The 69006-nt window shown below is 46.7% G+C and overlaps 1 long non-coding RNA gene across 2 annotated transcripts; it reads left to right on the top strand.

Annotated features, from left to right (window-relative positions):
• The first annotated feature begins 9149 nt into the window (after positions 1–9149).
• LOC130110723 (uncharacterized) lies at positions 9150–47199 on the top strand. Of its 2 annotated transcripts, XR_008810055.1 has the most exons (4): positions 9150–9179; positions 9470–9515; positions 44364–44517; positions 46853–47199. It is a non-coding gene; the product is annotated as an uncharacterized LOC130110723 (long non-coding RNA). The 2 variants fall into 2 exon arrangements; XR_008810056.1 differs by lacking the exons at positions 9150–9179; positions 9470–9515 and adding an exon at positions 20781–21045.
• The last annotated feature ends 21807 nt before the right edge of the window (positions 47200–69006 follow it).

The raw sequence follows: 69006 nt of genomic DNA, 5'->3' as shown, positions 1-69006 counted from the left end.
GCCGATCCAGGGAGGGCTGCATACTACCACATGCCTCCTCCGATCCATGTGGAGTCACCTGCCGCTTCTTTTCACCTGACAGTGAGGCATATTGCCAGGGGGACGTAGTACGTGGGAGGACCATGCTGTTCCCCCCAGTTCCCCCTCCTCCCCGAACAGATGCCTTCTTCGACCAGAGGAGGCGCTAGTGCATCGACCAGGACACATACCCACATCTGGCTTCTTACCTGCAGACAATTGTGTCTGTAGGGACACCCAACCAAGCGTTCCTCATGTTGTTAGGCAACAACATAGACCACTACACTACCCGGACGCCCCCTATTCAACCTTAAATGAGCAGTGACACTATCACATCCAGGTTTACAAATGACATTAAACTCACATGCCAGGTGTTTACCCTCCGCAGTATCTGAATTGCAGATTGTGTCTTTTTTTCCCAGTAGTTCTGATAAGGCCGTCTGCAGGTGTGAATGTCTCACATTTAGATATCTCGGCTGCTCAAGGGTAGCAGGATGGTGTAGTGTGTTAGGAAACCACCCCTCAACCTGACCACCCGGGTCATGTCAGAGAGCATCTGCCCTGCTTAAGTGTCCATGAGCAATTCACTGAATCCCTACCAACTCCAGGAGCAGTGACCTTGACCTGGCAAGCCAGGCAAGCCAATACCTGGATTGCTTCAGTTACGTGTTTTTATAACCTTAAACCACATTTGCTGTCTCAGATGGCTTTTGGTTCTCACAGTGAGAAATAAGCAGCTCCACTAGAGGACAATGGATGACACCCTCAATGTCCAGAATCTCGATTCAGATAAGGGAAAATTCCACAAAAGAAAACAAAATGTTTTCTTGAACAATCCTCAGGAAAAGCCTCAAAGGAGGGATCCTTTTTCCAGGATGGATATACATGGTATAGGTGCCAAGTGGGCAACGCCGCCAGTGCGGTCCAATATTTAGAAAGAAAACACTTAATGACGACCCTAAGTGATGATGAAACAAGGCAAAACAGAAATGTGGATGCTAGAACAGGAGTGCATGCAGAAGGACACAAAGCATTCTGTCCAAACATGGCCACAAAGCCGTACCATCCCATGCAGCATCACCAATCGACTGCCCCAAAAAATAACTGTGCACTCATACATGCTGCAGACAGACCCGGCCACATCACATACAGACAGGCAGACAGAGTAAAAAGTGAGAGTCATGTGTCATTGGAGTTGTCACAAATGGTGATGAGGCAGCCATCAGTGAGTGACAAAACAAAAGGCAGAGGATTGCAGCTCAGACAGATACCTCAGCCCCCACCACCACCACCCCACTCCAGCCGCCATATTGTTTTTGGCATAAGCAATTGCTCAGCGGGATAGACTGGATTTTGTCATTCTTTGATGGAGAAAAGCAGTCGTCTTGGTGGTTACTTCATTTTTTTGTGCACAACAGAAAGTGTCGGCTCAAAAGCAACACCGAGAATTTTAACCAAGGGATTCTGGGAAATCACACAATAATCCAGATTTCATGTTGCTTTCTCAAACGGATATCTGTGTCTTGCAGGGCCGGTGACAAGCATCTCTGTTAGGGGCGTCTGGGTGACGTAGCGGTCTATTCCGTTGCCTACCAACACGGGGACTGCGGCTGGCGACTCCACATGTATCGGAGGAGGCATGTGGCAGTCTGCCTGCAGCCCTTCCCGGATCGACATAGGGGGTGGCGCAGCGACCAGGACGGCTCGGAAGAGGGGGGGGTAATTGGCCAGATACAATTGAGGAGAAAATGGTGTGTGTGTGTGTGGGGGGGGGGGGGCAGGCAGTTAGATGACATGAAACTTTTAACCGCAAACAAGGATGTGTCTAAATGTATAAAGTGGGAGTGATCTTTTGACTTTTCATATACGTACAACTGAGTGTCATCTGCAGAGCAATGGAAATTGATTCCACATATGCTATAATAAATTGGAGGCGGGGGTGCCGCTTTTTAATTTTAACAGGCCAAATTTTCCAAGGCAGGTATCGGAACCAACAATGAGCATAATCCTGCCTTCCCTAAACTTTAGGTTGCAATGAGTTGCTAAACTGTGATTATTGGTTGGGTATGATCGTATTTGGCGAGTAAAAACTGTACCTACTACATGCACACAGTGGATTGCACTGACTTCTGCTCAGGTTTGGAGTTGTCATAACACAGCAGTTTCCAGTCCATCAGGTGGAACCATGACCTGGAATAGCACTTAGTGTTACGGCATTTATGTAGGAATTCATGTGTGTGTGTGTGTGTGTGTGTGTGTGTGTGTGTGTGTGTGTGTGTGTGTGTGTGTGTGTGTATTCCTTGAGTTTTAAAGCATGTGATCATAATATGATTCACAGCATGCTTACCTTTGCTCTCCCACTGTGATTCAGCATTTCATCCGCTTTGTGTGTGTGTGTGTGTGTGTGTGTGTGTGTGTGTGTGTGTGTGTGTGTGTGTGTGTGGGTTTGTGAAGCACGCATGTGTGTTATCTTTAGCCCACTCAGTCAAACCATTGAACCCCCAAAGGTTTTATTGTCCAGTTGCTCAAACAGACTGACAGACTTATTGACTGACTGACCCACTGAAGAATGTGTTTTATTTAGTTGTATAGCAGCTCCAAACTACCCAATCAAAGATTTGATTACACCAGGCTCCAACACTATCTCCAGTTAGCATATTAATGTTAACCCTACTAAGAACAGCAACTAAGAGACTTTTTTTCTCCACTGGAACAAAGGAATTGACTTCCTGAGTGGTCTCTGAAGTCACTGATTCCATTTGTTCTTTTTTTTTGCTCATACGAGGCCCAAAATAGACTAAGCGAATGCCGAAAACACCCCAAAAGTGACAGTTTCTATGAATAGATGCTGAGGCAAACATGGAGCTGAAATATTTTCATTGTGTAAATAATTACAATTTCTATTCAATATTTCAACACTGCTGATTGTTTTTCCTGCTTTCGCTTGTTTCCAAGCCAGTGGCCCTTCACTTTTTCCTACATTCGTTTTGATTCGAGTACTTTCGGCATTGAAAAGAACTGACTTCATCGGATACTATGATACAGAGGAAAACTATGTCAGGGCTCCAAGCTGACCTCATGGTGTCTTTAATGGTGCCGGGGCTTTGTCGTCCGAGGTGTTGAGCCCTGTAGATTCTGTGCTGTTTGGCAAACACTGTGTGAAGTCTTCGTGTGGGGTCTTGCTATAAAAAGCCAATGCATCTTAAGGCTATGGGACCTCTATGAAAAACGGGGCTTTTGGGAGACTTCAAAATCCAGAAGAAAGATCATCTAAATGGGGAAAGGGACACTAGCCTACATAGTAGCATTTTTTGCATGTGTGATATATCTCTATATACCACTTTTAATTTAAAACAAAACAACAAAATAACCTTTGTCATCATGAAAGGACAACAAATTTATATTTCTCAGTAGCTTTGTGTTTAAAGTGATGGAATTAGCGGTGATAAATTTCGGTACAACAACAAAAGCAATAGTATAGTACCTGACTACAAAACCTGTAGGCCTACCTTTAATGAAGGGCACTTTTATTGATTATTTTGAGCATGGAAATTCTGTCAAAAATTAATGATATTTTGTCAGATAGAGTGTCTCCTGAATTACTAGGTTAACATGTGGTGCCAAAAAACCTAGCAGGATGAGCGAGGTCGGACCATTTCATTAACATAGAAAGGGTGAAAAAGCTGCAATGGATTCATTGGGCTAGTGTTGGAGAGTTACTTACTTTCCTTATGCTCTTCACCCCCCTATGGGACATAAGGCATTGATGGTGTTCCTCCACATATCATGGTCTTTAGCAACTGGTTGTGCCTCTCCCTATGAGAGACACATCTCCAGTAGTTCAGCCTCTACCGTTCTTCACAAGGTGATCTTTGGATAAATTCGTTTCCTTTTTCTTGGTGGTGTCCATTTCAGGGCCACTTTGGGGATCCGCTCTGGGGGGTATTTTTAGTATGTATCCAAGTCATCTTAGATGACGGTGTTTAATTTCTGAGATCATGTTTTGGCATCCAGTCTTTATCTGGGAGTTCCTTATTTGATGTCGTATTGGGCCAGAATATATGGCAGATCTTTTCCAGACAGTCATTGTGGAATGAGCTGACTTTGTTCATCTCAGAGTTGGTTATTCGCCAGCAGTCAGCCCCTAGAACTGGCTTGACCAGGGTGTTATACAAGCAGATCTTGGTTTTGAGGCTCTAGGTGCTGGACTTCCAGATGTTAAGAAGTCTTGCATAGGTGCTGCGAGCTTTCCCAAGTCTGCGCCAGATATCTTTTTGGGCACAATTGTCCTGATTAATCAGGTACACAAAGTTGTCAATGACTTCAAATGTTTTACATTTGTGGGAAAGCAAAGTCATCAAGCTGGCTAGAGATGGTCCACTGGAGGCCTCTATGTTTGTCAGCAGTTGTTTTTTGCATAATCCCATCGATGACAGTCAGGAAGAGAACGGGGGACAGAATCCAGTCTTGGCATATTCCAGGTTGTACAGGGAATTACTCGGAGATGGTATTGCTGAGTATGACACTGCATTCAAAGTGGTCATAAAACTTCCCCAGTAGTGAGACTACCTTATGAGGGATTCCATAAGACTGCAGAATCTTCCACAAGGTTTTGCAGTGAATGCGGTCATATGCCTTTCTGAAGTTGATGAAATTGACAAAAAAGGGAATATTCCACTCAATGCATTGCTCTATGATGTTTTGAAGAGCAAATATTTGATCCATACAACTTCTGCCGTTCCAGAATCCAGCCTGTTCTTCAAGGAGATTGTTGTCAATGGCACTGTTAATTCTGTGTAGGATAACTCTACATAAATCTTTGCTGGGGATGGAAAGATGGATGATCCAACACCAGGTGTCACATTTCCTGGGGTTTCCTTTCTTGGGGATCTGGAAAATTTGGCCTTGGTCCAATCACTGGCAATATTTTCTCAAACCCAGATGTTCCTAAATAGGATAGTCAGGGCCCTTGTAGATGTTAGACTTAGACTTAGACTGCTTTTATTTGTCATTGCCTTATATGCATGTCTCATACATATAAGGGAACGAAATTACATTTCACATGGACCTCAGTGCCACATAAAAACAAATAACACACAATAAATATCAAAACAAAAAGTGCATTAAAAACAAGAATTACTTCACAGACCTACACATCACAACCACACTTGACACGGACAGTGAGTAAGAAGGTCAAAAAGTCATTTTACGGAAGGTCTAAATGTTCAAGCTGTTGAGGAACCTCACAGCCTGAGGAATGAAACTGTTACATAGTCTGGTGGAGGCAGCATGGATGCCCCGGTACCTCCTGCCAGAGGGTAGGAGGGTGAAATGGATGTGGGAAGGGTGGTCGGGGTCCTTCATGATGCTAAGATCCTTCCAGGTGCACCTTTGCATTATAGATGGCCTGGATGGATGGGAGAGCAGTTCCTATGATCTTTCCAGCTGTCTTCACTATCCACTGTAGAGATTTGCAGCCAGAGGCCTTGCAGTTCCTATGCCAGACAGAATGTTCTCTATGGTGCCTCTGTAGAATATGATGAGGATAGGTGGGGAGAGACTCGCCTTCTTCAGATGCCGCAGGAAGTGAAGACACTGCTGGGCCTTCTTGGAGAACGCAGTGACATGTGAGGACCAGGAGAGGTCCTCTGTGATGTGAACTTTGAGGAACTTAACACTGCTGACTCTCCATGTCCATACCATTGATGGTCAGAGGGCTATGGTGGGCGCTGGTCTTTCTAAAGTCAATAATGAACCCTTAGTTTTAAAAGGTCAGCCTTTAGCATCCTAGTATAGATGGAGTCGATACCTGCAGCTTTGCCAGTGTTCATGGCTTTTATGAACTTCATTATCTCCTCTGCTGTTGGGGTACCAACAACGATGTTCAGGATATCAACTGTAAGGGGGGAAGGGGGTTAATCAGGCTCTGGCCAATTAAGCACATCTCGGAAATGTTCAACCCAGCGTGCTGCTTTCTGGTGTTCTGTTGTTATTTTCCTGCCAGATTTATCCAGTACAGGAGCTGAGGTGTTGGTGTTGTTTCCAGTCAGGAGCTTAGTGATCTTATAAAGGGTATTCAGATTTCCCCTTGTTGATGCATTTTCTGCTTCATTCACTCATCCATCCACCAGAGCTCATTTGTCCCTTCTGGCACTCCTTTTTGCCTCCTTCTTTTTTGTCGCCATAGGATTTTTGGGTCTGTCTATGGAGTCTTGATGATTTTTCACTTCATAATCTTGGCTTTTAGGTGTTTCCGCTCAGAGATCTTTCGCAACAGCCAACAGAGGAAAACAGTTGGGCACAGCTAGCTCTGGGTGCAACAGCCAATATTTTGGGGATTCTGGTGTGGCTGCCAGCTGCCCGCTTCCATTTCCTATGAAGACTTCTCCTTCTGTGCGTCCGTGACTGTTTACAGTCAGATTAGCAATTTGAGACAGGAGAATGGAGTTGAAGTTGAGAGATGACCTCTACGACCAGATTGTTTCACACAAGTAGTCGACGCAATTCGAATGTCTCTCCACACAATGCACAAACATCAATACTTTTTGTAGGTGTTTAAGGTCCAGACAACATTTCGGCCAATGCGTTCCACCGCTTTTGCTCCCCACTTGAACTGTTACCAAAGCATGTTCCTGTAGAAATTACCATCTACTAAACATGATTGCTCAGTACTCCTCGGACTAAAACAGAAAAGGAAACCTGAACACTTCCGATACCAAAATCTTGTCCATGCCTGCAGGTTCATTCTATTTCTTCTCTCTCTCTCTCTCTCTCTCTCTCTCTCTCTCTCTCTCTCTCTCTCTCTCTCTCTCTCTCTCTCTCTCTCTCTCTCTCTCTCTCTCTCTCTCTCTCTCTCTCTCTCTCTCTCTCTCTCTCTCTCTCTCTCTCTCTCTCTCTATATATATATATATATATATATATAATCCAGTGAGTCAAGTAAATTCTTTATGAGACGATACAAGCCTGTTTCATGCCATAAGCAATCAGCTGATGATTGCTTATGGCATGAAACAGGCTTGTACTGTCTCATGCAGAATTTACTTGACTCACTGGATTATTTTGCTCCTTATTTATGGAGCACTTTCCCTACCGTTGAGTGTTTCTTTTAACAAAGATATGTGTATATATATATATATATATATATATATATATATGCATACACTACTGCTCATACTAGGTGGTGATTACTGAAGAGGTCAGCGCCATGGCAAACTCGAATGTCTTGGAGGGATCTTCGCCATTTACCATTGATGATCACATGGTCAATTTGGTTGGATGTTTTGCCATCAGATGATCTCCATTTCAGTTTGTGAATGGTTTTGTGTGGGAAGATGGTTAATCTGATAATACAGTTGTTGGTAGCACAGAAATCAATCAACCGCTCTCCATTGCCATTCATCACTCCACATCCATGCGTGTCCATTACTCTTGTGTTGTTGATGTTATCAGCTCCAACTTTGGCATTCAAATCACCAATTATGAGGAGCAGGTCATGCTGAGGGACCTGGGAAACAACAGATTTCAGTTGCTCACACCAGTCAGCTTTCACTTCAGGGTCAGCTTCATTAGTTGGTGCATAGCACGGCAGGATGGTGAGGTTGCATTATTTGGAAAAGAAGCATGCTCTTATAAGTTGAGAACTAATAGGTTCCCATTCAGCTTATGTGCTGACATTCTCTTTCAGTATTATCAAGGCGACACCATGGATGTGGGTGGAATCATGTCCAGAGTAGATGGTAACGGATTTGTCCTTATTAGCAATTCGTCCAGAGCCATTCCATCTGCACTCGGTAACCTTCAGAATGTCAAGATGGTACCTTTTCATCTCCTTGAGGATCCGAGCTACTTTTCTTTCTCCTTTTTCTTCCCCAATTGTACCTGGCCAATTACTCTTACAAGCCATCTTGGTCATTGCTCCACCCCCTCTGCCGATCTGGGGAGGGCTGCAGACTTCCTACCACATGCCTCCTCCAATACATGTGGAGTCGCCAGCCGCTTCTTTTCACCTGACAGTGAGGAGTTTCGCCAGGGGGACGTAGCACGTGGGAGGATCATGCTATTCCCCACAGTTCTCCCCCCCCCCCCCCAAACAGGCACCCCAATCGACCAGAGGAGGCACTAGTACAGCGACCAGGAAACATACCCACCTGCAGACATGGCCAAGTGTGTCTGTAGGGACGCACGGTCAAGCCAATGGTAACACGGGGATTTGAACCGGCGTTCCCTGTGTTGGTAGGCAACGGAATAGACTGCTACACTACCCAGACGCCCCCAATCTGAGCTACTTTTGATGGCTCCCACATGGTACAGGCCTTCCATGTGCCAATTTTGATGTTACATTTTGGCCCAAGCAGGCTATTTCTTGCGCCCATGGTTTCCAAAAGGCTTTCACCATGGGTGATCATTCTGCCTCCAAGGAAGGTTGAGTCTGTTCCAGGATTTTCAATATGTGTAGGGGACATTTTTGCAGTGTCCGTAACAAAGAATTTTTACAGGGTGGAGTTGTTAGCCCAACGCCCAACCTAAAAAGGGGGTTTCGGGTCACTTTTTGTATGGCCGCTATCCATCTGCCTGTCCTCCAAGGTTGAGCCTACCAGCAGTTTAGCTCTCCAAACAGCATACCCGTCTGGTTCATTGGGGCATGCAAACCTTCCCACCACGATAAATTAGATACCAACAAGACCGGTGTTGGAAAGTTGTTACTTTTTTTATTTTTTATTTTTTTGGATTCCCCCCTCCCTTTTTCTCCCCAATTGTATCCGGCCAATTACCCCACTCTTCCGAGCCATCCCGGTTGCTGCCCCACCCCCTCTGCTGATCCTGGGAGGACTTCAGACTACCACATGCCTCCTCCAATACATGTGGAGTCACCAGCCACTTCTTTTCACTTGACAGTGAGGAGTTTTGCCAGGGGGACATAGCTTGTGGAAGGATCACGATACCCCCCCAGCCCCCCCCCAACAGGCTCCCCGACTGACCAGAGGAGGCGCTAGTGCAGTGACCAGGACATATACCCACACCCGGCTTCCCACCCATAGACACGGCCAGTTTTGTCTGTAGGGATGCCCGACCAAGCCGGAGGTAACACAGGGATTCGAACGGCAATCCCCTTGTTGGCAGGCAATGGAATAGACCACCACACCACCCGGACACCCCTGAGAGTTGAGTTATTTAACATTAACATTAAGAGTAGATTAACTGTTGGAGAGTTGAGTTATTTAGTCTAACGTTAATTACTGTGGCCTTAATTTAACTCAACTCACTGTAGCCGTGAGCAAAACAAACCGAGAATATCTCAAAACTATTTCCCTAATTCTGCCTCCTAGCAAGCGAATGTACTGCATAAAGATTAAAGATTTGAATGCTCAGCCACCGCCATACCCATTTGTGTTTGTTTTGCTACAGGTTGGAAGAACGATTTGAATGTTCATGGATTTCCATATCATTTCAGAGATATCTGCTGTGTCGTACCAGCCTGCTGTTACCCGAAGGCTACGGTTAGTGTGCTAAAGGTTCATTCTCTCTTTATCGCCCCATCTCGACTGAAAACATAGGCAATCAATTGGCCTGTGCTTGCCTTGTGTTTGTCTAGCGGAGAGGCCTGGAGGGGAGAGAGCTGGTTGGGGTGAGATTTGTGGGGGGTGGGGGGGGCAGGAGGAGATGATTCCAGTTATTACTGTAAGAACAAGCTAGCCTGCTAGCATGGTAACTGCTTGATGGCTAGCTGCCTGCAGAAGAAATTAATTATAAAGTGTAGCATAAACCATTAGCATATCATCGCTCCCGGGCAACGTATGAGCACGTATTTGCAAGGTTGTTGGGTTTTGTTCCATCCATCCATTATCCAAACCGCTTATCCTGCTCTCAGGGTCGCGGGGATACTGGAGCATATCCCAGCAGTCATTGGGCGGCAGGCGGGGAGACATCCTGGACAGGCCTCCAGGCCATCACGGGGCCTTATTTCATAAACCAAAATCAACGTGTACTCCTTTAAGACTTGTGAACGCCTCAATGTTCCTGAATGTAGACCAGCTAAAAAAAGAAAACCCATCTAAAATCACACTTTCGTTTTTATCCTGCCTTGTGGGGAGTGTCATTTCCTTGTGTAAAGGAACAATGGCATCTCGTTTGCTGGTATTCCGACAATACTGTGGCTCCAGATGCCAAACTGAAGCATCAAAGGTCTCAACGTGTTGTGCGCACACCCCCAGATCTGAACAGATTAAGACTTGTGGGTAACTCATTGAGCCAAGACAAGTCTTTCGTATCAAAACAGCGAAACAGTAATGATTTTTCCCCCCCGCTTCTCGTAACGTTAGCTGCACCGGAGATGTGCGGTTTTCAGCCGACAGCGACGACATATATCATATGCACCTGAATCTGCTGCTGGTGAGTAATCGGCCCTGCCAGGAAAACATCTGAAATCCCGCCGCTGACCTCATCCGAAGAGAAATGTGTGTCTTTTCTTTTCCTCTTCTCTTTTCTTATTTTTTGATTGCTTTTCTTTCCTGGGGAATTTTCAAAGCGCGCCGAGGCCCTGGCAGCTCGCCAAGTTTACAAAAGAAAAAGCGGCGGAGGAAGTATGAGGTCGCAATCAATCTTTCAGCGGCTGGAGTGATGAGAATCATTTGTCTCTTTTATTATCGGTTAGCGGCTGACTCAAACCTTTTTTACCGTACGGTCGGCGGGACGGTGAGCATTCTGTTGATGGCATAATTACAGAATTGAGTGCACACGGTAGCAAAAGCAGTAATGATAGTGTCTGTTTTGTAACGTGATAATGGTAATTTATTGTGTTATGGCTGAGGCTGGGGGAAAAAAAAAACAACCTTTATTTAACCATGCAAGTTGACCAAGGGCAGGTTCATATTTTCATTTATGGCTCGGGGGAGTAGTTGCGGAGGGGTGAGGGAGTGTTAACACACAGAGGAACATAGCAAAAGAGTTAAAGGCCAAACTCGGGAGGTATTCGGGAAACAGGATGAGCAGAAGATATCTCATCCACTTCCCTGACCTTGACTCTTTTTCTCTTTTCTTTTTTTGCAGCCAGCGTGCGCATTAAAACCAGCGACCTTGGTCACAAACGTCTCGAACACTCGGTCCGCCGCCTTCCTGCAAGGCTTTGAAAAGGCTTTGTTTATATTAGCAACACCATAAAGGTCTATTCTTAGGCTCTCCATCAGTCAAGCACAGTGTGTGGAATGGGGCTGGTGGGTCTGACAAAAACCCTCAAGTGACCTCATTCAAACTGGTGTACGTACCTCCCATTCCCTCTCTGCGCCAGAAACAGGCTCAGCTGAAAGTGACATGTAACCGCTGACTGGTGGAGGAAACGAAGCCTCGATAGGAGTCACATTTAACAGCAATCCAGAGAGTTTCAGGTATCACTTTGACCTGACAGGCAGGTCTTTTTTCTCTTCACACACACACACACACACACACACACACACACACACACACACACACACACACACACACACACACACACACACACACACACACACACACACACACGTGCACGCGCACAAACGTGCAAGCTTACAAACACACATTAGTGTGTGCACACACAGCCTAATCCCAGACAGGGTTATTTATACCGTAATCAAAGAAATGGATTGATGTGTTAATGCCCTGAGCCAGTGTAGCATGGTTCACTTCCTACCTATACCTGCATCCGAGCTGCAGCCATCGAGGGCAATCCTTGCAACTTGCGATAATCTTCTGACACATATATGTTGCTTGCACTTTCACATTCGCCCTGCGAAAACAGTTGTGTTAGCTGATTCACTGTGATTAAAGGACTGAAGTGGGGGGTGAGGGTTCAGGGATGCAGGTTAAGGGACTATTACGGCATGCAGCTAAAATGGGGGTGGGTAGGTTGGGGTAGTAGCTGCAAGAGTAAACAGGGATCGGAGGATGGCGGAAAGGTCGTGCCAAGGTCCGTTAAAGGGTCTTTTTTGGGGGGGGTTCCCCTTTTTCTCCCCATTGTACTTGGCCAATTACCCCCTCTGCAGACTACCACGTACCTCCTCCGGTACATGTGGAGTCACCAGCCTCTTCTTTTCACCTGGCAGTGAGGAATTTCACCGGAGAGACATAGCATGTGGGAGGATCACACTATTCCCCCCCCCAGCTCCCCCTCCCCCCTGAGCAGGTGCCCTGGCCAACCAGAGGAGGCGCTAGTGCAGCGACCAGGAGACATACCCACATCTGGCTTCCCACCCGCAGACACGGCCAATTGTGTCTGTAGGGATGCCCGACCAAGCCGGACTAACATGGGGATTCGAACCAGTGTTGGTTGGCAATAGAAAAGACCGCCACGCTACCCAGATGCCTTCGTTAAAGGGTCTTTTAATACCAGTTTCATCTCTCACCTGTCAGCTTGAAAATTCAAAATGAAAACAAAGACAGAAAACATCATAAATGACTTGCTCAGGATGAGAAATCCTTCCAATCAATAACACTCGTCAGCTTCCCGCAGTCCATCTCCTCTGCACCTCAGCGCATCATCTTTTATCATTAGGGCAGCTGGAAGAGAGGCCATAAGAGAGAAATTGACCCCGCTCCCTGCCAGTCTCAGCAGGCTACTGCCTCATCAGGCCAGCCTCCACCCTGCTGTGACCACAACACACCGCTGTTATGACTGGAAGCAGATCGGCCCACTGTAAAATATTTATTGACGCTTTACTCGGCTCCTGGGAACCATGTGACGGCACGCTCGTGCACATTTATTTTGAGCACACAAAGACACGCATGTTGGTTCGGAAATCACAGACCAAAAGGCAAAGGACACATACAGACACACACGCTTTATTGATCAGCTCTTCCGCCCGAGGTTAAACACCTCTTTTGCATCACATTTATGGACGCGTCGTGGGAAGGCATTCATCCACGTGCCAGCTTAGCGTTCAGTTTCACATCAGCTTGCCTTTAGAATAGCATGAAAGTAAGTTGCCGTCATAATACTCCTTCTGACAGACAGGCAAAGGGTTATTTTGTGCATTTGTAATGTAGCTGTATAGTGCTAATGGTGAACTTGTGCAAACAGTAAATCTATAGTATTTGCAGAGGATCTGCATAATGTTAACATTGTCGTAGAGAGGCACTCTTCAAACATAGAAACAAATTCACGTGGGGGGGGAGAAACCAAACCCCGCAGCCCATTTAACATGTACGGTTAATCTTCGGAGTTGATAAAACATATGAGGAGCGACGGATAGAGACCGAATGTATGAGAGTGGGGGTTGCATAGGGATCATACATTCTGCTGTCAGCCAGCAGTGCTGCGAGAGGAGACTGGATCAATGCAACCTAAAGTCCATCATTTGGAGCTCATTTATATGCAAACCACGTGCTAAATCACTTAGCAGCACACGCTACTGTAATTAGTGCTATCACTGAAATGACCATTATATACATGTAGAGGTTAATGTATGTGTGTGTGTGTGTGTGTGTATGTGAGCGTGTTTGTGCTCACATACAGACCGATCAGCCAAAACATTAGAACCACTGACAGGTGAAGTGAATAATATTGATTATCTCCTTACATCCCACGGTAGCTCAAACTGCTGAAAAGGTTCATGCTGGCTATGATAGACAGCTGTCAGAACATACAATGCATCACAGCTTGCTGTGTATGGGGCTGCGTAGCCGCAGACTGGACTCAGAGCTCCCATGATGACCCCTGTCCACCACCGAAAGCACCTACAATGGGCACCAGGATGCACTATGGGAAGAAGGCGAGCCGAGCGTGATGCTCTGGGCATTGTTCTGCTGGGGAACCTTGGGTCCGGCCATTCATATGGACGTCAATTTGAAGTCAGTTGCCCTTCGTGGCAGTGGCCTCTTTCAGCAGGATAATACGCCCTGCCACACTGCAGGCGTTGTTCAGGAATGGTTTGAGGAACACGACAAAGACTTCAAGGTGTTGCCTTGGCCTCCAAATTCTCCAGATCTCAATCCGATCAAGCATATGTGGGACATGGGACTTAAAGGATCTGCTGTTAATGTCTTGGTGCCAGATATCAGAGGACATCTTCAGAGGTCTTGTGGAGTCTATGCCTCAGTTGGTCAGAGCTGTTTTGGCGGCACAAGGGGGATCTACACAATGTTAGGCAGATGGTTTTAGTGTTTCGGCTGATTGGTGTACATTGCTGTGCATGTATGGTTAATGGCCAGAATAACACCAGTGGTTTCTGAATTAGACTATATCGCTAAAAAACATGACCCTTTTAAGAGAATAATTAAAAGAGTGTCACGGAGTGGAAGGAAGTTGCCTATCATTGTAAGAGAGCTAGAACTTGAACTCACTTGTCGCCAATTATGGAATCAATGCAAGGAAAATCTGCTCAGATCTTCATGAACTACTTGCCTTTTAGATGAAGGGGAACTCTTTGTTTTTTCTCAGGCTACCGGAGGAGACTTTATAGTCTTGTATGTCTCCTTCTTCTCCTGTGAGATGTTCCTGCCATGGTGGGCTGCTGGCTGGAGAAAGAAAGCTTGTTGTGTGCCCGTTATGTGAAGTGTCTGCTCACGTTGTAGTACTACGGTGTGGACTCGACCCCAGGTACAATCCCGAGTCCAACTTTTGAAGGCCCTTGTCTTGCCTCAGATGTCTTTACTTGATGATTTGAACTTGACCTGGTCTCAGACAGTGCGAATCTAATTTTTCAAGACCGCTCAACCACCAGACTTTGATTTACTTTTTTTGTTTTATTTTTGAAATTAATGAAAAAACTTCCCCTGTGGAGAGTAATAAAGTACAGTTTAATTTGATTTCTTTTTTTTAATTGTTATTATTATTATTATTATCAATGTATGCCTCTGAAACATTGGAAAATCTGAAACATTCCTTTCTGGTGGAGGAAAAAAAAAAGCTTACATAAGCTTACATTTCTCTACATTGTAAGGAAATATTTCCCTACACAGACTTTTATTACAGTTGGGAGGCTACATCAGTTACAGTTGTGTTTAATTGGACTTGCTTGTCAGTCTTTATGGCGGTTTTGGCCCCATTGGTCTGGAATTGGACCCGCCACTTCAAGGTCTTTTAATTGGACTGGACTCGATAAGCTTCTGTCTCAGACTTGACTCGGACTTGGTCTGATCTGGACTTGGTCTTGCCTTGGTGGTCGACTACAAGGCTAGGGGAGGGCTGTCAACCCAGAAGCTTGCCACAGCCTCTTCAGAACCAGTATGTGTGTATGCAGGGGGATTCAGATGTGGCGCCATTGCTGACGCCACTGGTGGGGCTTTTCAGGGAGCGTGACTTGCTGACCACCACAGCAGTATTTTTATTTAATTCATTCATTATTTATTTATTATTTTTTGGGGGGACCCCCCCCCTTTTCTCCCCAATTGTACCCATCCTATTATCCCACTTTTCCGAGCCGTCCCAGTCACTGCTCCACCCCCTCTGCCGATCCGGGGAGGGCTGTAGACTACCACATGCCTCCTCCGATACATGTGGAGTCGCCAGCCGCTTCTTTCCATCTGACAGGGATGTAGCATGTGGGAGGATCACGCTATTCCCCCCAGTTCCCCCCCACCCCAAACAGGCACCCCGACCGACCAGAGGAGGCGCTAGTGCAGCAACCAGGACACATACCCACATCCAGCTTCCCACCTGCAGACACGGCCAATTGTGCCTGTAGGGACGCCCGACCAAGCCGGAGGTAACACGGATTCGAACTGGTGATCCCCATGTTAGTAGGCAACAGAATAGACCGTCACGCTACCCAGGCGCCCCATTCATTCATTATTTATTCATTACATATTCGGTTCTTGTGGGACCAGGAGAACCTCTCCTCCGGTGTTATCTTATCTGTTGTCCCTGTCTTTTCCTTGCTGCCTCCATAGCCAGTCTGTAGGTTTGTAGGCTTCCGGGGGGGGGGGGGTGTCAGGGCCAGATCTAGAACAGAGAGGACCCCACAATGAACTCTGTCATTGTGTGCAGTGCCATATAGCTAATTAAGAGTTTAGTGCTTTATTCGTGCAGTGCTTGTGCCCATTGTGTGTGGAGTCCCATTTGTCAATTAGTGCCTTATTTTGGGCCTACTCTTTATGAGACTTATGAACTTATTTCCTGCTCCTGGTCCCCCTGCCTCCAGTAGTAGGCAGTTAAGGATTACAAAGGGGTGGCAAGTACCATATGTGTTGGCTATTCTTAACAGAGAATGTTTTTCTGCAGATCCTTATATTGGATAAAGCTGGTATGTAAAGGACTGTGGCAGGTTTCGAAGTTCAGGGGAACCTCCAAATGGTGACAGCAACATGAGAGATGTGTTCTGAAGCCATGAGCAATTACGCTAACGTGCACATTTGTGCTTAAATATTTGTGAGTGCATGCATTTGTGTGCATAAAGTATGCATGTTCGAATATGTGCGTGTAGCACGATCGGATGACCCCAACTTTTTGATAAAAGGAGTTCCTGTTCATTTTGGGCCACAGTTTGTCATGTGCAGAGCAGCTATGTGCATGTTAATGTCTGAGGTGGAAATGGAGGCTTGAATGGAGTGAAGACCAGAGTCATCAAATTACCCAACCACAGAGGGGGGGGGAAATGCCCTTGCACACACACACACACGCACAAACACACACATACAGACACACAGTCTGTCTTGTCTACCCACTCTGGCATATGCCCATGAATATTCATGACCCTCCTCACGCAGCGGTCATAGTGCACTTTTCCCTAGAAAGCATCTGTGTGTGTGTGTGTGTGTGTGTGTGTGTGTGTGTGTGTGTGTGTGTGTGTGTGTGTGTGTGTGTGTGTGTGTGTGTGGTTGTCAGGGCTGAAGATCAGGTACATCGGCCTGCCAAGCTGCAAATGACAGCTCTCTAGGGTCTTTTCCTCGACAGGCTTGCCACTTATTTTTCTTTCCTGTGTGTTTGTGTGGGTGTGCATGTGGGTGTGCATGCATGCACGTGTGCATATGTGTGGGTGTGCACATGTGCACTCATGCGCAAAGATATACATGTGCACTGCAAGTCTGCACGTTTTCACACTGTTGGCATCTTGTAACTTTTTAAAGCTTTGTAAATGGAGTTTAATTTACTTTCTCGTCGGCTCCATTCGTCTGAGAGACTTAATGAGCAGCGATGGAGGAATTCACACCTCATCCTCAACATGCAGCAGTACGCAAATCCCTTTGAGTTTCCACTTGGGTTACAGTTAACTTAAGATGTCGCACACTAATATGGACATAATGTATATATCATAGTCACACCGAGCTTATGAGTTACTGAATTATTGTACTTATGTATAAAATGACTCACTGAAAAAAAAGGATGCAGTCTTATGGGCGATTATGAGCTGTCAAGAAATACATTCACCATTGCATAATAGCGGAAGGCTAACATAATTAGCCTTGAAATAGGATTACGCTGCCTGATGCTGCACTACTATAAATGAAGTATTATCAGATTCTCTTCCCTATATATGGCGCTGATATAAATACCCTCTATGCAGTTTTAAAGTTCTCGTCTGTAATTTGCCCTTTTGTAATGCGAGGGGAAAGACAGACCGTGCCACTGTTTCTTTTGTGCGACGCCGGGTCTTAAAATGATTAGATTGGTAAACATATGACAAGTGGTATTTCCGTCAATCCTTTCAAGATTACCAACTCTAAGTCACATGCCTCGATTTATAAATAGCCGGAGGCAGCTGCCATGCCTCGATATGTCGGGGGTCCCAGGGTTTTTTGACCTCATGCCTTACCAAATATTAAACACTGTCGTATGTTCCGGTGGATCCGTCCGACACAGCTGGAGCCTTTGATTCACTCATACCAGCGCCAAGTCGCTCTGTCAAAACAGGAACATCTGCTAAATGCTTGAAATGTGAAATGTAATTATCGGTACGTCTGTCCTATGGTACGCGGTTCCAGTGAGCCCGCTGGACGCGCGCCATATCTCTTCCACAGCTGCTGCCCTACTTCATGACCTGCTGCTGCCCGAAGTAGCACGGCGAGCCGCGAGTCCCGAGTTGTGTGTCAGTCACCCTCATATATACACTCTCCCTGGTTCGCCTTTGACCCCCGTTCACGTTTGCGTCTTTGGGCGCGACGACTGAGGTTATTAACTTGGTGTTTTGCGTCTGTGTGAACGTGAACATTCAGAGGATTGAGACCGCTTACACGTATGAAGGAGGGACAGGTCTTGCTGCCCGTGGGTTATGATTTGAATGGGGCCATTGTTAACAAGGTCATTTCAGGTAATTTTAATAGATGTGTCACTCCACACCGCCTCTGGTCCGTGTGTGCTGTAGCAGGCAGGTTCCACACAAAGTCCATCATTTTTTTTTTTGGGTCTCCCCAGTTGTACTTGGCCAATTACCCCACTCTTCCGAGCCGTCCCGGTCGCTGCTCCACCCCCTCTGTCGATCCGGGGAGGGCTTCAGACTACCACATGCCTCCTCCCATACGTGTGGAGTCGCCAGCCGCTTCTTTTCACCTGACGGTGAGGAGTCCCCCCCCCCCCCCAAACAGGCACCCCGACCGACCAGAGGAGGCGCTTGTGCAGCGACCAGGACACATACCCACACCCAGCTTCCCACCCACAGACACAGCCAACTGTTTTCTGTAGCGACGCCCGACCAAGCCGGAGGTAACACGGGGATTTGAACCAGCGATCCCCCGTGTTGGTAGGCAATGGAATAGACAGCCACGCCACCCAGACGCCATCAAAGTCCATCATTTTTTTTCCAGAATAGTGCATATGTCCTCTCTCAGTACAGGCCCAGAATCATTGTTGCACAGAACCACCGCTGTTATTTGGCTGCAGTGTGCATGGAGATTTGGCCCTCTGAGTGGGCTGTCAGGTGCCAGCTTGGCCCCGTGGAGCCGCTCCCTGAGCCTCTGGGTCTCGGGAACATTCTAGAGGAGACCCAGAGGAGGTGGCTTCACTGTTACCAGTGTGTCTCCGTGAACAGCGGGCCTGTCTGCCACTTGGCACCGAGGTAACTGGGCACACACACACACACGCGCGCGCACACACACACACACACGCGCACACACACACGCACACTGACAAAGAGCAGAACACTGACTGAGTGAGCAAGTCAGCTGACTACGGTTAAGTAGAGCTGTGCAGGCCTTTGTGCGCCATTCAGAACCTGGACTATATGAGAGTGTGTGTGTGTGTGTGTGTGTGTGTGTGTGTGTGTGTGTGTTTGTTCATGTGAGAGAGCGAGAGAGGGAGACTGGGTACATACCAATCGTGGAAGCTGCTAAATATGTCGTGTTTGGACATCCGTACAGCACCAAAAGGGGTTCGTCTGGGACAAACTCTCCCCCTCCCTCTCTGTCTCACCCTTCTGTTTCTCCCCTCTACTCTCCTCTTTCCTCCTCTCCTCTCCCCTCTTCCTCCTCTCTTCACCTCTCCTCTCACATTCTCCCTGCCCCTAAGTTCTAGCATAGAGCTCATTTTGTGTCTGTTTCTCGATGCCAAGGCCAGAGTTGTGTGTGTGTGTGTGTGTGTGTGTGTGTGTGTGTGTGTGTGTGTGTGTGTGTGTGTGTGTGCCAGCTGGGGCTGCCAATGCTGTCTCGACGGCTGCTTTATTTTGGCTCTAGTTGCCATAGCGACCCAGTGGGACCTTCACTCTGGCTAAACCAGTCATTCAATCAACGCTAACCGTAGCTAGCAGAAGAGGTGTGTGTGTGCGTGTGTGCGTGCGTGCGTGCGTGCGTGCGTGCGTGCGTGTGTGTGTATGTAATGCAGCACTGTTTATGCTGTGCACTGCATGCAAATACAATGCATGCCAGTGTCATAATCTGGAGGGTATATTTCTTTCAACTAGACGCCAACGCCAGCCATTTTAGAATTAGTTATTACACAACTTAGATTGCCTCCATTTTTCTTTTTGTTAGATAGATTAATATGTTAATGAATCACAAAATAGATCTTGAGAAAAACATTTTTTAAGGCTTGAATCCAATTTCCCCTACGTCGTGGGGTCTTATCAGTGTGCACCAGTAACCTCCCACCTTTAGGCCAAATGTTTACCCAGTGGCCAGAGCCTCATCCTAGAACATGTCAATAGTGGAAAAGCCAAGAGTTACACAAGAACTGTATTCCGGTAAAAGGACCCTATCTCTGCCAAGTATTACTGTGGGTTGCGCTGAGTCTAAATGGAGCTTTGAGCAAATCAATAGGACATTATACGACTGTCAGGCACACATTCATTTTAGGGTGCTTTCACACCTGGCTCGTTTGAAGCAGTTGTTTCGAAACTGCCCCCCCCCCCCGAAAGATCGGTTCGTTCGGGCATATGTGAACACAGCAATCTTGCTCAGATGCAGGACAAAATAAGCGGGTGAGAAAGGGTGGTCTCGGCTCGCTTCCAGTCCAGCCCTGGAACAGGAACTGTTGGGTGAATATGTCACTATGTGCGCGCCTTCTCCTACCGAAGTGTCTCAAAGCAGCGCGTCTTTGTACGAAATGCATCAATACGTTATTTTCGAAACGAAGTCTAGATTCACGCTCAAAGTGAATGTGATACTCGTACTGATAACACTATTATAACATATAATCGCGACAACTGCAATGACGAGCTAGCGAGTTTGCTCCATTTTTTGACGCCTTGTCCCGTGTTTTTCTTTGCAGAAGATAGTGGGGAAATTCCTGCATGACAAATCCCCCCCCCCGCCCATTTTCTCCCCAACTGTATCTGGCCAATTATCCCACTCGTCTCAGCCGTCCCAGTCGCTGCTCCACCCCCTCTGCCGATCCGGGGAGGTCCGCAGACTACCACATGCCTCCTTTGATACATGTGGAGTCGTCAGCCGCTTCTTTTCACCTGACAGTGAGGAGTTTCGCCAGGGGGACATAGCGCGTGGGAGGATCACGCTAGTTCCCCCTGCCCCCAGAACAGGCTCCCCAACCGACCAGAGGAGGCGCTAGTGCAGCGACCAGGACACATACCCACATCCGGCTTCCAACCCGCAGACACAGCCAAGTGTGTCTTTGGGGACGCCCAATCAAGCCGGACGTAACACAGCGGATTCGAACTGGCGATCCCCGTGTTGGTAGGCAACCGAATAGACCGCTACGCTATCCGGATGCCCTCTGCATGAAAATTCTGACCAATGAGGGAACAGTTTGCTTGAGCATGGCATTTGTTTAACAATGTTGGTCCATTTTTAAATATTGCTGTACAAAAACAAAACAAACCAGCATGCGAGTGCAACATTGTAACAAATTAGCCCCTGATTCTGAACAAAGCAAATGAACTATAGGTATGAAAATGCCCTTAATGTGTTTCGTTGTGATCTGGTTCATGGTTTTTTTTTCTTTTGTGCTAAGCATAGAAAGCGGCTATAGCGGAAGGCAGCTTTATGATTCAGTGATTTATGTTTTAACTTGCCGTATGTATCTACAGTATATTGTAGACCTAATCCTTTTGAAACAACTATGATGGGAGTTGCCAAATTGCTCACCCTGATGCTCACCCTCATGCAGCAAACAGTTCGCGCCTTACGGTTTTACATTTGTGAAATGAATTTGAAAGTAACCTTCTCTGTATCAGCTGAGGTTCCTACAAGAGTGCACAAGAAATCACTACTTTTCCATCACCTTTTAAGCCATAACCTGATGCTCTCACCTAGATTGACTATCACTAAGCAAGTACCTGTTCAGTACCTTACTCAGTGACTCTTTGTTTAGATAAAAACTAGATATTGTGGGGTTGAACCTGCAACCTTTTGGTTACAGGATGGTCGCTCTACCCAACAGATGCCAGTAGAGGTTTTTGGTTAAAGTGCAATGTTGCATGGTCGCTGATGATTTCATGCTTAGTCACAAGTATGTAAGCAAACACTTTTTTCACTTCATGAACAGAACATTCCTGACTTTGAACAGGATATTCCTGACTTATTGAAGATTCAGCACTTCCATCCAAAAGCAACAATTAGTCAGTTTGGGCCAATGTCCAGGTTCTTAGAAGCCTCTGGTATTGTACATTGATTTCCAAACGTGCATGTACAGGTTTTCATTTGCTGTTCTTTTACTATTCATGAGTAACACTGACTGAGAGATAAGTGATGTCTGTGAGGTTATGACTGTAGGATGATAATCTTCTTTCTGTGTGTGTGTGTGTGTGTGTGTGTCTCTCTCTCTCTCTCTCTGTCTCTCTCTCTCTCTCTGTCTCTCTCTGTCTCTTCTGGACTCTAGCCATAGTACAGATTGGTCCAAACGTCGGGCAGCACTTAGCTCAACAGAGCAACAGAGCTAAAGCAATACAAAATTGTTATCGCTGCCCTGAGTGAGACTAGACTCCTCAGTGAAGGATCTCTTAGAGAAGAGAGCAATGGATATACTTTCTTTTGGAAGGTGTACTCAACAGAAGGTAAACCTCATCATGGTGTGGGGCTAGTAATAAAAACTGCCTCCTGCCCAACCTGATAGAAACACCCATTGACATAAGTGAAAGACTCATGTCTCTCCGTAGCCCTCTTGCAGAGAAACAGAATGTCACCCTCTTTAGTGCTTATGCTTCATCTGAAGATGAAGTAAAAGACTGCTTCTACTTGCAATTGGACTATGCCTTCATTAAGGTCCCCAAGAAAGGCAAAATTCGTCTTCTGGGGGATTTAAATACAAGGGTCAGAAATAATCATGAGGCTTGGAAAGGAGTGATCAGACGCCATGGAGATGGGCACATGAATGCTAATCGTCTTAGGCTCCTGAACCTCTATGCCAAACACCAGCTCTCCATAACCAACACCATGTTCCAGATGAAGAACAAATACCAGATGTACTGGATGCACCCATGGTCAAAGCACCGGCACCTGATCGACTGACTACATCATTGTTAGAAGATCTGACATTAGGGATGTTCATATCACTCAAGCCATGAGAGGAGCTGAGAGTTACACAGACCACCATATAATAGTAGCCAAACTCAATCTCATGTTCCGCCCATCGATCCACCTTAAAAAGTCAACCAAAAAGAGACTACATTGCGCTAAACTCAGAGATGCAGAGGTGCACGAAAACCTACAGTGTGTTCTGGCAGAGAAACTCGGAGACACTGAGCTCCTGCGTAAGACTAATGAATCAATTCATTAACAAAAAAATGGACTACCATCAGCACCCTGCGGTATGAATCAGAGGCAGAGACCACTGGCAAATGCCACACACATTGGCACTCTCCTGGACGGTATGCACAGAGCACACAAAACTAGCCTTGATCACCCTGCCTCGCAGCCACTAAAGCAGGAATGGCAACAGCAAAGGAAGGTAGTCCAGCAGGAACTGCAATACCAGCAGTATGAGTTGTGGGTTTCCAAAGCTAAAGAAATTTAAAACTGCACAGACAAGAATAACATGCACAACTTTTATAATGCCATAAAAACCATTTATGGGCCAAGAAGCCGCTCACTCTGTCCTATTAGAAGCGCTGATGGATCCACCCTCATAAAGTACCAGGTCAAGATCACTCAACAATGGAGAGAACACTTTGAAGCACTCCTCAATCACACCAACACAATGGACACCTCCCTCCTTGACAAGCTTCCATTGCTGCCCACCAGCCAGACTGTTGATGTGCCACCATCCTCCAGTGAAGTCTCCTCAGTCATCAGGTCACTGAAGAACAACAAAAGCCCAGGTCCTGATTCTATCCCTACCAAAAATCTAAAGAAAGCAGGCTACCTCTGGACACAAGCAGTTTACCTGTTCATTGCCAAGGTGTGGAAGCAGGAATATGTCCCTCATCAATGAAGGGACACGAACATCATCACCATCTACAAGAACAAAGGTGATATATCTGTGTGTGGGAACAGCAAGGGCATGTCGCTCCTTGCAGTGGCTGGCAAAGTACTGGCAAAGGTCATGCTCCACATGTTGGTTGACAATATATATCACTGAGGGGTTCCGTCCAGAATTCCAGTGTGGCTTCAGGAAAAAAGAAGCACTTTGCACATGATGTTCACTTCACGACAGCTGCAGGAAAAGTGTTGAGAACAGAAGCAAAACCTATTCATTACCTTCATGGACCTCTCAGAAGTCTTTGAAACAGTAGACCATGACCCCCTTTGGTAGGTCCTCCTTCATTATGGCAGCCCCACAAAATTTATCAACATCTCTTGTCAATTTCTTGAAAGGATGACTGCTACGGTTATAGTGAGTGGAACCAATTTTGAAGCATTTGGTGAAGGCACAGGCATGAGACAGGGCTGTGTGCTTAAACCAGTGTTTTTTAACAATTTTGTCTCTACATGACAACTCTCCTGCACAAGGACATAGAGGCAGAGAGTGGGAGGACTATTGATTTCCTACTGGATAGGAGCCTCTTTAACATCAGAAGGTTCCAAGCCACCACAAAACACAGGTCAGTCCGCATACTTGAGCTACAGTATGCTGATGACTGTGCTCTTGCGGCACACAGTCCAACAGCACTGCAAGCCACCCTTTCAGCTGCTGTGAGGGCATGCAGTTGAATGGGGTTGTCTGTTAACATCCCCAAAACAGAAATCCTATGACAATGGTAATCTAATCTCCTACCAGAACTTCCCAACTTTTACATCTCAAACTCTCCTCTTGCCCTTGTTCTACACCTCAAATACCTTTGTAGCCTCCTCTCTGGTGACTGCAACATCGATCAGGTCATCCAGAACAGGATCCAACAGGCCTCATGCTGCTTTGGATGCCTCAGGGAGCAGGTACTCACCAACAACAACCTGTACCTCAATACAAAGGTTGGAGTCTATCAGGCAGTGTGCCTATCCACACTTCTGTATGGATGTGAGACATGGATGCTTTACAGCCGCCACCTGAAACAACTTGAGGCCTTTCACATAAAATGCCTCCAGTGCATCTTGAAAGTAGCCTACCAGGGTCGTGTCTCACATCTGGAGACTCACCAGCATTAAGAGCATAGAGGCCACCATATTTCACCACCAACTCAGGTGGCTTGGCCACCTCATCAGGATGCCAGAGGACCGGAAGGTCCCTTATGGCCAGCTGAGGCTAGGGCACCACTCAGCTGGTGGACACAAAAAAGAGGTTCAAAGACCAGCTGAAGGTCTCCCTTAAGAAGTGTGGGCTCTACCCTGGTACACTAGAGACGTCAGCTGCTGATCAACCCAACTGGCATTGTCTATGTCATGAAGGCGTGAAGCTTGCTCAAAAAGGGAGGGAAGAACCTAGCAAAGAAGTGCAGGAGACACAAATCCACAGCTGCGGTTCATCCAATACCACCCTCTGCCAGTGCCTTCGTGTGCACTGTCCATGAAAGACAGTGTGAATCCAGCATTGGACTTAACAGCCACCAAAAGACTCATATCAAACAAAAGTAGGAGTCACCATCGGACACGATGGACAACCCAAAGGTGTGTGTGCATGTGTGTGTGTGTGTTGCAAACAGATAGCCCATGAGACAATGTTCCAGCGCACAATCTTGCCTGTTAAATGTACCCTGCTGCATGTACCATGTGTATATATTTGCATTCCATACATGCCAATGAATGGTACAGCATGGTTGGCTGCTGCACCAATCTTTACTTGCAGGCACATAGCTGACTTAAAGGCAAGCCTATGGAGAGAGGCTACCCTGTTAACAGACATGCCCTAGTGCGTTGTCACACTACAAGCAACAATGAAATATGATGGAATTATAATCATTTTCTACCACCACAGAAAAACTAGCTGAAGCATCTTCCTTGTTTCTTTGTCACATAAAATGTGGCTACTGCTGAACGTTTGTATAAGCAACGTCCATCAGCAGCCAGTCATGCTGCTCATGGACAATGTAAATAATACCAATGTATTATTAAAAACACTATAGTACCACCATATTTCCCACATGTGTTGCAGCAACATTATAAAAAAAATTACTGTTCGATGTTTTTTTTTTGATACTCTATTGATCCCTGTAGGGGAATTATGCTTTGCATCCTAGCTGTGTTTCTAGGAGCAGGGGGCAGCTGCCAAGCAGCACCTGGGCACCAACTCCAGTTTGTCTTGCCATGCCTCGGTCAAGGGCACAGACAGGAGTACTAACCCTAACATACATGTCTTTTTTGATGGTGGGGGAAGCTGGAGCACCCCGAGAAAACCTGCTGCAGACAAGGGGAGAACATACAAACGCCACACAGAAGACAACCCGGGTTCGAACCCCAAGGTTGGACAACCCTGGGGTTCGAACCCAGGACCTTCTTGCTGTGAGGTGACAGTGCTAACCACTGCACCACCGTGCCGCCCACGACCTCTTTAATTAGCGACTCCCATCTATCGCACATGTTCAATCATGGTAGGAATATTTGGACTTCCATTGCCTAGATACTGCAGCTCTTATCTGTTCCCTTCTCACTTTAGAGCACATATATTGGTTTTCTAGTCATTAAGCTTTGAACGTTGCATTCACTGAAGACTACTCTTGGGTAACAGGGTCACTGAATCCAAAGACATTTCCTTGTTCTCTAACAATGTAACCACACACAAAAAAATCCCCACAAGGACACCTGAAGAAGATGGCGTCACATTTCATCCTCTTTTTCCTCAGCGTCACATTTCATCCTCTTTTGGCTAAATGGTGCCAGAGACAAAGGCAAGCTAGCACAGTGAAAAGAGAAGGAAATGCCAAACACTAATAACTGTAACTAATTGTGTTGCTCCAAGGGTAGTTGTTGACACTTACATGACAGGAGTATCGTTAGAGGTTTTTTTTTTAAATTTTATTTTATTTTTGTTTGGATTGCATAATCAGGGGAATTTCCACATGTGACAACACCAGGAAATTTGTACTTAACGCATCCGTCACACCGTGTTCCTGGAAAGAAATGCTGTGTTTTTGTCACTGTCTGTTTGTGTGGACCAACTATATGTGTGTATTTACAAATGTAGGTGTCCTGGCATACATATGAGGAAAAATAGGATATGACACTTGCCCTGCAAAGTGAACATAGTACACAAGGAGAACACTGTGTGTGTGTGTGTGTGTGTGTGTGTGTGTGTGTGTGTGTGTGTGTGTGTGTGTGTGTGTGTGTGTGTGTGTGTGTGTGTGTGTGTGTGTGTGTGTGTGTTCAAGCCTAACCCAACCTCGTTGACCTTCCATCCTTCTCTTCATGAAAACAATTGCTGGCATTCTCGAACAGCCTGTGGAATCTGCACACTGTCAACAGCCTGTTATGGGGAAACACACACTCACACACACACACACACACACACACACACACACACACACACACACACACACACACACACACACACACACACACACACACACGTGCAGGCTGTCTCTCGCTCTCTCTGCACCATGTTGTTCATTAGCACAAACAATGTTAAGTTAGGAGGAAACTTCAGCAGGAAATATTCTACTGTATTGTCAAGTTTGACAAAATAATGAGCTAAAATTACTTGCATGCTCCTCTTACAAAACCTTTCAAAGTCATACTTTGGCTTTGCCTAAATGTCATACTGTCATTTTCAACAGATTAAATCTTGCGACAAGTTGATAGCTATTATGGGCAACATTAATTTTGACAAGTTTAGAATTTTTGGGGAGGGGGGGGTTCCCCCTTTTTCTCCCCCATTGTATCCGGCCAATTACCCCACTCTTCTGAGCCGTCCTGGTCACTGCTCCATCCTCTGCAGATCCGGGGAGGGCTGCAGACTACCACATGCCTCTGCCGATACATGTGGAGTCGCCAGCCGCTTCTTTTCACCTGACAGTGAGGAGTTTCGCTGGGGGGGGGCGTAGTGTGTGGGACGATCATGCTATCCTCCCCCCCGAACAGGCGCCCCTACCGACCAGAGGAGGCGCTAGTGCAGCGACCAGGACACATACCCACATCCGCCTTCCCAAGTGCAGACACGGCCAGTTTGTGTCTCTGGGGACGCCCGACCAAATCGGAGGTAACACGGGGATTCGAACCGGCCATCCCCATGTTGGTAAGGCAACGGAATAGACCGCTACGCTACCCGGACGCCCCCAATTTGAGAACCTTGTAAGTCCACTGGCGCCCCATTTAAATTGCTTCAGCTTTGGTCTCCTGCTACAGATCTGTCAGTGTCATGGTAAACCAGGAAGTCTTCTGCGGGGCTGAAGTGATGGTTTGTGTTTGGTTTTTTGCTGCTTCGCGAGCGGTAGCTGTGCCTTAAGGTCTTCCACTGGCTAAGTATAGCCTCTCTTGACGTCATATCCTTGTTGGAGAGCCGAGCTCCGCTCCATCTATTTATGGAGCGACTCATTGTCAGAGGATGATGGATGACACTCTTTGGGTGTGAAATGGAAAGTGCGGTGTGTTCTGGCACATTCTCCCCGATAAGAGAACAAGGAAAGAAAGAGATGGAGAGAAAAACACTCCACTTTTCAAAAATGTATTTTCTTTTTCTTTTTTTTTCAAAGTGTGCCGATGCTATCTCACAGGCCGAGGTGTGTCCCCTGTGTTGTTGAAGAGTTGTGGGTGTGAATCTGTCTCTGCTACATACACCCCCACCCCCCCGCACACACACACACACACACACACACACACACACACACACACACACACACACACACACACACACACACACACACTTTCTGCACAGAGTTTTCCATCGTCACTCGCCACCGTCTACTCCTGCAGCAGAGATGAGACAGTTTGGGGGAAAGGGTTGTTTTGAAAGCGAGGAGGCTGTGCGCCTGGCGGTAGCCGCAACGTGAGATGCGTCCATGCCTTCACCACACATATAGCTCGCGGGCCATGCGGGCCACACGGGCCACAGGCCTGGGTCGGAAGGGGTCTTCTGACGACGGCTGCGTTTAGCTCGCACGTTGTTTTATGACGTTTTAATCACTGACCGGTTTCGCTCCTTGCTTTGTCTCGTCTTTGTTCGCCAGCTGTGCAGTTACAGATGTCGAGGGCGCCAGAGGCCTGAGGCCCGAGGCCGGACGCGTGTTTCTGCAAATGGCCAGCAAAGTGTCATTTCGTCTTATCCATATAGGGCAACTCGGGCTATTTATACAGCCAAGCCTCTGTGGAGGGACAACTGTGGGAGACGGCAGGTCGAAGTCACATGGAAATGAGCTAAATAAGATGCACATGTTTATTTTTTCTCCGATGTGTGTCTGTGTGTGTGTGTGTGTGTGTGTGAGTGTGTGTCTGTTTATATGTATAGCCACGTGAGTAGCTGTTTTCCGTTACAGCAATGGTGACTTTAGCGTGACGCTTTGTGCTGTGCTGTTACAGTTGAGCCGTGCATGTGTAAGTGCATATGTATGCACACGTGTGACAAGAGTGTGCATGTATCTATGGTTAAGTGTGTTTGTGTGTGTTGGTGTGTTGGTGTGTGTGTGTGCACACACCCAGGTATGTGTTTGTGTGTGTCCAAATGCGTGCACACACACGCACACACACCTGGATTATTGAGCATGGATCAAGACACACACACACACTGTCTTTGTGTATCTGTTTGCATACAGAAACCTGTTCTTGCATGAGTGCTTGTGCGTGTGTGTGTGTGTGTATGTGGGGGGGGGGTGCCTGTGTATCTGTGTCTGTGTGTTTTTACAACTACTTGGCATAGTATCGTGGGTACTATTAGCCCTGGTGCTGACATAGGCTCTGGGGAAAACAGGAAATGAAGCATGGCATGAGGTCAGCATACCAGTAACTGCCCAGCCACAGAGGAGATAAAGGCTGTGAGTGTGCATCACATCAGTGTTTCCCCCAGAATGCCCTCCTTGTGGAAACGGCGCAAGCGTCTGAAACAACAAGCACGCCACGGCGCACCGAGCCTGACTAGAACTAATAAAAAATGGACCTTTTGTGGACCAGGCGGTAATCTAGGCTGATTTAAGCAACCCGACTATTCATGGCTATGGGGAAACACTGCGTCACACACACACGCAGACCATTTACATAACACAGCGGCTTTGGAGCGTGTTTATATTAACTCCTGAAAGCGCCATTTTTTGGGATGAAGTCATCTATAAGCTATAAAAAAAATACGGAGCCATGAATCAAGAGACAACCCCCCCCTCCGCGTGAGTCATTCCGGAGCAGATAGTATAACGTCAATCCGTTTCACGAGAGGTGTGCTCCTAATTAAAACCATCCAAATCGCTGCTAATTGAGCCGGGATGGTCGGTTCGGTCCAGAGAAGAGAGGGGCGGCGGGGGAGGCGATGAATCGTGGTACTCATTGCAGATGAATCATTGTAAACATTGACGGAGCGCTGAGTCACAATAAGGAACAGAGGGGTTTTTGTGTCTGTGTTACTCATTCTTCATTCACCCTGTGCAAAACAGTAACGGCCCTCTGGCACGGTAACAGCAGCGCTGCTTCTTAGTGCAGTAAAATCACATGCCAGCGAGGCGCAGCACAGGCGCTGGCAGTGTTGCAGCAGCTCAACCCATGTCAAGACATACAAGAGGGCAGAGAAAATATGCAATGATTTTATTTTCTTAAAAAAAAAGAGAGAACCTTCATATCACACAGAAAAATAGTTATTTATTTTGGCTATAGAATGGATATAGAATGAGCCACAAGCCATAATACTATTAGTCAATGGGGGGCGTCCGGGTGACGTGGCGGTCTATTCCGTTGTATACCAACACGGGGATCGCCGGTTCAAATCCCCCGTGTTACCTCCGGCTTGGTCGGGCGTCCCTACAGACACAATTGGCCGTGGCTGCGGGTGGGAAGCCTGGATGTGGCTATGTGTCCTGGTCGCTGCTCAAGCGCCTCCTCTGGTCTGTCGGGGCGCCTGTTCAGGGGGGAGGGGGAACTGGGGGGGGGGGAGTAGCGTGATCTTCCCACACGCTACGTCCCCCTGGCGAAACGCCTCACTGTCAGATGAAAAGAAGCAGCTTGTGACTCCACATGTATGGGAGGAGGCATGTGGCGGTCTGCAGCCCTCCCTGGGTCGGCAGAGGGGGTGGAGCAGCGACCGGGACGGCTCAGAAGAGTGGGGTAATTGGCCGGGTATAATTGGGGAGAAAAAGGGGGAAAATACACACACACACACACACACACACACACACACACACACACACACACACACACACACAAACCAATTAGTCAGTGGCAAGGAGATGGTGGAGGCTGTTTTGTGTTGGCGTGTTTTGTATGTGTGTGTGCGTGCGTGCGTGCGTGCATGTGCGCACGCATGTGTGAACTGACTTAAGCATTCAGTGCTGTGCACTCTCCTAATGTGGACTTGTTTACATTCTGATGGCTATAGAAATTTTCTGCCCAATATCCATCTTACAGGAAAACACACACACACACACACACACACACACACACACACACACACACACACACACACACACACACACACAAAACATGCACACACACAGAGGCTACCCCTTCCTGTACAGTAGGGCTCCAGCAGACGACCAAAATAAACGCTGGCTGAAAAACAGGATGGCGGGAGGACTCTTGGCCCCATCATCCTGGACTCTGTATGAGTGTTTTTCTCCGCGCGCGTTTGTGTGTGTGTGTACACAAGTAGCCATGTTGGGGGCCTACTTCAGTGAAGAGGAAGCCAGGAGGAAGCCTGAGCCAATTGTTTTTCTGGTTCACAGGGTTCACTACAGCCTGTGTGTTCATAACAATGACCAATGACCGCTCTGGACTGGCCTGTTGTTGGAAAGAGCTGTTATCTGTTTGTGTGTGCTCGTTAGTGTGGGTGTGTTCGTGTGTGTGTGTGTGTGTGCTGGGGGGGCTGGAAGGGTCTACATATTTGTACGTGTGTGTTTTTCTAACGGAGCAGGGTAACAGAATACATGTAACGGGATTAGAGGAAAAAACATGGTGGCACAGTGAATAACAAGGGAATCAGATTACAGCTTCTTTAGAAAAAGAAAAAAAAATAGACCATCCGCTCTGAGTGAGCCGAAGGGTTGCCAGCACTTGGATAAACAGCGATGCAAAATATTTGCGCGCGTCTCCCATCTGTCTGCGAGGTTTGATCTGGCTTCTGTTTTGATGTCCTCTTGTGTTTGTGATGGACGGAGATGAAAGTGAGGCACGGTTTATCAGAGCGGCGTTTATCAGAACATCATCTCTTGAGTCAGCTGCAGAGGAGAGCTGGGGGAGCGGGGGGAGGGGTGGGACGGGCGGACTGGTGGGAAAATTCAAAGATGTAGGTCGCACAACTGCTGGTTTTCTATCCTATCAGGTAGATGATATTGTTCACCTGTTGTGCCCGGCCAAGGAAAGCAGTTACATGGGTTGGGTGGGGGGCACTGGGAACCATTGAACAGGAGAAGGGGGGGGGGGAGAAATGGTAGAAGGAGAACGAGAGGGAAAGAGAGAGAGGATGATGAATACGGAAAGGCAGTGGCACAATATAAAGATGTGGATGAAGGAGGGGTGAACGAGGGGGAGGAGGGAGGAGGGGCCATAGGTGAAGGCCAGGGTAGGTGACGGTCACCCTAACATCAGCAGCAGGTCACACTGGGGAGGGCAGGAGCTTCTGACTAGGGTATCAAGGCTTTGTCATCACAGCCTGGTTCCACTGACCCACAGGTCACTAACACACTGTTATACACACACACACACACACACACACACACACACACACACACACACACACACACACACACACACACACACACACACACACACACACACATTTACGGTCAACACACATGCTCAGTCACCTCCCCTTGATACACTTACACACACAGGAAAGCCTACATACACATACACACGCCCACGCGCGCCCACACACACACACAGAAGGTAAGTCAGCCTTACAAACACATAACACAATCAAACCTGCGCGTGCACACATATGTATTAAGCTCACACAAATATGGGAAATTGCACAAATCGTGCACCCAGTCATTGCATCAAATATGCACACAAACACATGCGTTGACACATGGATATCACACTCATAGACAACCACAAGCTCCTAATAATTGATTAACAAATTCAAACGTCAGACTACAATAAAGGTATTCAAGCACACACACACACACACACACACACACACACCAGAGAGGATCGCTGTAATCTCCGTAGCTTGTGTAACTGGAGGGCGCTTTATTCGTATGGACTCTTTGTAACCCATGTAAATGTTTGACTTGGATGAACGCTCATCCTGCGTCTCTTAGTCCAGAATTAATATAAATCCAGTCTTCTCAAAACCATTTCGCAACATCTACAGGGCCGAGCTGGACCGAACCGCGAATGGGCGGTGATGGTGCCTGGGAGAGAGCAGGGAGATTTGTACAGCAAACAAACAAATAAACAAACAGTGCATGTTCTTGTTCTTGTCAGACGTGAAATCCTTCGCATTTAGCTCGCTTGCATAAAGGATTACGTGTCTGCAAGAGCTATGTGCAAAAGTCCGCTGAGAAGGAGGCTCCTTATTTGCGATGACCAGTATGTTTACATGAAAACTAATAGGCTGATCATTGGGTGACGGCGGTGTACTGACTGCGGCGTTTACGTGGCGGGAAATCGCTTGGTTCCTCTTACACCCGCCCCACTTTATCGACCCTGTGAATCGGTCTATGGCGACTCGGCTTGTGGTGCGTCATCGTCTCCGGAATGTTAGTCCATGGGCCAGAGCCCAAAATTTCCTATTTCGGTACACTCAAGGTGGCAAAACTTACTTATAATTTTTGAAAGGATCCATGTCTGTAGATGATATTTTGGTATGATAACCATTCCTGAGTGGCAGCTGTATCACAGTTATCAGCTCATGAAGTTAACCACCCGCTAAACTAAATTGCATTTTAGACGCTGGTGCATATCCTGGTTTAGCCTCATGGTCAGGACATTTTTCAATGTTCTATAATATTGTCTTTGGTATCATTTTAAAGGGGACCTTCTTAGCTTTCATTCAAGCCCTGTTGTGGATATTTCTCACAAATATAGAGGTCACTTGAGCTCTTCAACCCGTCAATAACACACATCTTTCTGCAATGTTCGCCTAAACTATATACTTTCTTTTAGCCCTGTGGCATCTAGGAATATCAGGGACACAAAACACAAAAACTGGAATACTCACAGGACTGTAAAGATTCAGGAAATGTATAATATACCCATACTATTTCATTGTGTGAGGTGATTGTGAACCTTAAATTAGAAGGGCATTATTACTAAGAAACTAACTAGACCAAAGCCAGTTAGTCCATGGGTCAGACCAGATATCGATATCACCCAAGGTGACACAACTTCACTGGTGCCATTTTATTTGGTACACTAACAGAAGTAAAATAATACATGATAACCTTTCCAAATGAGCAGCTATTTCATTTTTCTTTCAGGAAACCTGTTTCTGTGCCTCTCACGATTGCGTATTTGCCCAGATTTTTACAAATATAGCATTTCAACACCCCTGGTACTGATTAGCCTAGCTTAAACTCTTGGACAGTTCTTAGTTGGCCAACAACCAAGGATAACCAGTACTGTGTACTTCCATTCATTGTGCTAAGCTAGGCTAACGTGCAGCCAGATAGCTTTCTACTAAACACATATAGAGGAAACTGGTATCTATCTTCTTGTCTCACTCTGGAGAAGATTGAAAGCTAATTTCCCATAATGTTAGCATGTTCGTTTAATGTATATGTTAATATGATTAGTTAAAGTGGCTACGAGGAACTTTCATCTTGTGTTGATTTTAGCGGCGTCATGTGGACAAAATACAGCTGTTGCATAGCAACTAGGTAATGTATCTATTTGTGGCTATGTAAGATAAATAATGGTAATATGACGCTGGTGAAGCAAAGTAAACTTTGTTTTAGTAGTGTTCATACACCTAAGTTACATGTATTTGTTTGTATGTGGCAGGTGAAAACTGACTGAATATGGCCACTGGTGAACAAGCAAGTTTTTACCCAATACCAAAGCGCCCACGGGTGGAGTGCATTATCCACTGTTCTGATGATACAGATAAGCTGGTTTCACTACAAAGTGTCGACTCATGGAGAACTCTGCTCAGGGCAGCTCAGATACGAAATCATGCACCAGTTTTGAAACTGGCAAAAGACATTCCTGAGGGACAGATTCCAGCAATCTACTACCACAGAAAGTGTCGCAGTATCTTCACTATGAAGCAAATTCTTGATGGCCTCCTTGCAAAAGAAAAGAAAAGTTGTGTCTCTGCTGAAGAGAAACAATCTAAGAGAGTAGCTCGACATGCTCCAAGTACATCTAGGACTTATGATGCAGAGTGCATATTTTGTCAGAAAAACAGCAAATATTCCAAGAGACAGAATACGAGAGAAGTACTGGTGCAGTGTCGAGAACTGCGAGCTGATGCAAAGATCAGGAGTGCAGCCACAAAGAAAAGGGACAGCAGAATCCTTGCCATTGTGAGTAGAGACCTTGTAGCAGCTGAAGGGCACTACCACAGGTCATGCTATAGACTTTACACCAAAGAAGAGGTTTCCAAAGGAGAGGTTGCCAGCAATGAAGATGATGATGCTGCAGCCCAGTATGAAGCTGCTGTGAATAAGGCATACAATGAGCTGTTCCTCTTCATCAGGATGGAGCTTTTTGGCAATCCTCAAGTGATGACAATGACTGATCTCTCTTCTAGACTGGTAGCTTCAATGAACTCCCAAGGCATTGCCCAAGTCAAGGAATCAACCAAGAAGCACATAAGGCGAAACCTGGAGAGTGAGTTTGCTGGAGCCTTGCAGATATTCCCTGATGAGAAAGGAAAATTCCTCCTCTATCCCGATAACTTGTCCATGAGGGAACTTGCCAAAGAAAATCAGTCTCTCAAAAGGGAGCTGCAGACCCTGAAAAGTGTCAGTGCACAAGATGTTATAGCCAAAGCAGCCATCAAATTGAGAGCAGACATTAAAAGTCAAGATGTTCCTCAAACCTGGCCGCCTGAAGTCAAACCAGAAGCAGAATGTCCTACCATTCCAGAGTCGCTCATTATCTTCCTGTACTCTCTACTCACAGGCTCAAATGATCCTGATCATGCATCCCAGAGAGTGCAGTGCCTTCTGCAGTCATTTGGCCATGACATAGTATATGCAGTGACATGTGGAAATACCAAGCCTTCCAAGCACATTGTTCTGCCATTCAGTGTCAAATCGTTGACAGGAAATGTAGAGTTGATAAACATCCTCAACCGACTTGGTCACAGTGTGTCCTATTCACAGATGGAAGAGATCAACACTGCCCTGTGTCTCCAGAAACTCTCATCATCAGGGAGTGGCATTGCCCTTCCAGCTAACATCCATCCTGGCATATTCACAACTTTAGCCAGGGACAATATTGACCGTCTTGAAGAAACTGTCAGTGGTGAGGGAACATCTCACAGAGTCAATGGGATTGCTGTGCAAGCAAAGCCAGTCAACCCACTTCCTGTCCAGCCCATGCCCACTGTTCCCAAAACAAAGAAGAGAAGCATTGATGGACCCCCACCAATGTTACCAACTTACAATGCTGGACAACGGGTAGGGCCACCACAAAGCAAAAAGTCAGATGCCGATACTGCAGCCAATACTAAGCTTGCCAGAGAGAAAAACCTTCTTTGGGTCCTAGCACGCATGTCACAACAAGAAGAACAGTCAGTCAGCAGCTGGACAGGCTTCAACATCCTGACCCGAGGAGAGATGACGGTCATCCCCGACAATATAGGCTATCTGCCTACCATCAATGCTCCAGCGACACAAATGTCTACTGTCAACGAGGTGCTTAACCAGTCACTGAGCATCATGCAGTGCTTAGGCCTGAGGAAGATTGTCTGTGTCTTTGACCAAGCCCTGTATGCGAAGGCTGTCGAGATCACATGGAAACACCATGACAAGTTCCATGATATCATCGTTAGGCTTGGGGTATTCCACACCATCTGCACACTGCTGGCAATAATAGGAAAGCGTTTCCAAGATGCTGGACTCAAAGACCCCTGCATTGAGTCTGGCATGATTGCAGAAGGCTCAATTGCTGGTGTTATGGATGGCCGCAAGTACAACAGGGCAGTGCGACTACACAAGCTCCTGTATGAGGCTCTCATGCGACTGACCTTGAATGGTTTCCTGTCCTGGTTGGAAGAAACTCACAGGAATGACATGGTTCACCTGAATGAGACACTGAAGACCATTGACAGCCTTGGGAAAGAAGTCTCACAACATGCTTTGAAGGAGGTCCTCGAGAACAGCTCTTGTACACGCATCATGGATCTATTTGAAGTCTACCGTGAGTTCCTTAGAGGTGGAAACGGCAGCCTCTCGAACTTCTGGATGTCCTATTTGGACATGGTTGAAATCTTGTTGGGGCTCATCCGAGCATCCAGAGAGGGAGACTGGATGCTACACTTGGCTAGCATTCGAGCAATGATCCCATGGTGCTTTGCTTATGACAGGATGAATTATGCACGCTACCTCCCCTACTACTACGCCCAGATGTCTGAGCTGCCCATCACACACCCAGATGTGTACACAGAATTCATGGAAGGAGGCTTCTCAGTCCAACTGGGCTCCACCAATCCCTTTGGCCGAATCCCTGTTGACCAAGCTATAGAAGAAACGGTGAACAAAGACACCCAAACAGCTGGAGGGACAAAGGGATTCAGCTTGAAGCCAGGAGCTGTGACCAAATATTATCTCACAGCTGAGTATAGAAGCATGTACCTCAGACAGCTGAGAGACCTGACAGGTCAAGGCAGGTGCAAATGGTCTCATCCAGATCTACAGAGTCCAAGGATCAAGAGAGATGAAGCAGATGTCCAGTCTCTCATGGACCTTATGGAGAATAACTGGCTCAATCCTATGTCCCCTGATGAGATTGATTTGGTTAGCCTCTCCACTGGCAACATGGCTCCACCTGATGTGACCATAGATCTCTTGAGAGCTCTTGAGAAAGGAGAAGAGGCCTACCAAGCATTCCAGCAAACAAGGTTAGATGCAGACCCACCACCTGTGAAATTCCACGACAAGATGACCAAGCAAAGTCTGAAAACATTCTCCAATGTCAGCACAAAACAAGCTCATGGAAAGAAAGCACAGGATGTGGTTCTGAAGGCAGATAGAAACCTTTTCAGTCACATGATCCTGGTGGCTGAAAGCAGGAAGGTGAATCTGAAGGATGTTCTTGCCTACCCATTGGGCCCACTACCATGGGCACTGGCAAATGCTGATGGGTCCTTACGAAAAACAAACAAGGCTGCACTTGCCAGAGAGCTTGAAAAGAATGTATCTCCTGCAGAAGACATCCCAATCCCATCTACTTCCATCATTGATGGGATGAGCCTGGTCCAAAAAATGAATGGCAACAACAAAACCTTTGCACAGGTGGCAGAGTCAGCCTTGACCCAGGTCCTCCATGAGGGAGCACAGAGTGGGAGGATTGATGTTGTTTTTGATGTCTATCACCAGACTTCGATCAAAGATGCTGAACGACTGAACCGGGGTGGAGACATCACTCTCCAGTACACGAATCTTGCAGGGGGACACCACGTCCAGCAGTGGAGAAAATTTCTGTGCAGTTCCTCCAACAAGACCAGTCTCATCAAGTTTCTGGTGGAAGAGTGGAAACTCCCACGATACAGAGCTATGCTGCATGGCAAGGTGTTGTACATGACCTGTGAGGAAACCTGCTACAAGTTGACAGAAGATGGGTGTGAGGAAGCAGCAGAACTGCAATCCACACATGAAGAAGCTGACACCCGTCTGCTCCTGCATGCATTGCATGCAGCAAATGCGGGCTCAAAGTCAGTTATCATCACAGCTGAGGACACTGATGTCATGGTGCTTTGTCTTGGCTTCCAGAAGGACATCACCTGTCCCATCTACCAGAAGTGTGGAACTCAGAACCGCACACGGTTTGTCGACATCACCAAACTGGCAAGTTCACTTGGAGACAGCATCTGTGACAGCCTAATTGGCTTATATGCCTTCACAGGCTGCGACACTGTCAGTGCATTCGCTGGTCGAGGGAAGCTGAATGCCCTGAAGATAGTGAGAAAGCACACTTCCTGCCAAGAGAATTTTAGTCAACTGGGACAGACATGGAATGTGAGTGATGAGCTGTTCCAGAAAATTGAGCAGTTCACCTGTTGGATGTATGTTGCTAATAGCAGCACTGCTGAGGTGAACAAACTGCGTTACCAGCTCTTCTGCACCAAAAGGGGAGAGGTTGAGTCCAGCCAGCTGCCACCATGTAGAGACTGTCTCTTTATGCATGTTCAACGAGCCAACTATCAGGCAGCAATATGGAAGTGCTGTCTGCAGGCTAACCCTGTGGTGCCAAGCCCTACTGAGTATGGATGGACAGACGATGAAGGCAAGCTGGCCATTTACTGGATGCGCTCCCCACCTGCACCAGATGTGGTCTTGGAAATGCTAACATGCAAGTGTGTGCATTCATGCAAAATGCCAAGCTGCATGTGCCTGTCAAATGGACTTCCATGCACAGACATGTGCAGGTTACAGACCTGCAGTAACCAAAAACAGCAGGATGGTCCAGAACTGGACTTTGAACTTGGGGAGTCAGATGATGAGAGAAACGAGCAGTTTGATGAATGACAGTGTGATGATTCTGATGGTATTACTGTGGTAGTAGTCTATTGATGCACAGGATGTTGATTCTGGACTTGGTTACCCAGAGCTTGATAACAATAATGTAACCATATTCACATATACCCATTACCCTACCCATTACCATTACATAGTATACCCACTAATGATATGGGATTACATGTATCATTGACTAAGTATATGTAAATGTCAATGTTGTTTAAAATATTAAAATAGTTCATTACCTCACTATGGTATTCCTTTTTATCATGTATTTTGATTGTGTATTTAAACAAATGTATAGAGACCAGTTTGTGACCTAACTGGCTTTGGTCTAGTTCTCATTTAAGGCTCACAATCACCTCACACAATGAAATAGTATGGGTATATTATACATTTCCTGAATCTTTACAGTCCTGTGAGTATTCCAGTTTTTGTGTTTTGTGTCCCTGATATTCCTAGATGCCACAGGGCTAAAAGAAAGTATATAGTTTAGGCGAAAATTGCAGAAAGATGTGTGTTATTGACGGGTTGAAGCGCTCAAGTGACCTCTATATTTTTGAGAAATATCCACAACAGGGCTTGAATGAAAGCTAAGAAGGTCCCCTTTAAAATGATACCAAAGACAATATTATAGAACATTGAAAAATGTCCTGACCATGAGGCTAAACCAGGATATGCACCAGCGTCTAAAATGCAATTTAGTTTAGCGGGTGGTTAACTTCATGAGCTGATAACTGTGATACAGCTGCCACTCAGGAATGGTTATCATACCAAAATATCATCTACAGACATGGATCCTTTCAAAAATTATAAGTAAGTTTTGCCACCTTGAGTGTACCGAAATATCGTCTGGCCCATGGACTATGTATGATTGTGACTGTGGCAGCCCCCGGGCAAGCACGTCAGATCGTTTTCTTTGAATTGATATATTTATGGCCTTTTTTTTCCCCTCTTCGCGCCATTATCGCAGAACGCCCCAACGTCAGAGTCGCCCCATACGCCCGTTTCACGCCGCGGCCATCTGGATTTAAAAAAAAGATCGGTGGGAATTTAGCCACGCCCCCTTCTTACTTCATTGAAAACACTGCTGGAAGCAGCATGTCGTACTGCTGTGTACCATCCTTCAACTCCTATCAAAGAAGGGAAAGAGATAAATCTGTATATATATATATATATATTCACTAATCTTTCAATAGTCGATAGCTCTGTTCTGACACATCATCTTGATAACAGGAAAATGTGTGGATTTATATTGCTTCCCACATGTATGACATAGCCTCATGTGTCCAGTGAGGTTTGGGCGACTCTACCTGATCATGACTACGACGTGAAGCGACCAGCTTGACGCAGTAAAGAAATGCATCGCTTTCCTGGAGGACGAAAATAAAAAGCTGAAAAGTGAGCGTTTTGGTCTAGAACGCTTCCAGTGTGCGCCCAATCTGATCAGGTTTTACACTGGTTTTAAGGATTACCACACCCTCAAAGCACTCTTCCTACCTTTACAGCCTACTGCAGAGTCCATGGTGCGATGGACTCAAATGCAAAGGAACAGTCATAACCTAGAACACATTTCTGTGTCTGGCTTTCATGCAGAGCATTTATCGCGATTGATCAGTTTTTCCTGTTCTAGTGCCGTGTGAGGCAGGGCTTTTTTGCTCTGGATTTATCTGTACGATTCAATGTGTCGCCTCTTAGAGTCAGGTGATGAGGTCATGGCCGATAAGGGCTTCCTTATCAAAGACCTGCTCGATGAAATAGATGTAAAACTTGTCATCCCTGCATTTTTAGGCCCAAGTGGACAGTTTAGCTGTGATGAGCTCACAGACACACAGAGTATTGCTGGCTTGAGAATACACGTCGAACGGTCAATAAGACGCATAAAGAAGTACCACATTTTTGATGGAGTCATACCCCTTTCACTAAGTGCAACAGTCAACCAACTGTGGACTGTGTGTGCTCTCCTAACAAATTTTCAGGGACCACTGTTTTAAACCTTTGTTAAATTCAGCTGACAAGAAAATAGTGCACACAAACCTTAGATAGATTGAAACATATTTAACTTCATTTCAGTACAGTCCCATTTTTTAGCCCACACCTTGAGATGAGCAATCACTATCTTAGTTTAGTAAACAATTGATTATTTGAGTTGGTAGGGAGTTCCAGTTTATTGCTACAACAGAATGACAGTTGACCTAACATATTTTAGTTTAAAATGAACCAAAAGTTTTGTTAAAGTTAAAGGACAAAGAATGAAAATATTGTAGATGGGACAATCTAATGTATAAATATTGAATGTACAGTATAAAAATGAAATGTATCTTATTTTTTATTTTATTGTGATTAAACAGCTTCTTTGAATACAGCTCTGTGTGTGGGTCTCTCCTCACTGGCACAGGAGACGCAGAAAGTACTCGAAAAAGAAAAGATCCAGCTTAGTTTTCATATTGTGGTAAATGACGGTAGGTGCTCGAGGTTGGTAGTCCAAACCATGTTTGCTGCTGGCCCCGGCTGCATTGATTTCCGATTGAGTAAGAAGGGGGCGTGGCTAAATTCCCACCACTTGGTTTTTTTAAAAAAATCCAAGATGGCCGCGGCGTGAAATGGGCATATGCCCTGCGGCAGACGGCCAGCCGGTTCAAACCGAGCGTCATCGATTGTGTTCGCTGCTTGCCACGTCAGCGTCTAGTCTAGCAAGGATCCTGTGACGGTGCACGACTATGTCAACGCTCATCTCGCACGAAGAATGTGTTGGTTTATAGACACTATATTCCATCACCACTAGGTGACACTGTGAGACGATGGCCAGGAAAAAGACTGCTGCAAAGGGGACAGAAGAAGCACGGGGACAGGAAGTTGGGTTGAAGCTACATACGCGGTCGACGTTAGCTGTTGATAAAAGTTAAGTAACAGTTCGTTCGTCTCCTGTGATTCACTCACCAACATAACAGTGTAGAAAGGACACAAACGCAAGGAGAAGACGACCGTATCTGAAGTCGAAATAATGCGTTTATTTGTTTACGATTGGGTTGTTTGTTTGCATGTAAACATGCTCAACGACTACCTAGCATACAACCACGGGCCAAGTCCTAACTTCCAAGTCAAGCGCCATTAGCGCTGTTTTTAAACAGCGGTAATGGGCGGAGGGCAGGAACTTAACGGAGGGGGCGAGTCGCCATCTGTCAAGGTAACGCGTTAGTGTCTTTGTTAGCATATGAGCGTGCGCATGTATGCGTATTTATGTGCGCGCTTCTTTGTGATCATACACGTGTGTTTCAGTGTTTATATTTGTAGGCAGCTATAAACAGCCAGGCCTTTGCTGACTTTGATATCTAGCTCCCCTGCCGGAAAAAAACAAATAAACAAGCCTCATGTGGCTGTAACCTGAACGGACCGCCAGGATGTGGACAGAGGACGGCGGGTCGATCTGCGTTCCTCCACTTGTGTCCGTTTATCTGCGTGCGTGCGTGTGCGCGCACTGATCCCAGTGCACCTTTGCTCGTCTGTCCCATAGGAACCAGGTAGTAAACACAGGATGAGCGCAAACAGCTCCCGCGCGTGCCCAGTAGTGCCTTTCACTGCTCCCCACTCACCAGGAAGCAACACAGAGAGAGAGAGAGAGCGAGCAAGCAAGCGGGAGAGAGAGACCACCTACACGCAAACACTCGGAAAATGGAAATTCAAACACTCTTCTACCTCGCATTCATATTCGTGTGTGTGTGTGTGTGTGTGTGTGTGTGTGTGTGTGTGTGTGTGTGTGAACAAGGATATACCCCCTTTCTGAGCCTCCTACCAATGGTTGCTCAAAAAGCACAGCAACATATTTGAGTCCAGTCTCTTTCAACAAGGGTGGACAATAGATGAGTAACAACACCATGGGTGTGTTAGCACAATGTAAACAACCTCCCAAGTGTTTGTTCTGGATATTGCAAGACCGCCTCTGTCCAGACACATTTGATGGATGTAGTTAATCCGTGGGATATATGATTCCAGACTCTCAGCCCCGTTGCTAATAAACAACGCCTGATACACTGTGACGTTTTATCTTTAGAACGTTTTACGATGTAAATATAAAACCTACAAGACTGGCACTCGTTAATATCTTTTGATACGTTGGCAATGTTCATCAACCAAAGACCCAAGATACCTTGGAGTCTACATTCATCAGTTTTGTGTGCTCTCAATAACGTTTTCAAGAGAGTGGTCATGCACCATTTTGGGACTTCTTCATTTCAGATCAAATTTTGATATACTCTGTTGATCCCAGTAGGGAAATTATGCTCTGCATTTAACCCACCCTATTTGTGTAGCTAGGAGCAGTGGGCAGCCACCGTGCAGCACCCAGGGACCAACTCCAGTTCTTCTTTCCATTGCCTTGCTCAGGGGCACAGACAAGAGTATTAACCCTAACATGCATGTCTTTTTTATGGTGGGGGAAACCGAAGCATCCGGAGAAAACCCACCGCAGACACGGGGAGAACATGCAGGCTCCACACAAAGGACGACCTGGGATGACCCCCCAAGGTTGGTCAACCCCGGGGTTCGTACTCAGGACCTTCTTGCCACTATGCCAGTTTCTTTGATTTGTATTAGTTCAACCCAGTGGTAGTCCAACCAGGATGACAAAACAAAAATGCAATCCAAAATCTGACAATGTGGTTTCCGTGGATGAGTATCTCGTGGATGAGTATCTCGTGCCGTCGACAAATTGCTCAAGCAAACGTGGGTGTGCGAACCAAAATCTGCAGCCTTTTTCGCAGCAACAAGACTCGGATTCTCCTCTGCAGTTCATTAACACACAGCTCAGGAGTCCAGAAACGTCTTCACTGTTTGTTCCTGCACCGTCAATCATTGTTGCATAAATGTTTTTTGTCACTGCAATGATTTTCCAGTTAGCACTGTGTGTCCACTCATTAATCCTAGGTACTGCCACGGCAGCAATTTGAAAACGCAAAAAGAAGGAAAGGTGAACCAAGAGTACAGAGGTAATGATTTGCCATCGCCACCTGGAAAACGCTGATGTGCGGAGTGGACGTCAGAAACAGCAGAGGCCCGGATGTCGAGCACAAAAATTGAGGTAGGCATGCGCGGCAATGGGACATGCCAACGCACAAACATACCCAAATGCCGGTTATAATCATCTACAGAAACGCAGGAATATGCAACGGCACACATGCATGCAGACACGCAACGCACGCTCTCAACCATGCGATGGCACACATGCAAACACACGGATGTGGGGGGGGGGGGGCTGGAGGGTAATGTTTCTCTCTTTGCTTCTTCTAACAGGCTGACATATTGATCCCCTAGCTCTATCACTGCACTTCCAATAGCCATTAATTCACTAAGCTGAGGGTTGTTCAGACTGTATGCTGATCTCTATGAACATCTGCAAACAGGACAATGGCTAAGAGTCATATGGCAGAGAGAGAGGTAGAGAGAGAGAGAGAGAGACAGTGAAAGATTGCGACACAGACACAGGGAGCTAAGCACAGAGATGGAGACGGAAAGAGATAGTACTGAGAAAGAGAGGCACAGACAATGAAGACAGAAACAGAGCAACAGAAAGTGAAAGACGGGACGGAGAGACAGGGTGCACAATGACAGAGTGAGACACGCCGAGAGAGAGAGAGACAGAGAGGGGAACAGTCAGGTAGCTGTGCATACGCAGATACTGCAGTGAAAGGCAGATAGAGAAATGTGGCTTTTCGCGAGAGAGAAACGAATAACAAAGAGAACATGCATGTGTCCGTCCCTGTGCATGTCTTGCACACACGTGCACAGTGTACCCCCGTATCTTTTCACTGCACTATCAATCAGTTTGCATGCCTTCCCTGATCTCTCTTAAGACCCCGGGGCCTCGCCTCTCAAGCATCCAATGCAGGAGTTTGATGAGGAATGGACACACTACATATCCCCCATCCATCACTGCTGTGTGTTCAGCTTCTGTCACACACTCCCTCCACGCTATTTGCTCTTGTGTTTAACAAACAGTGGTAAGACAAAGGATTAAAGACCACCCCCACCCCTCCACCAAATGGAAACAGAAGGATGCAAATCTCATGCACGTCACATGCGTACATGCATGGGCACACACAAACCATATTTCATATGCCTTTTTAACATGGCAAGATTGTGTATCTATAACACTAAGCTAGGTATCTTTGCAGTACATATTGTGCAAGACAGCTGGATTACAGTAACATACTGTATGGGATCAAGAGGTCTTTCTCTGCAAGGCTCTTATTTTCAAAGGGGGCGGGGGGGCAGATCTGCTCCCCCATTTAGAAAAACATATTTTGAATTAAGCTGTCGGACAAATTGGTTATGTTCTACTTAGGATAAAGGTTTAATGCATTAATATGACGTGTTACAGTGCGGCATAAACATTAAGAGGTCCTCGTGCTAGGTTTAAAACATATTAGCTGACATTAGTGCATTTGTTTTAACCGAGAGCTCGTTTCTTCATGCTGCATTGTGCTGATTTAGTATTTCTTTCTGAGCTGGAGTCCAAATGGGATCAGAAATTTGCCGAGCTGGTCTTGACGAGATGTGCATTTTCATGGAATCCTCCCCTCGTTGGGAGTATTTGGCTGATATTTCCTTTCACCTCATGATACGGCACATTAAAACGGCATTACATGTTGAAACGTTGTTAGTTATTACCGGCCACTGTTGTGGACTTGACCGTTTATGTCACGCGGGGCCTGTTCATCAGAACCTGAAGTCAGACAAACACCATGATGACATCATAGGCAAAGGTTCCAAATCACCAGCTCATATTCCAGAAGTCCTCAAAACCGTGAGGTCAAAGGTCATTGTATAGTTTGGTGGTTTATGATAGCTGCCGCCAGCTATGATAATATATGATGGTCGGTTGCGACAACGGCCCACGTATACGTTAAAAGCTCTCAAGTTTCTATGACTTTCTAGTTTTAACCTTAGCCTACAATTAGTTGCCTTTAAGTTGAGTGCAGCCTGTACTGCCTGGTGGGTCAGTTTCTGTCTCAGTGAATGTACCAAGCACTGTTCTGCCCACGAGATGATGGAGTATAGATTATTGCAAACTCTTCTCTACTCTCACGTCTTTTTTCTCTCTCTCTCTCTCTCTCTCTCTCTCTCTCTCTCTCTGAATGATGTCTTCTCCATTTTCTTCTTCTGTGTGTGTGAATGGTGTGATGTGAGTCTCCCCTATGTGCACGTGCAGTCTGTCCTCCTCCCAGGTCTCCATGGTGATGGTGGTCGCCACCTGGACACCTGTTGGCATCCCCCTCATTACATTTTCTTTTTATATATCTCTTATAAATCCATATAATTTTGTTGTCCTGTTTTAATGTTATATCCTTCTCTCACTAATATGTGTAACTATGTTCTTTTGTTTTTTACATGGTGATGGTGGTTGCGTGGCTCAGCTCCTGGGCTGTTCCCGCTGCGTCTGGACACTGCTTGGCATCCTCCTCATCTTATTCTTCATATATTTTATAATTCCCTTACAATTCTGTTATCCTCTTTCAATGTTGTATTCTGTAAATTGTGTTTTATTCGCACAACATCTATTGCACGTTGTCCGTCTTGGGAGGGAGATCCCTCCTCTGTAGCTCTCCGTGAGGTTTCTTCCTATTTTTCCTCCCTGTTAAAGGGTTTTTTTTTTTTAGGGAGTTGTTCCTTATCCGATGCGAGGGTCTAAGGACAGGATGTTGTGTTCCTGTAAAGTCCCCGGAGGCAGTTTTGTGATATTGGGCTATACAAATAAAAATGACTTGAGCACACAGTGATCAGGAACTTGTGTGCTTTTGACTGTTTTAAACTTGAAGATCAAGGGTTTGTGACATTGAGGGGATTGATGGGAGAGGGGTGGGACAGAAGGAAAGCCCGGGTATCACTGGTTCTCCTGCTCCACTCACATCTGATATGACGCTCATCAGTTTGTCTCAATAAGCTTTTGGTCCCCGACTCTGGCAGAAACCCAATAGTGTGTGTGTGTGTGTGTGTGTGTGTGAGTGTGAGTGAGAGAGAGAGAGACTTAGTGTGTGTGTGTGTGAGTGACAGAGAGAGAGACCTGATGCATGTTTGTGTGTGTGTGTGTGTGTGAGAGAGAGAATTAGTGAATGAGTGTCTGTGTGTGATTGTGAGACCTGACGTGTGTGTGTGTGTGTGTCAGACCTGATGCAAATGTGTGTGTAAAAGAATGTGTGCATAAGCCCATGTGCAAACATGTTTGTGCAGTGTGTGTGCGTGTATGACTGCGTGTTTGTCTTTGTCTCTGTTTCTATTTGAGCATGTGCATGTGTAAGTGTGCATATGTGTGTGTGTAAGTGTGCATGTGTGTATGTGTAATACTCGTTTGTTCATATGAAAACGCACGCTCGCCTACATACTCCTATCTGCCAAACAGCTGAGTGTGTATCTTGTTTAAATGTCTATGTGTACGTGTGCATGACTTATCTGTGTGTGTGTGTGTGTGTGTGTGTGTGTGTGTGTGTGTGTGTGTGTGTGTGTGTGTGTGTGTGTGTCTCCATATACGCATCAACAGGTATATTCTTGGGGTGACAGGGATCAATAGTGAATTAGGCCCCATCACAGTTGCTTGCTCTGCAGACAGACAGGCAGACAGACAGGCAGCACTAATAATGCTATCCTATGGCGTGTCTCCCCCACAAAGAAGAGATAGAGAGGAGAGAAAGAAAAGAGGCTGACAGCCAGGAAGAGGGGAGAGTGATGGGGGCGATAAACATGACACGGTCAGAGACGGAGCCGGGGGAGAGAGGAGGAAGGAGATGGAGAGCAAGTGGAAGAGGGAGTTATGGAGAGAGAATGAAAGAAAGTGGGAGATAAAGAAGACGAGAGACATGCACAGAAAAAGGAAAAGATGGCAGGCGAGAGACAGATGTGAGAGTGTCAGAACGAAGGAGAAGAGAAAAAGCGAATGAGTCGGTTGAGTAACGGAGGAAAGCAGGAGGCAGAGGGAAGCAGCAAGATGGGGGAGGAGCGAGGCGGAGAGTGCTAGAGGGAGGGTGGGAAAAGAGATAGGCTGCAGTCAAACCAGGGAAAGAAGACTGTTGGGCTCTCAACCGGAGAATTGGAACAGATGAGGAATTTCATTTTTCGATGGAGACGAAGACTGTACATTATCCCCCGCCCGCCCCCCCCCCCCCCCGTCTCTCCCCCCCGTCTCATCTTCGGTGTGTAATAGAGACATTTCATCTGACGGACGGGGGACAGACCCCCAGCAAAACTTACAGCAGCCACTTAAATAGGCTTGCAATACCTGCCCCCCCCCCCATCACACACATACACTTATATGAACAAACACACACACGTACCAACAAACACACATACGCACACTTGGACGAACAAACACTCACACATATGCACACTTGTATGAACACACACATACGCCCACTTGTATGAACAAACACACACACATACGCACACTTGGACGCACAAACACACTCACACATATGCACACTTGTATGAATAAACACACACACATGCACACTTGTACGAACAACCACACACATATGCACACTTGTATGAACAAACACACACGCACACACTGCACACTCCCTAAGACGGTATAAGTCAACTTTAAGGAGCGACAGTGACAGAAATGAGAACATATCTAATCAAGCCACAGAGCCGGCTACGCAGGGGGGCCAGCTGTTTGGCAGGGGCAGTTATCTGGCTTAAGATGTTAAGCCCCATTTCCCTCCATGCAGCCCTCTTGACGACATCCTTGATGGCTCTTTTCTTTTTCTCCCTCGCCGTTAATAGCATTACGCTGCTCCCCTCAAGCATCACCCGCAAAATGTGGGGACATGGTCCCGCTGGAAGAAAATGTGGGGGCATGGTCCCGCTGGAAGAAAATGGTGGGGACATGGTCCTGCTGGAAGGAAGGATGCAACGCAATGGCAGCGTTAAGTCACCTTCCCCCTCGTGCATCCGTTCTTGGCTAGTCTCTCCTTTTTCTGTCCTTCGTAAGGGTGCAGAGGGGTCCAGGTCTCCTATCAAGGATTTGATTTGTGATGGTTTGGGTAGTATTGAATATTACTAAGTTACATTTCGGCACAATTCACAGTACTGCGTATTATGTATACTGAGTACTAGTATACAGCAAAAATTGTCCCACTTGTAAAAGTGGTACTCATGGTGCTATTGCAATGGGTCTCACTCATTTTGGGTGAGACCCATTGCAATAGTACTACGATATTTTCACAACAAATTCTGGGTGCTTCCCGGGACCATTGAAGTACTTCTACTAAAGCTGCTTCTGGCACTTCCTGTCAAATGGCGGTGGTCGCATGCTGTGCTGATTGACTGCGATTCGCAAAATTCTGTTTAGGAAGCAATCGTGGCTCATCCCACACGGCTTCCGACGCCGTGTGGCTTATATTGCGTTTTCATTTGTGTGTAAGAAATAAGATCACACTAGCCTGTTTAAATTTTAATAGCATAAATAGAACTTACAAAAGAGATAAAAGATAGTCCGCCAAATGTGAATTACATTACTTGCTGTGCGCCAGTGTGGATTTTGCAGAAAAGCATGGGACGTGCTCAGCAATCGACAAATATGTAAACCTGCACACAAAATAAACAAAAAAAATTTCAAGTTTTGTATTATATTTTAATTGAAGCTCGTGGAAGGGATTTCAACATTAATAGCAACATTAATAGTATTAAAAGGAAATATTTTACCATAAATATATCCCCGCATGCGGCTTTAATACAGTTCAGCATGTGGGCATGTGCAGTGGAATGCAGGTTCCTACACCTACACACCTGAGTAGACCTCCATCACATGCACATGTATATGCACGTTACATGCACATGTACATGCACATGTTACATGTGCATTTAAACATCTCGAGTGGGGCAGGAACTGGGGGGTATGGCTGCCTGGGACAGGAACTGGGGGGGTATGGCTGCCTGGGACAGGAACTGGGGGGGGTATGGCTGCCTGGGACAGGAACTGGGGGGGTATGGCTGCCTGGTACAGGAACTGGGGGGGGTATGGCTGCCTGGGACAGGAACTGGGAGGGTATGGCTGCCTGGGACAGGAACTGGGAGGGTATGGCTGCCTGGGACAGGAACTGGGAGGGTATGGCTGCCTGGGACAGTGGAAGACTTTCTAAGGCTGCTTCCAGTCACAGTGTATGGACTGAGGACGTACACAGCACCATCTGTGGCAGACTCGCTAATGAGCAGCTTAATGTGCCTGGAACCCTGTGGCTCTCTATATATGTTCCTCTGTGCGTGTGTGTGTTTGTGTGCGTGCGTGCGTGCGTGCGTGCACGTACGCGTGTTTGACTCTCCTGCTCTTAGTGTCTCCCTTTTTTTTCTTTTGCCTCTGTGTGCACACACACAGATGTTGTTTCTCCCGCTGGCACAGGCATCGTCAGCATTCGTTTGTGTGTGTGTGTGTGTGTGTGTGTGTGTTTGTGTGTGCGCACGCATGTACGCGTGTTTGAATCTCTTGCTCTTAGTGTCCCTTTTTCTCGTTTGCTCTCACCTCTCTGTCACACTCCAAACACACACACACACACACACACACACACACACACACACACACACACACACACACACACGTTGTTTCCCCCCACTGTCACAGTCATCATCAGCATTTATGTGTGTGTGTGTGCGTGTGTGTGTGTGAGAGAGAGAGAGAGAGAGAGAGAGAGAGAGAGCTAGACAGGAAAAGATGCACATACACACACGCATGCACGCACACACACACACACACCAGAACATATGCACAGATGTCATCCCCTTGGGCGCAGGCCTCGGCAGCGTGACACCTTGGGCGCAGGCCTCGCTAGCGTGATACCTTGATAATAGTTTTATAGGATCTGGGGAGCTGACAGATAATGATGGTGTGTGGATGGTAATATCCTCTGCTACTGTCTAATATGAAAAACTGAATGTTGTTCCACGGCTGTGATTACACCGAGCCCGGGCTGTTGTACATTACATGTTTATTGGTCTGATATTGTGGGCTCTTATTGTGTCCACCGGGGCTGTAAACTTGGTTCCACATTGACTCATTTCACTGAGCGCTTATGCGTTGTGATTTTTTAAATGTTTTTTATTGAATTATAAATACTACATTGTTGTGCGGCTCTGAGATTGAAACAGCATATAAACATGTTGTAATGTGATGGGTCGGCATCACGGCATCACTGTGGCTCTACATAGTAAGTACTCTAAATCATCATTCCCGTTTCCTGAGTATTGTAGTATCCGGGTTAGATGGATAAATTTTTTTTATTTCCCCCTTTTTCTCCCCAATTGTACCCGTCCAATTACTCCACTCTTCCGAGCCGTCCCAGTTGCTGCTCCACCCCCTCTGCCGATCCGGGGAGGGCTGCAGACTACCACATGCCTCCTCCGATACATGTGGAGTCACCAGCCACTTTTCACTTTACAGTAAGGAGTTTCACCAATGGGACGTAGCGTGTGCGAGGGTCACACTATTTCCTCCCTCCCCAAACAGGCACCCCGACCGATCAGAGAAGGTGCTAGTGCAGCGAAAAGGACACATACTAACATCCGGCATCCCACCACAGACACAGCCAATTGTGTCTGTAGGGACGCCCGACCAAGCCGGAGGTAACACGGGGATTTGAACCGGCAGTCCCCACATTGGAAGGCATCATAATAGACCGCCACGCCACCCGGATGCCGATGGATAATATTTTGATCTTCAGAGGTGACCTGGTTCATGTTATTGTTATTATGGGCTGGCGTTGTGATCATGGTTATCACTGATGCTGATGCCGCTGAACATGGCTTGTGTGCGAGTGACTATTGCTTCCACAGGCATGGGGCTCTCGTTTCGGCTCGGCCCCTCGCTGTTTGTAATTCATCAGTCACGTAAATTAACATGCAGCCCCACTGTGTGAGGACTCTGGGATCAGACTAATAACTGTTTTCCTATTGTTTCTGTAATGAATTCTGTTTATTAGCCTCTCCAAAGCAGCATTGCGCCGTCACATGGTGTTGTGCAAAACCATTTAATGAACCGGCAATTAGCATCGGCTTGGTTATACTTCCCGCTAGAGGCTCCTGTTAGTAGCTTGAAATTGGTTTAATTAATTGTGCATTTTTTTTCCACCTTTCGTTTGGTGTGTTTTTTTTTGTTGTTTTTTTTGCACTTTGCAAATTGTGTCTGTGAATTATAAAAGAATAAGAAGACCAAAAATGATGCTTAACAGGGTTAGTTTGTCCTTCTCCTGCCGGACTTTCCCCCCTCTTCTTTCTCATTCTCCCTCCCTCCTTCTCTTCGTTTTCCCTCTCCTCTTTCTCTTTCCCGTCTCTCTTACATGCACGTGCACGCCGATGAAAACACCTTAACGTGGCGGTGCGTGCACACTCCCCCCCCCTCTCTCTCACACACACACACACACACACACACGCACACACACACACACACACACACAGCAGAAACCCAAACCAACCTCACCCCAAATTATTTCCTCCGTCTCATTTTCTACCCAAGCCTCCTTCCCCCCACCCTCTCCTCCTCGTCCTCTATCGTTCTCTATTCACCCCACCCGGGCATTATGTACAGATAATAAACAACAGTGTAAGCCGTTTTCTTAAACCGACATGGCGGGGAGTCAGCCGGGACCCATCAGCTAATGTAAGACGCTCGCTGAGTGTAATGAGATGATGTCCCTGGACAGTAGAGTCTTTGGTATGTGATTACCCCAAGGCTCAGTGATACAACGAAGCACAGCAACATGGGAGGAGAGAACAGGAGAGACAAATAGGGCCTTCAGGAACCCTCCACTGCTCAAAGTGGCAGAGACTGATCGGGGGGAAATGGGTTTGGAGGGAGGGAGGAGCAAAGGATGTGGTGGAGAAGCTGTGTGTGTGTGTGAGTGTGTGCACGGCGGTGGGGGGTGGAGTTCTGCCAAATAGTGAACAGTGAAGGTCCAAAGGGAATGAGGGTTAATGTGTTGCATGGGGTGAATGAAATATCAATTTTCAGCGCGCTTATGTCTCGGTGTGCGTGTGTGTGTTTGTGTGTGTGTGTGTGTGTGTGTGTGTGTGTGTGTGTGTGCGTGCATGCATGTATGACTGTTTGTGTCATTGGCTGTTAGTGTTGGTGTGGGTGGGGGGGCGTGTTAGTGGGGCCTCACTTGTCTCTTAGGCCTACTGCATGTTAGTCAGTGTGCCCCCCCCCCCTTACTTCTCTAAAGGCCACACACACACACCATGCACCAGGACCTTGCTTTGGGGAAAAGGCATTATTGCGCCTGTCACAATGTTCAGATTAACAAGAGCGATAGGGACCATAACAAGGCCCTGCGCATGAGTTGTTCCATCAAGGATCCTTGGATGCATAGATGGAAGGATAGATAGATGGGTGGTTATGGATGGTGGTTGAATTCTGTGTGTGTTTGCAGTAAGAACACGGTCTCTCGCGTACATGCTCTGCACTCTTGATACATACGTCTGCTGAAAATAAAAGAGCGCCCTAAACTGCAACAGCTCACATGTACCCGCACTCACAAACACTCTTTGACCACTTAATAAAATCAAGGAGTGACATCATAACGGTTGTCCCGGGAACAAGGGCCAGTCAACATGCAAGTTACATCAGTATTGCCGTGATTCTGAGCCAAGATTTTTCCCACGGCTGGGGCCTATCATAGGAAGGGCTTGCATCATGTCTTGCCGCAACTTGCCGTATCAGCAGGGCAATGCGGAAAACTGGGCAGTTTATGCACGGCTTCTGCACAGAAACGCACACGCGCACACACAGCTTCGCCACCAGGCACACAAACAGGGTAAATATCCACAAGAGAGACATGTTTTTCACAGTTCCCACAGTGTGAAATCTATTCAGCAGTGATGATGTAGATTCAGCTGCTACTTTACGCCAATCCTTGTTAGTGTAATTATGCAGCCTTGAAGAATGGATTTTGTTTGATCCACGAAACACAAGAATATTCGGTTTCACTGACTCAACGGCGGTAACCGAGGAGAGAAGAAAACGTGTCAGTGTTTTCTTTAGACCCTTTGTATTCCTCGCGGTAGACGTGTTGCATGGAAAGACCCTGTTGCCCGTTTTAAAATGTCAGATGATTCATTGCACCGGCTCCTCTAACGTTTTACCCCGTGTAAGATGAAGGACGAGGACACGGCGTGTGCACTGTGATGCCAAGCCCAACGTTTTGCAGGGCAGCGTCTCAAACAGGAAAGGACGTCTCCATCGTTAGTGTTTCGTAGGGATCAGGGATGCAGTGGCGAAGATAAATGATTTGCAAGCAAACACAAAAAGAATCGATATCTTTCCAGAATGCTTTTGATTTATTGGTTATTTTTGTATAATTCCATGTAACCATTCGTTTTAATGGGTGGATAAAGTGAATTGGTTCGGGATTTACCTTCTGAGCACGTTCAGAGCCTTTTAAAAACAGGCTCGGGGTGTCCGGGTAGCGTAGTGGTCTATGCTGTTGCCTACCAACACGGAGATTCCGGTTCGAATCCCCGTGTTACCTCCGGCTTGGTCAGGCGTCCCTACAGAAACAATTGGCCGTGTCTGTGGGTGGGAAGCCGGATTTGGGTATGTGTCCTGGTCGCTGCACTAGCGCCTCCTCTGGTCAGTCGGGGCGCCCTGTTCGAGGGGAGGAGGAACTAGGAGAAGTGGCGAAACTCCTCACTGTCAGGTGAAAAGGAGCAGCTGGCGACTCCACGTGTATCGGAGGAGACGTGGTAGTCTGCAACCCTCCCCGGATCAACAGAGGGGTGGAGCAGAGATCGGGACGGCTTGGAAGAGTGGAGTAATTGGCCGGATACAAGCGGGGAGAAAAGGGGGGGGGGGGGGTCCGAACAAAGTAGCTCGTTACATTACTACATTACTGCTGTTAAAAGTAACCCATTACATTACAGGTTACTTATTGGGAAAAGTAATGCATTAGAGTACTTCAGCGTTACCAAAGATGAAAACCCCTTAAGAGTCCTTGCACATGTTGGTTATATTGCCCAGAGGGGGCGTAGCCTACTGTACCTAGTACTGCAGCCTAGTCTACAGCCCATACAGATTACAGATTACAATGTGTAACTCTGCAGGCTAATAACAGGAGTGACAGATGCAATATCCCATTTACAGCTATGTATTAACAGTTATGTTTAGTAAACATAAAATGAAGATACACACAATAGATAGATACCAAGGGACAACGTTTTGGGCAGCGGTGACTGAGGCATTGCCTAAGAATTGTTGCTGCGATTACAGAAGAACATCTTTGTTTGCCAGGAAACGATACACAATTCATTGGTTCAATGAAACTGCCAAACAGGACAACCACTCCTCCTTCACGCAGGTAAATCAGCAATAAGCAGCGTGCACAGGACTGGTGCATGCACGTCTGCCGCTCTAGGTGAAAACCAATTATGACACCCCGCTTCTTGCAACATACCATACCAGCAACAACACATAAAGGCCAGTATGCCACACACATAACGCAAATAGGCGAGTCTAGTGCAATGCTGATGTGCCCAGAGTGACAGCGTGCACCGCCATTTTCCAACCAAATAATCCAATTTCAGCTCCTCAAACAGAATAACACCAGTGCAAATCTCTCCTATGCACCACTTTCTAACCTGCGTCAAACACACACGCATCAGATGTGTGCAAGCGCATATCATCAGCAACTCATCGACTAGTGAGCACAGTGGTGGGTAAAGTAAACAAAAGCGGTACTTGCGTAAAATTATAGTTAATTTATAATGTTCACTCAAGTCGAAAAGTACTCATAAAAATAACTACTTGACTAAGAGTAAAGTGTCCTGTAAAAAAAAAAAGACTACACAAAGTAGTGAGTAACTTCGTTAGTTACGTCGGTGTGAAAGTGGAAAACAGTTAACAAATGAGTCCTTGAAAAAGAAAGGAGGAGTCGTCGTCCAGGTTCTCTTCCACAATGTAGTAAGACATGCAGTCATTTTCTCGGTAACTTTGCATTTGTGCATGTGACATGAGTGGGGCAATTATATTTCTCTTTGAGTATTTAAATATTCAGACTTTCTTAGTTCATTCCTCATTGGGTTTCCCAATAATAGTGTATCGCGTGAGGCCCCATTTTTTCCTCCTTTTTTCCCCCAGTTGTACCTGGCCAATCACCCCGCTCTCCGAGCCGTCCCAGTCGCTACTCCACCCCCTCTGCTGATCCGGGGAGGGCTGCAGACTACCACATGCTTCCTCTGATACACGTGGAGCCGCCAGCTGTTTCTTTTCACCTGACAGTGAGGCGTTTCACCAGGGGGACGTAGCACGTGGGAGGATCACGCTATTCCCCCCAGTCCCCCCCACCCCGAACAGGTGCCCCGACCGACCAGAGGAGGCACTAGTGCAGCGACCAGGACACACCCACATCCGGCTTCCCACCCGCAGACCTGGCCAATTGTGTATGTAGGGATGCCCGACCAAGCCGGCGGTAACACAGGGATTCAAACCACCGATCCCCGTGTTGGTAGGCAGCGGAATAAACCGCCAACTTCCCGGACGCCCTCCTTTTCGTTTTATTGACTGTACTTAAGGATATGGGAACAAGAATGAGTCAGAAATGCAGCAATTTGCTTCAAAACATAATTGTGAAAAATAAAAAGTTGAAACAAATTCTTGAAACTGCAATAATAATTACAAAAAAGAAAAAAAAACCTCAACAACATGTTTAGTATAATCACTCATACTGTACAGTGAGGAGTTTCGCCAGGGAGACGTAGTGCGTGGGAGGATCACGGTATTCCCCCAGACCCCCAACCGACCAGAGGAGGCGCTAGTGCAGCGACCAGGGCTAATAGCCACATCCAGCTTCCCACCCGGAGACACGGCCAATTGTGTCTGTAGGGATGCTCGACCAAGCCGGAGGTAACACGGGGATTTGAACCAGCGATCCCCATGTTGGTAGGCAGCGGAATAGACCGCTACGCTATCCAGACACCCGAGGCACCATTTTCTAACTGGCCTCTGCCTGTTCAAGGCGGGAATGTTGTGCTGTTATACTGCCTCGCCGTTCTGTAACCTTATAAAAGGTGCAAACACAGAAGGGGTGGGGGGCATCCTTGTTCTGCCATTAAGCCAGTGTTACACTTTGTTTGGTGACCCATCAGATTCTGTGACCTGCCCTGATATTCTTACCCTATCCCTAATAGTGATGCACGATCCATTTTCCCCCCCTTCCGATTCCAATACCTGAATTTGGAAATCTGCCAATACCGTCAGTCTGATGTCCTGTGAGTGGATTATATGTCAATATTGGATCGGATCGGTCCCAACTCTAGTAAAAGTAGTGAGAAGTGTGTAGCCCAGTCTAACGGAGCAGAAGTGCATGTGTTTTATTCTGCAAATCTACTACGCTTAGAAGTACGATTTATCAAAAATAATTACTCGAGTACATGTAACGGAGTAAATGTAACGTGTTACTACCCACCTCAGAGAGCAAATAAAGCTCAACTGCATCCTTTATTTCGAGTCTCCGGGCCAGTTCATGTTCTGTTGACATGGCTGCCAGTCCATTCAGTCTCTCTTGTTTCATTGTACTGCGGAGGTGGGTTTTTTTTTTCATTAGTTTCAACTTGTTTAGACATGCTGCAGTATTTCCTTATCCGATTCCTCACTTTGCATATTTTTACTACTCTAAGACAATCGAAATTGGTGTCAGTCATAGGCTACCATTGCATAAACACGACCCGACCTAAATTTTATTCAAATGAGTCCATCCAGCGCAACGCACCCGGCTTACGAAACTCGGATCTAACTGTCAGACTAGGGAGTGCCCATCAAATATGAACCGAGATTCTGTTACTGCAGTGCCTATTTCTCACCTCCAGTGTTTTCAGAAACATAAAACAAACCAAAACCAAGCACCGGCCACAGTGTCCAGATGCGTCCGGTGTGTCCAGATGCGTCCTCGCCGGATTCTTGTGTGTCTGCACCTTCAATAGCGACACTACCTCTCATCGGTAAATATGGTAAACAGTAATATTTTAACAGTAACAGATTGCTTATTTGAAATAGTATCTAAGTACTTGATTGAGTTACTCGTTACAACAAAAAAGTAATCTCAGTACTCTTGACGTGCTACTTTGTAATGCGTTACCCCAAATAGTCCTTTCATCCATGCATTCATCCATCCTTTCATCCGATTTAGAGTGGCATCCATCTGAAAAGCAGGTCTTTTGGACTGTGGTGGGAAACTAGAGCAGCAGGGGGAAAACTGTGCAGGAAAAAGGGCAAACCCCACACAGAAGGGCTGGGGTTAACCCCAGGACCCTCTTACTGCCATGTGACATCCTGTTAAAAGAAATGATCATTGATTTGTTTCATGTGAAAATTGGACGTTTCTTTTACCCTGTGAGAAGTCAAACAATGACTTCCCTCACAACTAAGTACTCACAACTAAGTACTCACAACTCTCCTCACAACTGAGGCCACAGACTGATATAAGACAACAGCTGATGTCGTAATATTTTATATGACGCAGGATTTGGGCATGTTTTGGATCTAATACAAGCACGATTTCACTCTTGCTCCTGTGTGGTTGGCTCCCGCAGGACTTCCTTGATCACCGAGATGGAGGGTGGATCCATAACGGCCTCCTGATGGTCTAAACCCCAGGGAATGGGATAGGCCCCAGCAACCCACCCAGGGTCACTGCACTAACTCCGGTTGTTGCAATAAATTGTAATGCAACAGAGATCACACCGCCGTCCCTTATCTGTCGTCATCATCGTTACCTTGCAGCCATCACTTTTCCTACATTAACATGTTTATAGTGGTGGACGGCTGAGGTCCTGATTCTGGATGTTTTCAGAAGCCTTGAGATTAGGGAGAATAGAAAACCAAACCACTGCATGAAATATTTATGTACACAAGCACATAGAGAAACACACATACCACTATAGACATGTATGTCTATATGAAATAATATAAATAAACTATATCTACCGCTCTCTCTCTCTCTCTCTCTCTCTCTCTTTTTATATATATATATATAATCTTGGTCTGCCCCACTTAGACACAGTGAGGGACAATGACAAAGCACCTTCTCCTAATTCCTCTCCTTTGCTCTCCGGCCATTGATCGGTGTCTGGGGCGTGCCCATAAATCCGCCAGGCCCGACAAGAAAGCAGATTGCTGGCGGCCACCCCTGCACAAACACTGCTCAGCAAGCCTAAATCAATGGGCCCATATCACAGCCATACACAGTGCAAGACAGGCAGGCAGGCAGCTGTCCAGAAATTGGTCTTGGGGTTTTCAAAGTGGGACTTAAAAGGCTTCGGAAAAAAACGGTTGTCCCCACGTGTCAACATATAAGGAACACGTGTGGTTTGGCGAGTGTACGTGTCGCTGGTAAATGCATGTGTGCATCTTGTGCTTGTGTTAATGCATGTGTGCAATCTCGCATGTACATACACCCACGTGTGTGTGTGTGTGCACAGCCACTGCTGTGCGGTGTGTGTGTGTGTGTGTGTGCGCGCGTGCATGTGTGTGTTAATGGCCGAGGGCTGTTTGTGGCGAGGCCGTTATTGCTCACAACAGTCATTAGAAAAAGCTGCTAGGTGTGTTGGTTGGTTCATAAACTTTCCACTCACAAACATCATGCTCCACCTGAGAAAGGCTACACAGGTACACAAACGCACAAATATGCAGCACAAGCACATCCCCCCACACACACACACGTGTGTATTCTTGCCTCATCTCTCCAGTTAGCTTCTTCTGTGGTGTTAGCATAAGCTACAGTACACGAGCATAATCCCTCATCTTAGCTGTGTAAGTAAGTCCTCCAGATCCTCCTATACAGGTGGCCGACAGCTCCACATCAGTATTCCAGCCTCATATGCAACAGTTGAGTGGTGTGTTCAGAGTAGGGCTTTTGCTAAAAGGCCATATATACCGCTCCAGTTCGTGCACACTTAACTTTAAGGCATTTTGCAGTGTCGTGAGTGTACACACTTTCTTTTTAGCATGGTTGGAATCAATTCCCATTAATCAGGCATTGATTCTGCCATTTTATCCCCAATTTGCTATAAAGGACCCCATTTGCAGCAATGATTTGAGCAAAATTTGACAACCCAAGCAAAATATTCAGAAGTATTAATAATGGGGTGTCTGGGCAGCGTGGCGGTCTATCCTGTGGCCTAACAACACGGGGATCACCGGTTTGAATCCCCGTGTTGCCTCTGGCTTGGTCGGGCGTCCCTACAGACACAGTTGGCCGTGTCTGCGGGTGGGAAGCCGGATGTGGGTATGTGTCCTGGTTGCTACACTAGCACCTCCTCTGGTCGGCCGGGGCGCCTGTTCGGGGGATGGATTCGGGGGGGGGGGGGGTGGCGGGATCCTCCTACGCGCTACATTCCCCTGGCGAAACTCCTCACTGTCAGGTGAAAAGAAGCGGCTGGCGACTCCACATGTATCGGAGGAGGCGTGCCGAAATTCGCTCCCCGGATCAACAGAGGGGGTGGAGCAGCGACCGGGATGGCTCAAAAGAGTAGAGTAATTGGCCGGATACAATTGGGGAGAAAAAGGAGGGGGGGGATCCAAAAAATAAATAAATGGATATTAACACGTATCACTTTTGAGACACAACTTAATTTGTGCAGTGTCACAGTTTCCCGATGACAAATAGAAAATTCAGATGGGATGCCGTTCACAACCTTTCCGTCCTGGAAGACTTTTGAGGTGCATGGTTGGGGGGGGGGTGGAAGCTGGTGCTGTCGATGGCAAGGAGGGAGGGAAGTGGTGCGTTGAGGCGAGGTTAATTTGTTTGTGATTGGCATTGATTAAAGTCCATCCCAAGAGGGCTTCGAATGCACAGGAGGGACTCGCACATGATGAATGTGTACAGTGTGCGGTACAGTGTAATGCTGAAAGCCCAGCCATTCTCTCTGTCTCCGTCTCTGTCTGGTGCCTGGATCTCTGTCCGGCCATTTCATTCTGTCTGTCTGTCTGTCTGTCTGTCTGTCTGTCTCTCCCTCTCTCTCTCTCTCTCTCTCTCTCTCTCTCTCTCTCTCTCTCTCTCTCTCTCTCTCTCTCTCTCTCTCTCTCTCTCTCACACACACACACACACACACACACACACACACACACACACACTACAGTTAAAACCAGTGAGTGTGCTCCAGTATGTTGTATTAATGAGTGTTTGCTGCTCGACCCTGACCAGAGTAGGGCAGAAAATAGTAAAATTTGTTCACAAGGTTGCTGCTACTGGTACTGATACAGCTCATATAAATGTGAACAGCGTATAGCTGAGACTTGCCACATGTTTTTAGTCATCTCTACACTTGGTAGATCATTTCTCTTATTTCTTTAACTGGTTCTTCATCCATCCATCCATCCATCCATCCATCCATTATCCAAACCACTTATCCTGCTCTCGGGGTCGTGGGGGTGTTGGATCCCAGCAGTCATTGGGCGGCAGGCGGGGAGACACCCTGGGCAGGCCGCCAATCCATCACAGGGCACACACACACACACACACACACACACACACACACACACACACACACACACACACACACACACTTGACCTATATGTCATTGGACTGTGGGAGGAAACCGGAGCACCTGGAGAAACCCACGCAGACACGGGGAGAACATGCAAACTCCACACAGAAGACAACCCGGGACGACCCCCAAGGTTGGACTGCCCCGGGGTTCGAACCCAGGACCTTCTTGCTATGAGGCTACCATGCTAACCACTGCGCCACCATGCCGACATATATGTATACATACATATACATATATATATATACATATATATATATATATATATATATATATATATATATATATATATATATATATAAAATCCAGTGATTCAAGTAAATACTTTATGAGACAGTACAAGCCTATTTCATTAGCAGTAAGCAATCATAAACAATCATTATATATATATATATATATATATATACACTACCGTTCAAAAGTTTGGGATCACCCAAACAATTTTGTGTTTTCCATGAAAAGTCACACTTATTCACCACCATATGTTGTGAAATGAATAGAAAATAGAGTCAAGACATTGACAAGGTTAGAAATAATGATTTGTATTTGAAATAAGATTTTTTTTACATCAAACTTTGCTTTCGTCAAAGAATCCTCCATTTGCAGCAATTACAGCATTGCAGACCTTTGGCATTCTAGCTGTTAATTTGTTGAGGTAATCTGGAGAAATTGCACCCCACGCTTCCAGAAGCAGCTCCCACAAGTTGGATTGGTTGGATGGGCACTTCTTTGAGCAGATTGAGTTTCTGGAGCATCACATTTGTGGGGTCAATTAAACGCTCAAAATGGCCAGAAAAAGAGAACTTTCATCTGAAACTCGACAGTCTATTCTTGTTCTTAGAAATGAAGGCTATTCCATGCGAGAAATTGCTAAGAAATTGAAGATTTCCTACACCGGTGTGTACTACTCCCTTCAGAGGACAGCACAAACAGGCTCTAACAGGTACTATTTAATGAAGATGCCAGTTGGGGACCTGTGAGGCGTCTGTTTCTCAAACTAGAGACTCTAATGTACTTATCTTCTTGCTCAGTTGTGCAACGCGGCCTCCCACTTCTTTTTCTACTCTGGTTAGAGCCTGTTTGTGCTGTCCTCTGAAGGGAGTAGTACACACCGGTGTAGGAAATCTTCAATTTCTTAGCAATTTCTCGCATGGAATAGCCTTCATTTCTAAGAACAAGAATAGACTGTCGAGTTTCAGATGAAAGTTCTCTTTTTCTGGCCATTTTGAGCGTTTAATTGACCCCACAAATGTGATGCTCCAGAAACTCAATCTGCTCAAAGAAGTGCCCATCCAACCAATCCAACTTGTGGGAGCTGCTTCTGGAAGCGTGGGGTGCAATTTCTCCAGATTACCTCAACAAATTAACAGCTAGAATGCCAAAGGTCTGCAATGCTGTAATTGCTGCAAATGGAGGATTCTTTGACGAAAGCAAAGTTTGATGTAAAAAAAATCTTATTTCAAATACAAATCATTATTTCTAACCTTGTCAATGTCTTGACTCTATTTTCTATTCATTTCACAACATATGGTGGTGAATAAGTGTGACTTTTCATGGAAAACACAAAATTGTTTGGGTGATCCCAAACTTTTGAACGGTAGTGTATATATATATATATATATATATGTGTGTGTGTGTGTGTGTGTGTGTGTACATACACACAGGGTGTTGTGATGCGTCTAGTGCAGCAGTGTGTAGTTGGAGGGAAGGTGCATGTGTTCTTCCAAACCGCTTGTGTCCTTCCTGCCCTTAGCTTGCTGCCACTGGCTAGCCTTTGTGGCGAATAGGGAAGCATCCTAGTGTGTAAGCCTTCCCTTGCCAGTACATAGCCTCTCCTTCACCAAGACTCCTGCCAGGCCTCCCCGTGGCCACACATGGTAACTGGGGTCTTGCGGCCCCAGGCTAACTTGGCAGGGGATCTCGGAGCAGCAGTGGGCCCCAGAGATATGGTGTGCAGGCCCACCCTGGTGGACACGCCCTGGCACCTATCAACCACTGCCCCGCTGCCTTGTGGGTGAGTCTGGAAGACATAAGGCGAAGGGAGCTTACCCCAACAGAAAAGCAAGCTGTGGCGGTACGCTTCGAGGCGGTTTCCGAAAAACAGGATTTCCGGCAGCCCCCTGCAGTTGTGTGGAGGTGCCAGTCGTCTAGGGATCCCCCTTGCCATCGGAACCATCTCCTCTACAATCAAGTCATGTGGCGTTGGGAGAAGCGCACCCCCCATGCCACTTTAAAAACCATCTCTGCGCAGGTATCTTCTGCTATCTGAGTCCTCAAAGGACCCACAAATAGAAGAAGATGGTCATCATCGGGCACGATGGACAACCAGCAATGCAATGCAATGTATAGTTCATGCTGCATAAACCTTTTGTTATGCATTCAGTGGAGGAGACGTCATTTTCTATTTGTAAAGCTTCCTTTGCCTTCTCAGACACTATTTTTGCACGGCCTCGTGCCACGTCTTCTTTGCTGTGAATGAGCATCTTGCCAAAGCAACCCTTGGTTTCTGATTCTAGTTGTATTTAGGGCCCATCTTCCTCGAGTCCGCGCTTAAAAAGAGAGTAAACACACTAATGGGCCCGCCCTCTGTTTGCACCCTTTCTGCTACCAAACCAAAAGCGTGTGAGAAAAAAAAGAAAAGAAACGAGTGCTGAAACTCATCTATTACCGCTCTAGACCGCAGAATGTGTCACACCCAGACCACAGCCGCTCACACCCTTCACAACTCACCAACACTGTCAGACACCGCCGTTCACATGGAGGAGTTCACACACACACACACACACACACACACACACACACACACACACACACACACACACACACACACACACACACACACACACACACACACACACACATATGCATGCACACAAAAGCTGCATGCTTTATTTGAATCCACAGACAGTAGACAATGACAATAAAAAGGACTGGGAATGGGACTGAATTGAAAGTGTGTATGTATGTGCAGGGCCGGATCTTGGCATAGGCAAACTAGGCAGCTGCCTAGGGTCTAATTGCCACAGGGGGGCCCAGACAGACGGATAAAAACATCAACTTTTGGTCTAAATTAAAAGTATTTAACATAACATATTTCAAACTATAAATAGATAATAATAAACAAAAATACATACCTAAATAATTAACCGTAATAACCATGTGGCAGTTAAAAGTAATATTGTTTGTTTACAGGGTATCAAAATGTGCTTGTTTGGGGGTGGGGGGCCCAAGAAAAATGCTCTGCCTAGTGTAATCTATCCATTCAATCTGGCCCTGTGTATATGTGATTGTATCTGCAACCTGTCACCATGCAGACACACTCACACATATATATCTACAAACTTTTAGTTCCCTTCTCCATCTGTTTGTACTTCTGTCCGTCTTTCTGCCTGGTTAACCAACACTGACAAATGCCCAGAGCCGGTATAATCATTGCCCCCTATCCTCAGCTAACACTGTAGTTGATAGATTAAAGATCCCGGACCTCTTCTGAGGTTTGATCAAAAAATTTAAGCGTCAGCTATGTCATCTCTGACTTCAGTTGTGTTTGTGAGGTGCAGAGAAACAGAGAGAGAGAGAGAGAGAGAGAGAGAGAGAGAGAGAGAGAGAGAGAGAGAGAGAGAAAAGCAATGACAAACAGGAAGGAAAAGTGAGAGGCAGAAATCCGTGAGAAAGAGCAATCTCAGAACCCACCGGCTACCGTCTCACGATGATGTAGCTCTGGGGACAATAGCTAATATGTCGGGGCTTCCGGTGTAGCTGCTGACTTCCGTTTCCCATGACAACTTCCTCTTCCATGTGTCCATTATTGGTTGCATTCAGGTTATTAACCTGAGATGCGAGAATGGAGCTGGAGTTGAGAGATGACATCTATGACCGGATTCTTTCACAAGTAGTCGACACGAGTCGAACGTTTCTCCACACAATACACAAACATCGATACTGTAGGGAATTCAGGGGACAGCCGGGAACCGCCGCAGCTGGGACGCATAACCTAGGTCGCTCACATTACGGGCGACTGGGTTAACCAGTCAACTAAAGGGTCCGACCCGTTAGCCAAGGGCTAGCGAGTTTACTCATCCGTGGTCATTACACTTTCCGATGGCCTCACGGTCTCACCATCTAAATTCTGACACCAATGTAGCACATTCGGTGGGCAGCTGGGAACCGCTGCAGCCGGGACGTGAACCCGGATCTCCCGCACCACAGGTGACTACATTAACCAGACGACTAAAGGGTCCAATCCATTAGCCAAGGGCTAGCAAGTCTAGTCATTTGTGATTGTTACACGACCCCCCTCCTTCGGGAAGCGCGTTCCCGCGCTTCAGCATATGAACTCCCTCACGCATCTGGGTGAACGCGAGTCCGAGGGCCACACAGTCTCACCATCCCACTTCTGACACCAATGTAGCGAATTCAGGGAGGCAGCCGGGAACCGCCACAGCCGCAACGCGAACCCAGGACTCCCGCACCACGGGCGACTACGTTAACCAGTCGAACCCGGGTCGCCCGCATCACAGTCGTCTACGTTAACCAGTCAACCCTTTAGTCGACTGTTAAACGTAGTCGCCCGTGGTGCAGGAGTCCTGGGTTCGTGTCCCGGCTGCTTAAAGTCCGGCGCTGCGGCCGCGGGTTCCAGTATCTCGCGGACTGGGCAGGTTATGGACCTGAGGAGCGCAGTTGGATTTCGCGGAAGCTCATTATGGATCCCTCTCTCCTCGCCGACTTCTACCGTGCCCACCCGGGGGCGCCAGGTCAGTCGCCAGGTGGCTCCCGTAGAGGGGGGGGGTACTGTTGCGTCTCGCCGCTCCACACCCGCTCTGCAGTGTAACCTTGGCCAAGGCTCGGCGTCTCCCCGCTCCACACCCGCTCTGCAGTGTAGGCGTGCCCGGGGCTCTGCCAACTCCACCTGATGCCTGTTTCCTCGTTACCCCTCCACTCACCTGTTGGCAATCACCTCCCTATATCTGGCTGTGTCACTCTCAGCTTGTTGCCAGTTCGTGCCGTTCCCTGGGAGAGTACTTGTGCTTGTCCTGCTCATCGAAGTTTGTTTACTTACCTGGATCTTCCCTGGAGATTTCTCTGTTGGACCTTCCTCGTTGCTCCCCTTCCCCTGTGCGCTGCTTTCCGTTTACGAAGAGGATTTCTTCACTCCAGCGTTGCTGTGATTTTCCGTTCTCCTTTGGTATCCTCCTGTTTACCCCCCCCCTCCTGCCTGGATTAAGGGCCGACTCCACTGCTCCCGGATTAAAGGGCGACTCCACGGTTCCCGGCTTAAAGGTGGACTTCGCGTTTCCTGTTGAAAGTGGACTTCCTGAGTTTTCTCTTCAATAAATTAGCCTGCTGGTCCCGCTATATTGTGCCTTCTGTGTTTGTGCTCTTGGGGTCGGGTGCAAACCCTAACAAACAGAGAGAGAAGGAATACCAGGTGTTTGTATCTCAACACGTGTTCTGAAAAGGAAATTGGGAATCCCATATTGTCACTAAATAGATAGATAACTATTGCAACTACACATCATCAGCAGGATGAGCCTGTCTCACGACGCTCTGAACGTGAAAGTGGCTGAAAGTGCAACAAGAATTGCAAATACCCAAATCGCCCAATTTAGTCAGGAAGAAGCACTAGCATAATGGTTGCGTTGAATGAAGTGGAGGGCAAGGATGACGGGTCAGATGCTCCAGAAAGACAAGTTAAGGATTTTGAAAATGTTGCAAAAGGTTTCTGCTCATATTTTGCACCTTTCGCTAACAGGGTCTTCTAAACATGTATTGGCTCTGTTTATGCTCCAATGCCCACTTCTCCATATAAAGAGAAAACAACCAGAAACCCAAACTCACCCGCCTTGGGCGCTGGCCTATGTTTAGCCTTGAAATGTGAGGAAATTTTTTATTGGTGCAAATTCAAATATGAACTTGAACTTGAATACAATTCTGAACATTGAACAGGATTTTTTTTTTTTAGTAACCCATCTTAGTGTGTCTGGGTGGGGTGGGGGTGGGGGGGTAGGCTGCATGTGGTGTTAACCGGTAGCATCAGACCGACACAAACTCGATGCCCTCATACTGCCAACAGACCACCCTGCTCGCTCTCGCTCTCGCTCTTGCTCTCTCTCTCTTTCTCTCTCTCACTCACACACACACACACACACACACACACACACACACACACACACACACACTCCTTGTTTGCCCACATATCGTATTCTTGGCCCGCCGTCTGCCCTTCCTCTCCCCTCTGACAGTGTGAGCTTCAACCGGAAGCGGGGCTCTTGTTGTAGAGAAAGAGAAGCTTTTGTCTCCAACACACAGAGGGCTCTTTCTCTGAGCGCTGCCATGTGTTTGTGTGTGAGTGTGTGTGCTTTGTGTGTGAGTGTGTGTGCTTTGTGTGTGTGTGTGTGTTCTTGTACTTCCATCTTTGTGAGGACCAATTCGAGGTTTTTTAAGCATCATGAAAAACTCAAATTGCAAAATGCATTCATGCAAAATGAGGACATTTTGGCTGGTCCTCCTTTATGGTCTATTTTAGGTTAGAATTTGGGTTTCTGGTTAAGGGGTTATGATAAGGATTTGTAATTTTTACTTTTTTTTTTCTTTTCTCTCTTTTTTTTTTTTAATAGCCATAACAGCTCTTGGAGCAATGGGACACTTCGCTATCCAGTCTCCGTCTTCCTATTCTTAAACCATCTTTTCAAACATGTTTTACTGACGGGAAAGAAGGGGTCTGAACAAACCTATCCAGGGGTGAGAGGGAGCTGAGTCCAAATAGGAATTGTAACTAATACAGTTAAGGTTAGGATTAGAGCTTGGGAATGAAAGTGGTCAATGAGGAGCCGCACAAAGCACAATAAAGTGTGTGTATGGGGGGGGGGGGGCATGGCAGCACCACCTAGTCTAAGAGAAGCACAGGATGCCATCTGAAAGATGAAAATCAACAATTCTGCTGGTCCTGATGGAAGACCGGAAGAAGTACTGTGGGGAGGTGATATCCATGCACTGCTACGTAAAAAATGGGGGGAAAAAGCAAATCCTTTTGCAACTTAGGGACACATT

Source organism: Lampris incognitus, chromosome 3 (genome assembly GCF_029633865.1).
Source record: "Lampris incognitus isolate fLamInc1 chromosome 3, fLamInc1.hap2, whole genome shotgun sequence".
NCBI classification, from domain to species: domain Eukaryota; kingdom Metazoa; phylum Chordata; class Actinopteri; order Lampriformes; family Lampridae; genus Lampris; species Lampris incognitus.
Note: the sequence above shows the minus strand (reverse complement) of the source record. Positions and strands in the feature narration are given on the sequence as shown.